Genomic DNA, 72,089 nt, shown 5'->3' with positions numbered 1-72,089 from the left:
ATATTTATGATAATTTAGTGAACATTTTTGTGAAAAACATTTATTACATTCATTGACATTACATTTAAATGGTTTAATTCCTGAATGTTTTCGTTGAAATGAGTTAATATATGTATTTTTAATAAGGTGTTCATAAAAACAATTATAATATAATTGGTTTTGAAATTACAAAATAAATTAATAAAATAAAATAATTAAAAAGAATATTTTTTAATTATAACTAAGACTCTATTTTCTAATTAAAATATTTATCGCAATCATTGACATCAAATTTAATTGGATTTTATATTCAAATGTTTAGTACGTTTGTGTTGTTTCAAACCATTTGATGAAAAATATATTTTTTTACAACTATTATAATCGCATCGAAATTTGGGTTCAATTGTATGATCTCTGGATTTGTGTTTTAGTAAACAATGATTTGTTGTAAATGTTTTCAAACACTTGATTACTGAACAATGAAATTGTTTTTTCTGTAAATGAATGAATTTGTGTGTATTATAATGACTTAAAGTTGAAAATTTTTTGTCGCAATAATCGACATCACATCGAAATTGGTAATGTTTTATATGAACTGACATTTTATGTCTTTTTAAATGACATAATTGTTTATATAATTTGTTGCAATTTTCATAATTACATTTAAACTTTCTATTATTTAAATGAACAATAGATTTATGTCGATTTAGATCTGATTTTGAATTAAAACATTTGCCACAAGCGTTGTAATCGCAAACATATTTAATATTTAAATGTTTAACATTTTTATGATAATTTAAATGTGAAAAAGTTTTGAAAGTTTTAATACAATTATTGCATTTAATTAGCTTATGTGATGAATGAATTGCTTGATGTCTGAATAAATTTATTTCAACATATGTTTTATACCGACATTTGGGCCAAAAACACATGAATCGCATGTTATTGTTATCCACACGTGTGTTGTTGTTGTTGTTGTCATAACAGTCACTATAATCAGTGATTTTCATAGAAATACAGGCATTTGTTGTGATATTTACATCATTGAAGGCATCAATTGTTTCACACAATTTGTTATTAATTTGTTGTAAATTCAATGACAAACTTTTCAAATTATTTAATTTATTAATTTGTTTAATTAACTCCATAACTGTTTTGCAAAAGAAATAATATAACTTTAAATATCACTAAAACACGTGTTTTTATAACATATTTAATTTATATTAAACCAAACAGTAAATCATTGGAAAAGGATATCACTTTATATATGATTTTTGTTTTTTTAATCCTTAAACCTGTTTATTAATATTTATTACTTTCATTATTTACTTATATTAATAAAAATAATAGACTTTCATCAATAATTTTCTAATAAATTTTCATATTATTATTATTATTATATTTGTTGTAACATCTAACTATCTATATAGATTTTTATTTTTAAAATTAATTATTGTATATAAAAACTGTTATAGTAAAGTATACATTTTATGATTTGAATTTTTATTAGTAATAATTAGCAAATAAACAAATATTTAATAATTTAATTGATTTAATTCATATGCAATTTTTCATTACTAATTGAATAATTAATAATAATGTTTTTTTAAAACAATATTTCTTGTTTTAAAAATAAAACAATTACAATATAATTATTGGTTTTGAAATTACAAAAAAAAAACAAATTAAATAAAATAATTAATGACAATATATTTTTTATTATAATTAATGACAATATTTTTTATTATAATTAATGACAATATTTTTTTAAAATAATAATTAAGACTCTATTTTCTGATTAAAATATTTATCGCAATCATTGCATCACATATTAAAATGGCTTTTATATCCAAATGTTTAGTACGTTTGTGTCATTTCAAATGACATAATTGTATGAATAATTTATTGCAGTTTTCATAATTACATTTAAATTTTTTATTATTTAAATGAACTGTAGATTTATGTTGATTTAAAGCATAATTTCTAGTAAAACATTTGCCACAATCGTTGTAATCGCAAACATATTTAATATTTAAATGTCTAACACTTTTATGACGTTTCAATGTTGACTGAGTTTTGTATTTTTTATTTCATTTATTACATTTAAATGGATCTTCAGATGAATGAATTAATTGATGGATAAATAATTGGTTTTCATTATTAGTTTTATACCGACATTTTGGCAAAAAACAAGTGAATCGCTTGTTATTGTTATCCACACTTGTGTTGTTGTTGTTGTCATAACAGTCACTATAATCAGTGATTTTCATAGAAATGAAATCATTTGTTGTAATATTCACTACATTTAAGCCATCAATTGTTTCACACAATTTGTTATTAATTTGTAGTAAATTCAATGACAAACTTTTCAAATTATTTAATTTATTAATTAGTTTAATTAACTCCATAACTGTTTTGCTAAAAAAATAATATAACTTTAGTATCAATAAAACATATTTAATTTATATTAAACCAAACAGTAAATCATTGGAAAAGGATATCACTTTATATGTGATTTTTGTTTTTTTAATCCTTAAACCTGTTTATTAATATTTATTACTTTCATTATTTACTTATATTAATAAAAATAATAGACTTTCATCAATAATTTTCTAATAAATTTTCATATTATTATTATTATTATTATTATATTTGTTGTAACATAAAATATAACAATAATTAAATATATTTTTTATGTAAAATTATTAATGAAATTAATAGTAATTTTTAAAAAAAAATTTAATAGATTTTTAATTTTTAAATTAATTATTGTATATAAAAACTGTTATAGTAAAGTATACATTTTATGATTTGAATTTTTATTAGTAATAATTAGCAAATAAACAAATATTTAATAACTTAGCATTGATTTAATTCATATGCAATTTTTCATTATTAATTGAATAATTAATAATAATGTTTTTTTAAAACAATATTTCTTGTTTTAAGAATAAAACAATTACAATATAATTATTGGTTTTGAAATTACAAAAAAAACAAATTAAATAAAATAATTAATGACAATATATTTTTTATTATAATTAATGACAATATTTTTTTAAAATGATAATTAAGACTCTATTTTCTGATTAAAATATTTATCGCAATCATTGCATCACATATTTAAATGGCTTTTATATCCAAATGTTTAGTACGTTTGTGTCGTTGCAAATGATTTGAAGTATAATATATTTTTTGACAATTTTTATAATCGCATCGAAATTTTGGTTCAATTGAATGATCTCTGGATATATGTTGTCGTAAACAATGATTTGTTGTAAATGTTTTCAAACATTTGTCATTAACTGAACAATGAAATCGTGGTTTAGATAAATGTATTAATTTGTGTTTATTATTATCACTTTTAGATGAAAATATTCTTCCGCAATACTCGACATCACATCGAAATTGTTTATGTTTTAAATGAATTAACATTTTATGCGATTTTAAATAACATATTTGTGTGAATAATTTGTTGCAATTTTCATAATTACATTTAAACTTTTTATTAAAATGAATACTAGATTTATGTCGATTTAAATGTGAATTACTAGTAAAACATTTGCCACAATCGTTGACATCGCAAACACATTTAACATTCAAATGTTTAATTTTTTTATGATAATTAAAATTTGATTTTGTTTTGAATGTTTTATTACAATCATTACATATAATAAGTTTTTCAGATGAATGAGTTAATTGATGAATAATTAAATATTTTTGTTTGTTTGTCATAAATCGACATTTTGGCCAAAAACACGTGAATCGCTTGTTATTGTTATCCACACGTGTGTTGTTGTTGTTGTCATAACAGTCACTATAATCAGTGATTTTCATAGAAATGAAATCATTTGTTGTAATATTCACTACATTTAAGCCATCAATTGTTTCACACAATTTGTTATTATTTTGTTGTAAATTCAATGACAAACTTTTCAAATTATTTAATTTATTAATTAGTTTAATTAACTCCATAACTATTTTGCAAAAAATAATATAATTTTAATATCAATAAAACACGTGTTTTTATAACATAATTAATTTATATTAAACCAATCATTCGAAAAGGATATCACTTTATATATGATTTTTTTGTTTTGTTTAATCCTTAAACCTGTTTATTAATATTTATTCTTAAATTATTTATTTTAGTAATACTTATATATTATTAATAACAGATTTTCATCAATAATCTATTTTTATAATTTATAATGTTTATTGTATATTAATGATAAATACATTAAATATAACGATAATTATATATATTATTTTTTATATCAAATTAAATTAATGTATTTAAGAGTTTATTTTTAAAAAAATTGTATATATTTTTATTATTAAAATTAATGATTGTATATAAAAACTACATTTTATGATTTTGTATTATTATTAGTAATAATTAGCAAATAAACTAATATTTAATTAATAATTAATATTTTATTCACCCGATTGATGAGCAAACAGTTTGAGGACTAACCAAAAATAAATACCAATATTAACTTAAATATATTTTTATTGATATTTTAAAAAAATAAATTCTATTGGTTTACTGTTTTTATTATTAATTAAGTTTTTTTAGAAAAAATTACATAAATAATATTTATTAATACAGTAATTGCTATAATGATCTTAAATACTAAATAAATAAATATTTTACTAAATTTTAATTGATTTATTAATAATTATTAAAAAAATATTATATTTATTTTATTAACATTCAATATATTATTTTTATGAATTAACAATTATTGTGATTATAATACTATATTATTAATTTATTTAATATATTTTTAAATAAATCTATTGATTAATTAAGAATCTATTATATATTTTAGAACATAATAACTAATAGTATAAATGAAAAATATTATAAATTCTTTAAATAATTATTTTTATTTTACTTATTTAATAAATTATCATTTTATATAGAATTAAATCAAATAAACTAATACTTAATTAATAAACATTTTATTAATATGCAATTTAATAACATTTTTAAAAAACAATATTTCTTGTTTAATAAATAAAACAATTAGAATATAATTATTGGTTTTGAAATTACAAAAAAACAAATTAATTAAAATAATTTAAGAGAATATTTTTTTAATGATAATTAAGACTCTATTTTCTAATTAAAATATTTATGGCAATCATAGACATCACATTTAAACCGATTAAATATTCAAATGTTTAGTACGATTGTGTTTTTGCAAACCATTAGATGTAAAATATATTTTTTGACAATTTTTATAATTGAATCGGAAATTTTGGTTCAATTGAATGATCTCTGGATATATGTTGTCGTAAACAATGATTTGTTGAAAATGTTTTCAAACACTTCTTATTAACAGAACAATGAAATCGTGGTTTAGATAAATGTATTAATTTGTGTTTATTATAAGCATTTTTCAATGAAAATATTTTTCCGCAATAATCAAAATCACATCGAAATTTTTTAAGTTTTAAATGAATTAACGTTTTATGCCATTTTAAATGACACATTCGTGTGTATATTTTGTTGCAATTATCATAATTACATTTAAACTTTTTATTATTCAAATGAACTGTAGATTTATGTTGATTTAAATCCCAATTTCTAGTCAATCTAGACAATCGTTGTAATCGCAAACATATTTAATATTTAAATGTTTAACACTTTTATGACGTATCAATGATGACTGCGTTTTGTATTTTTTATTACATTTATTACATTTAAATGGATCTTCAGATGAATGAATTAATTGATGGATAAATAATTGGTTTTCATTATAAGTTTTATACCGACATTTGGGCCAAAAACACGTGAATTACGTGCTATTATTATCCACACGTGTGTGGTTTTTGATGTCATAAAAGTCACTATAATCAGTGATTTTCATAGAAATGCAATCATTTAATTTAATATTCACTACATTTAAGCCATCAATTGTTTCACGCAATTTGTTATTAATTTGTTTTAAATTCAATGACAAACTTTTCAATTTATTTAATTTATTAATTAGTTTAATTAACTTCATAACTGTATTTTAAAAATAATATAACTTTAATATCAATAAAACACGTGTTTTTCTAAGATATTTAATTTATATTAAATCAAACACTAAATCACTTCATAATAAAGTATACATTTTGAATTTTAATTATAAATAATTAACAAATAAAACTATATATATAATTTAATTTATATATGTAAAATAACACATTTTTTTATAGAGATCATAGATAATAATAATAAATTGTATATTTATTTGATGTTTGCATTAATTTATACATAAACTGTAATATGAAATATTTTTTTAATACAATTATTATTTATAATTTCTATTCAATTAACTAAACTTATTTTATTTAATAATATTTGTATTTGTATTTAAATCCGTAAAACTGTTTAATAATTATTATATTTACTACTATTTACTTCAAATTAACATAAATACTGTATTTATATTATTGTAATTTTGTTAAAATATTGTAAAACAATTAATGTATATTTTTTTAATTTATGTTTAAAAATGATATTAATTGATTAAATTTAATAGTTTTCTATATTTATAATAAGTTTTTTATTTTTTGGTCAGTTGGTTGGACTAAATTGAAAGCCAGTAATATATATATATATATCAGGGTTAAGTAAGGGGGGGGGTATGGGGGGTAAGGCCAAAATACCCCCCCTAAGATCGAGAAATTGGAATTTTACCCCCCAGACTTTTTGACCAAATTGGAAAAATTGTCGCTTAAAAACGATGAGAAATGACCCACCCCCTAAAATTTCGGCGCCGAAGGCGCCGAAAATTTATTTGAAATTTATAAAAATTTTAATTTTAGTTGATACTATTTTAGTAAGTGTTTTTATGTTTTTAATATTTATAAGAATCTAATTATTGATTAAAAATAGTTAAAATAACGTTAAAACTCATCAAAAAATAACAATATTTTAATTAAAATAAACTAAAAAATTAAAAATTACCTATTTGTTGAAAAGAGTAATCATATTACAATTTAAATATAAGTTTAAGATAGTTTAAGATTGTTTAAGAAGTTAATAAAACAATAAATACTTATATTATAATTTTTTTATTAACAATTTTTTAAATTTGAACTAAAAAATTTGAAAATATTTTCAATTTTATACTTAATATAACTAAAAATTTAACGAAAATTGAGTTAAATAAGTAGTATTCAGTCAGTATTTGTATAAAAATAACATTTAAAAAATAAAAATATATAACAATATTATTTAAAAAATTAATTATGATAAAAGTTAAAAATTATTAAAATACTAAAAATAACCCATAGTGTATCATTAATGCTTTTATCAACTATTTTTAAATCTTAAATACATTATTTTATTTTTTGTTAAAATTTAAGTTTTTATTAATTTTTAAAATTTTTTTTAAAAAAAATATTTATTTTTTGTTAAAATTTAAGTTTTTGTTAATTTTTAAGTTTTTTTATATTTTTGGAAATTTTACCTATTTTCCTGGGAACTTATACGGGAATTTATGGGAATTTTATTGAATTTACATGGGAATATTCTGGAACTTAAGGAATTTTTTGGGAATTTTCTCTAGACCCCCCCCCTTGATTTTGGATTTTTGAAAAAATTGCCGTTTAAAAATGCAATAAAAATCTTACCCCACCCAATACCCCCCCCCCCCAAGATTTTTCGAGAATTTTGTAAATTTTACCCCGGTCTACCCCCCCCCCCCCCCTAAAATCCAAAACCTTGCTTAACCCTGATATATATATATATAGATTTTCATCTCTGGGAACGGTATCTGAAAACTGAAAAAAATTAATGAGTTTTCAATGATTTATTAATAATGATTTTTAAAAATATTATATTTATTTCTATTAACATTAATTGTATTATTATTATGAATTAACAATTATTATGTCTATAATACTGTATTATTAATTTATTTAATATATTTTTTAATAAACCAATTGATTAATTAAATATAATTTAAAACATAATAACTAATAGTATCAATGAAAAATATTATAAATTCATTAAATAATTGTTTTTATTTTATTTATTTAATAAATTATCATTTTATATAGAATTAGGTATAATTATTTTTAAAAAACATACTAAAAAATAAATCTAAAATTATTTAATGACAATAATATTTATGATAATTTAGTGAAGTCTTTTGTGAAAAACATTTATTACATTCAATGACTTCACATTTAAATGGTTTAATTCCTGAATGATTTCGTTGATGTTTTAAAAGATCAGATTTAATAGTAAATTGTTTGCCACAGTTATCGACATCACATTTGAATGGCTTTATATTCATATGAAGATATTGTTTATGTTGTCTTAATTGTTTTAAATTTGTAAAATATTTTCCACAGCTATTGTAATCACACTTGAATTCGGGTTCAATTGAATGATCTATTGATTTGTGTTGTCGTAAACAATGATTTGTTGTAAATGTTTTTAAACACTCGTTTACTGAACATTTAAATTGTTTTTTCTTCAAATGAGTTAATTTATGTATTTTATAATTGCCTTTTGATGCAAATGTTTTATTACAATATTCAACATCACATTTAAATAATTTTTGTTTCCAGTGTTCTTGAATTTCATGATATCTAATACCAGACTTTGTTTTAAATATTTTATTACAATTTTGATGAAAACATTTAAATTTTCTATTGAAATGTTCAATAGATTTATGTCGATATAAAAGTGAATTACCAGTAAAACTTTTGCCACAATCGTTGACATCGCAAACATATTTAATATTTAAATGTTTAGCACTTTTATGACAATTTAATGTTTTCTGTGTTTTGAATATTTTATTACAATTATTACAATTGAATGGTTTATTAGATGAATGAATCAATTGATGCATAAATAGTTTGCTTTCTTTATTAGTTTTATACCGACATTTAGGCCAAAAACACTTGAATCGCGTGTTATTATTGTTATCCACACGTGTGTTGTTGTTGTTGTCATAACAGTCACTATAATCAGTGATTTTCATAGAAATGCAATCATATGTTGTTTTAATAATCATTTCATTCAAGGCATCCATTGATTCACACAATTCATAGCATTTGTTATTAATTTGTTGTAATTTTAATGAAAAACATTTCAATTTATTCAATTTATTTAATTTATTATTAGTTTTGTTTAATAATAACTCCATTATTATTGTTTTAGAAAATTTCACTAAAATATATCAAATAAATACTATTGTGTTGTTTTGATAGCACATTGAAATCACACCAAACAATAAGTAAAATAGGAAACGGATCATATCACGATATATATAGATATATATATATATTTGTATTTAATCCTTAAACCTGTTGTAAATAATTATTATTACATTTTACTTTATTTATACTAATATACACTAATGTACAGGTGTTTTGATCACACATTTAAAATCACATCAAAAATATTTATCATAGAAAAAATTGATATCATTTTATATATTATTTTTTAAATCTTAAATCCTATTTATTATTTGTTTAGTACTTTTATGTTAAATGTTTTACAACTTTTTTATTTTGTTTTTTTTGTAAATAATATATTTTATTATAGTAATTATTATAATTATCATAAATATCAATTAAATAAAAAAATTTTAATTGATTTATTAATAATTATTTTTTTAAAAATATTTATTTTATAAACATTTATTGTATTAATATTATATCGTTTATGTTGTCGTAAATATTTTTAATTTGTAAAATATTTTCTACAGTTTGGGTTGGGTTCGGTTTGGGTTTAATTATCCTAAATATTAATTAAATAAAATAAAATTCAAGTTTTGATTGATTTATTAATAATTATTAAAAAAATATATTTTATTTATTTTATGAACATTCAATTGTATTAATATTGTTCATGAATTAACAATTACTTTTAATAAAAATAATATGAAAGCTATTACTGTATAATTTATTTATTGAATATTTTTTTTTAAATAAATCATTTGATTAATTAATTTTCTAATATATTTTAAAACATAATAAGTTTTAGTATAAATTAAAAAATATACATTAAATAATTATTTTATATACAATTAATTAGTAGATATATATATATATATATATATAATGAATTGTTGTAAAACAATTGTTTTACTGAACAATGAAATTGTTTTATTTAGTTTAAATAATTTTTTTATGTTTTATATTCACAAGTTTTTATTTCATTTTATTGATTATAAAAAATATTTAGTTGTCTTTTATTATTTTTGATTATTGTTGAGTTATTGACATAATTATAGTTTTAATTATATGATATAAAACATTTTTTTTTAATAAAATAAACAAATTTTCAAATAATTAATAACAAATTAGTTAAGTAATTTCATATTTAATTATAATAATATTAATGATTATAAAAAATTTATTATCAATAAATTAATAATAACTGTTATTATTTTTATTTAACAATTTTATTAAATAATAAAAATAAAAAATATTTTGTTTTGTTTTCTATTATTGTTGTTTTATTGACATAACTTTTTGAATCATTGAATAGTATTCGTACATAAATATTATTATTGTTTATTTAAATACATTATAATAATGTTTGCAAAATATATAGACAAAAAAATGATTTAATTAAATGAAATAAAAAACTAATAAAAATAATGACAATTTTGATATTAATTAACTAATTGATAATAAATAAATTTATGATATATTAAACTTCCCATAATTTGTGTTGTCATAAACAATGATTTGTTTTAATAATTTATATACTTTATATAAATATTAATCAATATGATATATATATATCTAATAATATTAAAATTAGTTAATTAGTTAATCATTATTGAGCTAATTGATGTAAAATATATTTATGATAATTTAAATTTTCATTTCTACTGAAAAATTTGTTACAGTTATTGACATCACATTTGAATGATTTAATAGCCGAATGTATTTGTCGATGTTGTGATAGATTAGATTTTTTACGAAATTGTTTGCCACAGTTATCGACATCACATTTGAATGGTTTTAAACCCAAATGAATAGTACGTTTGTGTTGATTCAAAGTAGTTTTACTAACAAATATTTTGTCACAATTTTTTAAATTGCATTTAAATTGCGATACAATTGAATGATCCCGTGATTTATGTTGTCGTAAACAATGATTTGTTGTAAAACTTTTTAAACAATCATTCACTGAACAATGATATTGTTTTTTCTTTAAATGTATTAATTTATGTAAATTATATGAACTTTTGTGTACAAACATTTGGCCGCAATAGTCGACATCACATTTGAATGATTTTTCTTTCAAATGCACTGCTTTTACATGATATCTTATATTATATATTTGAGTAAATGTTTTGTTACAATCAATATAATTACATTTAAATCGTCTATTAGAATGAATATTCAATTTATGATTTTTTAGATTACTTTTTGAATTAAAACTTTTGCCGCAATCATTGATATCACAAACAAATTTATTGTTGAAATGTACATAATTTTTATGGTTACTTAATTTATATGATACTGAAAATGTTTGATTACAATTATTAATATTACATTTATATGGCTTATGTAATGTATGAGTTGTTTTATGATAATCTAAATTTTGTTTATTATTAGCTGTAAACCGACATTTAGGCCAAAAACACTTGAATCGCGTGTTATTGTTGTTATCCACACGTGTGTTGTTGTTGTTGTTGTCATAACAGTCACTATAATCAGTGATTTTCATAGAAATACAATCATTTGTTGTAATATTCATTGAATTGAAGCCATCAATAGCTTCACACAAAACATCGCTATTTTCTAACAAACTATTTGTTTTAATATCAATACTATTGTGTAATGATTTCAATTCACTTAATATATTCAACATATACTTAATATTAACCAATTTATTATTTATTATATCCATTTCTTATTAATTATACTTATATTAAATAGTAATATTGGTTAGTATTGGTTAGTAATATTAAAATTAACAACAAATAGACAAAAACAATAGCAATAATAACAACAGATAACTACTAAATACAGATTTAAACAAACAAAGCAATAGTTTTGGCGCTTATATTATGTTTTTCATTAGCAATGGATATCAATATATCGATATAATTGATACTAAAACCGGTTTATTTTCTTTTAAAACAAACTACAGTTTTAGAATAGCTCTCTCTCTCTCTCTCTCTCTCTCTCTCTCTCTCTCTCTCTCTCTCTCTCTTACACACACACACCATAAACCATTATTATCACTTACATAATCAATTATTATTACTTTAGTTATAAACAAATTTATAAGTAAATAATTAATTATAAACAAAAAATAATCAGTTGTCTTTTATAATTATTGTATTATTAATCCATACATCTATAATAACATAACTTTTTGAATCATTGAATAACAATCATAGATAAGTATTATTATTGTTTATTTATATACAGTATAATAATGTATGAAAAACATATAAACAAATAAAAATTAGTTAATTAAAACTAATAAAAATAAGGATTTTTTAGTAAAAAAAGTTCTCTATAAAAGATTTTGTTGATGTTGTCATTAATAGATTAGAAAATAATTAATATTATAAAAAACTATTTAGTAGTAGACTAATTGTCAACTAATTGATGAAAAATATATTTATGATATTTTAAACTATCTTTTATTTTAAAAACTTTGTTGCAATTATTGACATCACATTTGAATGATTTAATTTCTGAATGTGTTAGTCGTCGATGTCGTAAAAAACTATTTTTAAGAGCAAATTGTTTGTCACAGTTATCGACATCACATTTGAATGGCTTTAAACCCAAATGAATGATAAGTTTGTGTCGATACAAACTTTTTGCAGTATAAAATATTTTTATACAATTATTGTAATCACAAGTAAATTGTGATTCAATTGAATGATCTATTGATTTGTGTTGAAGTAAACAACGATTTGTTGTAAAACTTTTCAAACACTTGTTTACTGAACAATGAAATTGTTTTTTCTTTAAATGTATTAATTTATGTAAATTATATTAACTTTTGTTTACAAACATTTGGCCGCAATAGTCGACATCACATTTGAATGGTTTTACTTTTAAATGCACTGCTTTTACATGATTTCTAATATCATATTTTTGAGTAAATGTTTTGTTACAATCAATATAATTACATTTAAATCGTATCATACAATGAATTTTAAAAATGAAATTTAGATTAATTTTTTTAGTAAAACTTTTGCCGCAATCGTTGACATCACAAACATATTTATTATTGAAATGTACTAAATTTTTATGGTTACTTAATTTATATGATAATGAAAATGTTTGATTACAATCATTAATATTACATTTATATGGTTTATGTAATGTATGAATTGTTTTTATGATAATCTAAACTCTGTTTACTATTACTTATAAACCGACATTTAGGCCAAAAACACTTGAATCGCGTGTTATTGTTGTTATCCACACGTGTGTTGTTGTTGTTGTTGTCATAACAGTCACTATAATCAGTGATTTTCATAGAAATGCAATCATTTGTTGTTATATTGAGTTTATTAATGCAATCATCAGTTAGTTTAAAACTATTTGTTTGTTTATCACTAATACTATTGTGTAATGATTTCAATTCATTTAATTTATTTAACATATACTTAATATTAACCATTTTATTATTAATTAACTTCATATTAATATTGAATATTAAAAATTATTTAAAAAAAACAAAATAATAACAATAATAACAACACTTATAACTACTACTAAATAACAAACAAAGCAATAGTTTTGGCGCTTATATTGTGTTAATTCAATAGCAATGGATATCAATGTACTGTATAACTGATAGTTAAAAACTAGGAATGATTCAGATATTACGTTCGCACTTAAGGGAGGGGTGAGGGTCGGCCATAGCAAACTTTTGCGAACGAGGGGGAGGGGGAGGGGTAGTGAACTTGAAAATGTTTGTATTTAGATATTTTATTTCTTAATGGTGGGAGTATAGAGGTGGGTGGGAGGGGTCTAGATATCTTAAAAAGTTTGAACGTAGTATGTGAACAGCCCCTAGAGTTTTGTATCTCTCTCTCTCTCTCTCTCTCTCTCTCTCTCTCTCTCTCTCTCTCTCTCTCTCTCTCACTCACTCACTCACTCATTCACTATAAGTGAGTGTGTAAGTGAGAGCTTTACAATACTGTAAATAAATATGTGTGAGTGAGTGAGTAAGTGAGTGAGTGAGTGAGTGAGAGAGAGAGAGAGAGAGAGAGAGAGAGAGAGAGAGAGAGAGAGAGAGAGAGATATTACTATATATTAATAGCTATACTAAAACTGTAGTTTGTTTTAAAAGAAAATAAACCGTTAAAAAAAAGTATTAGTTATACATTGATATCCATTGCTATTGAATTAACACAATATAAGCGCCAAAACTATTGCTTTGTTTGTTTGACTCTGTATTTAGTATTTATTTCATGTTATTATTGCTATTGTTTTTCTCAATTTGTTTTTCAATTTTTATATTAATTATAATTAATTAAGAAATGGATATAATAAATGATAAATTGATTAATATTAAGTATATGTTAAATAAATTAAGTGAATTGAAATCATTACACAATAGTATTAGTGATAAACAAACAAATAGTTTGTTAGAAAATAGTGATGTTTTGTGTGAAATGATTTAATGTTTGACTAAACTTAACACTAATTGTATTAAAATGCTTGTATTTATTTGCCTACAAAATGCACTATTTATTATACAGTACCATAACTCCACCCATTTTACACACAAAATATATTCCCGTAATATATATACTAAAAAATATTAAATAAAATAATAATAAATATTAAATAAAATAATAATAAATATTAAATAAAATAATAATAAATATTAAATAAAATAATAATAACTAAAAATATTAATATATTAATAAATTTTTAATTATTTATTGTGAATTGAATTATTATTATTTATAAATTATTTTAATTAAAAATATTTTTAAAAACTATCACATTTTGATTAGATTTGAATTAAAAAAAATTAAATGATTATATAATTATATATTTATATATAAATCACAAAAAATCACATATTGAATATATTAAATATTGATTTGAATTGTTTGAAAATAATAATATAAAAACATATAAAAAAATATTAGTATGTTCAATAAGTTTTGGCCGAAATTATTCTTTTAATTTTTTGATTTCCATCGATTTTATGTCAAGTTCAGTTTGCAAATCGATGTTCTCTACCATCAATCGATGATTTTCTGTCCACAAATTGTCAATCTTAGCTTCCGATTCTTTCAATTGATTGCGCAATTCAGTGATTTCAGTTACCAGCCGTGAATTGGTGAATTGCTCGAGATCAAAACGCTTTTGTAGATCACCAATTTCTTGTTTGTATTTGAGCCTGGCATCAAATAATGCGCTATTAGCAATTCGCAAATCCTGACAGATCTTTCGAACATTAAAAGTTGGATTCCTTTCAACTTCGGCTGCAATCCATTTATTCACCGCATTGCTAAGAAAATTCCTATAATTTTGCAACTAATTATATATACAAAAATTAAAAATGTTAATATGCAATCAAAATTATGTTTTATAATTAATTAAAGTAGTAATATGCAATCAAAATTATGTTTTATAATAGATTAAAGTAGTAATATGCAATCAAAATTATGTTTTATAATTAATTAAAGTAGTAATATGCAATCAAAATTATGTTTTATGATAGATTAAAGTAGTAATATGCAATCAAAATTATGTTTTATAATTAATTAAAGTAGTAATATGCAATCAAAATTATGTTTTATAATAGATTAAAGTAGTAATATGCAATCAAAATTATGTTTTATAATTAATTAAAGTAGTAATATGCAATCAAAATTATGTTTTATAATTAATTAAAGTAGTAATATGCAATCAAAATTATGTTTTATAATTAATTAAAGTAGTAATATGCAATCAAAATTATGTTTTATAATAGATTAAAGTAGTAATATGCAATCAAAATTATGTTTTATAATTAATTAAAGTAGTAATATGCAATCAAAATTATGTTTTATAATAGATTAAAGTAGTAATATGCAATCAAAATTATGTTTTATAATTAATTAAAGTAGTAATATGCAATCAAAATTATGTTTTATAATAGATTAAAGTAGTAATATGCAATCAAAATTATGTTTTATAATTAATTAAAATAGTAATATGCAATCAAAATTATGTTTTATAATTAATTAAAGTAGTAATATGCAATCAAAATTATGTTTTATGATAGATTAAAGTAGTAATATGCAATCAAAATTATGTTTTATAATTAATTAAAGTAGTAATATGCAATCAAAATTATGTTTTATAATAGATTAAAGTAGTAATATGCAATCAAAATTATGTTTTATAATTAATTAAAGTAGTAATATGCAATCAAAATTATGTTTTATAATTAATTAAAGTAGTAATATGCAATCAAAATTATGTTTTATAATTAATTAAAGTAGTAATATGCAATCAAAATTATGTTTTATAATAGATTAAAGTAGTAATATGCAATCAAAATTATGTTTTATAATTAATTAAAGTAGTAATATGCAATCAAAATTATGTTTTATAATAGATTAAAGTAGTAATATGCAATCAAAATTATGTTTTATAATTAATTAAAGTAGTAATATGCAATCAAAATTATGTTTTATAATAGATTAAAGTAGTAATATGCAATCAAAATTATGTTTTATAATTAATTAAAGTAGTAATATGCAATCAAAATTATGTTTTATAATAGATTAAAGTAGTAATATGCAATCAAAATTATGTTTTATAATAGATTAAAGTAGTAATATGCAATCAAAATTATGTTTTATAATAGATTAAAGTAGTAATATGCAATCAAAATTATGTTTTATAATTAATTAAAGTAGTAATATGCAATCAAAATTATGTTTTATAATAGATTAAAGTAGTAATATGCAATCAAAATTATGTTTTATAATTAATTAAAGTAGTAATATGCAATCAAAATTATGTTTTATAATAGATTAAAGTAGTAATATGCAATCAAAATTATGTTTTATAATTAATTAAAGTAGTAATATGCAATCAAAATTATGTTTTATAATAGATTAAAGTAGTAATATGCAATCAAAATTATGTTTTATAATAGATTAAAGTAGTAATATGCAATCAAAATTATGTTTTATAATTAATTAAAGTAGTAATATGCAATCAAAATTATGTTTTATAATAGATTAAAGTAGTAATATGCAATCAAAATTATGTTTTATAATTAATTAAAGTAGTAATATGCAATCAAAATTATTATTATTTATTCATTCATATTTTAATAAAAAATATTAATTTTTATAACAATTTTTATAAATTTTGTAATAAGGACAATTATAAGTCATAGCATTGCATTGATCAGATGATAAGTTGACAAAATCCGGCTCGCAATATGTATGCGCCCACCGACCACAACCATTATCACATTGAATCCATATTGTACCGGGTTTATTAGTTTTCTTTGCACATATTTGACAATAATTATCAAACTCTTCAAATTTATGCGATGATTTAGCTTTTCTTATAATTTTTTTAGGTTTTTTGTTTGAAGAAAGAGGAGAGCGAGTAATAGTTGTTGTGAGTTTAGAAGGCGTTGAAACAGTTGAAAGAAACTCTTTAGTTAAATTTCTTGGTCTTCCAACTTTTGGCTTAGTTGATTTGTTAGCCTTTGTTCCCAAATCAATTTGTTTATAAAATAAATCACTCACTTCATTCAAATAATAATTGCTTGAAACATTTTCCGGGCTTAATGACAGGCGTATTTCATTTAACATTTCAAGTTTACACTCAATTTCATATATTCCGTTTTCTGTCCATGGAACAGACTTTGCCAAATTTTCATCAGACAATTGAAACGTATTTCTATTCATACCATTAGAAGTGACAATACCAGAATCTTCAAACGCTTTAATAAGCCACGAACTGTCGACTTCTTCGAAACATTCTTTAAGTAAATAAGACAAATGTCGTTTATTTACTTCTTGTCGTTTAACCAATTGGATTACTTTAGATCGAAGCTTGGCTTTCAATGGTCCGAAAAAATTTAAATCCAATGGTTGAATGAGATGAGAACTATGACTGGGAAACATCAGCAGAGAAATGCCATTTTCTTTCGCAAATTTGACAACCTCGGTGCCAATATGTGTTGAATGTCCGTCAAAACAAAGAATAATATTTCCATAGTAACCTTCAGGTCGAAGATTTTTAGCTTTCTCAGCGAAATGTTTAAGCCAATCAAGAAATAATATTTTAGTAATCCATCCGCTGTTATTATGTACATACAAACAATCATCCCAGCCTTTGTAAGTGTCTGGTACTCCAGATTCAGGCATTCCTTTATATATTAGCATTGGAGAAACCAGTGTTCCATTAGCGTTACCACAAGCCAGCAAAGTTGTAAAATCTTTGTTGGTAACACTTAACAGTGAATAACATTGTCTATCACCTCGTGGACATAATAATTTGACTCCTTTATTAGTTAGAACAATACCGGACTCATCACAGTTATATATTATTTGCCTTATTATTAATAAGTCGTCAGGATTTTCAAAGGAAAGACCACAACTTAAGATTTCTTCGTTAAGAAGTTCGAAAAATTTATCAAACTTTTCTTTTGTTGGTTTCTTTAGTCTATTGATGTCGGCGTATTTTGCATGACGTAGAGTCACATCATCTGAATGCTGTTGGATGAATTTGTAAGCCCATTCAATAGAAGGTTTGTCAGGCGGAGCAATTTCTGGTGGCGATTTTTGAACTAATAGTCTGTGTGCAGTACTAAATATTTTAAGTATTAATATTTGATTGTAAATATAAATATTATGAATATTACTTAATAAAATCTTTTGTATCCAATGGTATTCCGGCTCTCGCGTTCAACTCTATAAGTTTAATGAGGACTTTCTCGTCTTCTTCTGAAAAGAACTTTTGTCTACCGATACTATGAATCTGTTGACCAGTTTCCAAAGCTTTCAAATGACGTATAAATGATTTGTAATCAATATTCCATTTGTTTGCTCCATTAGTGATACGAGTGAAAGGTATGGCAGGTTTGCCTTTATCGTTTCGAATGACACAATTAGATTCATCTAATCCACCCATATCACGATATGAATCTATTGCCGCTTTCATTGCTGCCTGATCTGAACTTCCTTCTTCTGTATACCTGTGATGCTATATATCATATAAATAATAAAAACTACAACTTATTAATGTTTATAAATCATATAAATAATAAAAACTACAATTTAGTAATCTTTGTAAATCATATAAATAATAAAAACTACAACTTATTAATGTTTATAAATCATATAAATAATAAAAACTACAATTTAGTAATCTTTGTAAATCATATAAATAATAAAAACTACAATTTAGTAATCTTTGTAAATCATATAAATAATAAAAACTACAACTTATTAATGTTTATAAATCATATAAATAATAAAAACTACAATTTAGTAATCTTTGTAAATCATATAAATAATAAAAACTACAACTTATTAATGTTTATAAATCATATAAATAATAAAAACTACAATTTAGTAATCTTTGTAAATCATATAAATAATAAAAACTACAACTTATTAATGTTTATAAATCATATAAATAATAAAAACTACAATTTAGTAATCTTTGTAAATCATATAAATAATAAAAACTACAACTTATTAATGTTTATAAATCATATAAATAATAAAAACTACAATTTAGTAATCTTTGTAAATCATATAAATAATAAAAACTACAATTTAGTAATCTTTGTAAATCATATAAATAATAAAAACTACAACTTATTAATGTTTATAAATCATATAAATAATAAAAACTACAATTTAGTAATCTTTGTAAATCATATAAATAATAAAAACTACAACTTATTAATGTTTATAAATCATATAAATAATAAAAACTACAATTTAGTAATCTTTGTAAATCATATAAATAATAAAAACTACAACTTATTAATGTTTATAAATCATATAAATAATAAAAACTACAATTTAGTAATCTTTGTAAATCATATAAATAATAAAAACTACAACTTATTAATGTTTATAAATCATATAAATAATAAAAACTACAATTTAGTAATCTTTGTAAATCATATAAATAATAAAAACTACAACTTATTAATGTTTATAAATCATATAAATAATAAAAACTACAATTTAGTAATCTTTGTAAATCATATAAATAATAAAAACTACAATTTAGTAATCTTTGTAAATCATATAAATAATAAAATCTACAACTTATTAATGTTTATAAATCATATAAATAATAAAAACTACAATTTAGTAATCTTTGTAAATCATATAAATAATAAAAACTACAACTTATTAATGTTTATAAATCATATAAATAATAAAAACTACAATTTAGTAATCTTTGTAAATCATATAAATAATAAAAACTACAATTTAGTAATCTTTGTAAATCATATAAATAATAAAAACTACAACTTATTAATGTTTATAAATCATATAAATAATAAAAACTACAATTTAGTAATCTTTGTAAATCATATAAATAATAAAAACTACAACTTATTAATGTTTATAAATCATATAAATAATAAAAACTACAATTTAGTAATCTTTGTAAATCATATAAATAATAAAAACTACAATTTAGTAATCTTTGTAAAACATATAAATAATAAAATCTACAATTTATTAATGTTTATAAATCATATAAATAATAAAATCTACAATTTAGTAATGATTTTAGATTTTTGAAAAAATTGCTGTTTAAAAAACAATAAAAAACAACCCCCTTAGACCCCCCTTGATTTTAGATTTTTGAAAAAATTGCTGTTTAAAATACAATAAAATTCAACACCTCCCCTAGACCCCCCCCTTCAATTTAGATTTTTGAAAAAATTGATTGTTTTCCCTGTTATATATATATATTTGAAATGCGATAAACTTATTGAACAACCTTATATATTTTATAATTTAAAAAATATTTTTATTTATTTTTTTATTTAATTTTTTAAAAATTTTTATTTTATTTTTTTTAATTAATTATTAAAAAACAATTTATTTAAATTAGTTTTTACTAACCCGTTGATTGTTGGCCATTGCTATAACAAATAGACAGACAAATAGACAGAGAAATAGACAGACAAATAGACAGACAAATAGACAGACAAATAGACACACAAATAGACAGACAAATTGACCGACAAATTGACCGACAAATAGATAGACAAACAAATTGATAGACAAACAGATAGATAAACAAATAAACAAATAAATTAAAAAACAATTAACTTATTTATAATTAATTAATTATAAATATTTTATAAAACTTTTGCTTAAAAAGCTTTTGAATAAAAAATGCTTTCAATGTATTGCAATCATTGTCTCAAAAATTTTTTGGCGCAAACTTTAGGCAAATAAATAAAAGCCTTTAAGTATTACTTATATTTTGTGTGTAAAATGGGTGGAGTTATGGTACTGTATAATAAATAGTGCATTTTGTAGGCAAATAAATACAAGCATTTTAATACAATTAGTGTAATATTACAACAAATGATTGCATTTCAATGAAAATCACTGATTATAGTGACTGTTATGACAACAACAACAACACACGTGTGGATAACAATAACACGCGATTCAAGTGTTTTTGGCCTAAATGTCGGTTTAAAACTAATAATGAAAACAATTTAGTTATACATCAATCAATTAATTCATCTGAAAATCTATTCAAATGTAATGATTGTATTAAAACATTCAAAACTAAAGCAAATTTATATTATCATAAAAAAGCTAAACATTTATATGTTAAATATGTTTGCGATTACAACGATTGTCGCAAATGTTTTACTAGTAATTCATTTTTAAATCGACATAAATCTAGCGTTCATTTTAATAAAATGTTTAATAAATGTTTTTATTTAAATTGTAATAAAATATTTACAACAAAGTTTAATCTTAAGACTCATATAATTAAATTTCATACAAAACTAATGTTATTTAAATGTGATTTTGAATACTGTAATAAAACATTTGCATCTAAAAGCTGTTATAAATTACATAAATTAACTCATTTGAAGAAAAATCAATTTAAGTGTTCAGTAAACGAGTGTTTGAAAACATTTACAACAAATCATTGTTTACAACAACACAAATCAATAGATCATTCAATTGAACCCCAATTTATTTGTGATTACAATAGTTGTGGCAAATATTTTACTAATTTGAATCATTTAAGACATCATAAACGAAAAATTCATTTGAGTATAAAACCATTCAAATGTGATGTCGATAACTGTGGCAAACAATTTGCTACTAAATCTGATCTTTTAGTCCATCACCGAAAACATTCAGGAATTAAACCATTTAAATGTGATGTCAATGAATGTAACAAATCTTTTAAACAAAAATCTTCACTAAATTATCATAAATATTTTTGTCATAAATAAAATAGATTTATTTTTTTGGTATGTTATTATAAATAATTAAATTAAATTCTATATAAAATGATAATTTATTGAATAAGCAAATTAATTATTGAATGAATTAGTTATGATTTAAAATATATTAGATACTTAATTAATCAATAGGTTTATTAAAAAATATATTAAATAAATTAATAATACAGATTTTTATAATAGATAATTTAAGATTTATTTTTGGTATGTTTTTTACTAAATTTGATTCAAATTTATAAAATCAAAATAATTATTTCAAAAATTTATAATATTTTAAAACCAGTATTTTTTTATTTATACAATTATTTAGTAGATTTCAGAATGTATTAAATATTTTAAATCAATAAAATTGTTTATTAAAATAAATTTAAATAGCAAATATTATCACAATTAATTATCTACAATATAATATTCAATAATAATAAATGCTATGTCGAGTATTGCAATAAATGATTTGCTACTACTTTTATATCAATTAATGCATTCATCTATAAAACAGTTTGAATTGAATTTAATAAATTGAAAAACTTATCATTGAATTTACAACATATTAACAGCCAATTCAATGAATTGTGTGAAACAATTGAAAGTTTGAATGCAATGAATATTAAAACAACAAATGATTGCATTTCTATGAAAATCACTGATTATAGTGACTGTTATGACAACAACAATAACACACGTATGGATAACAATAATAACACGTTTTCACATGCTTTTGGCCCAAATGTCGGTTTAAAACTAATAAAGAAAACAATTTAGTTATTCATCAATTATCACATTCATCTATAAAACAGTTTGAATGTAATGTAATAAAATATTCAAATCTAAATTATATTTAAATTATCATAGAAAAATCTATACATTTGAGACGGGCATATATGAGTGTTTACCCGTCAATAGCCCGTAAAGTAAACTTTACGAAGCAATATGCAATGCGGGGTATGTATGATAGGGAACTGTGACGTAATTTATGAATGGGTTACTATTAAGACTATTTAAGCGTTACGGTATATTTGGATGGGTTATTTACTACGTCACAGTATATATGAATGGCCCATTCGGGGCTCTGGTCACTGGTAACTGCGCTATATATCGGTTATTAGTATCGGAAGCCTTGTATCGGAACTCGGAAGGACTCGTCCGCAAAATGACGGAATTATAGCCCAACTCTGTTACACCTAAGGCTTGCACTTACTATTCAAATAATAGGTACAACGGTTTATAAGTCTTGAAGCCCCTCCTAGACTAGCTATTGCTAGCCTGAGCTCCCATTTTATTGATAAATATAGTGAGATAGTCAATAGTTTACATGTATTGCTAATTACAGTATTTTAAACATAATAATAATTAATTTAACTTATTTACATAATTAATAATAAAGCATAAATCAAATTAAACAAATAAACATAATATTAAGTAATAATAAGTAAATACAAAATTAGTAATAATATGAATTATAATTAAATATAATTAAATAACTATGTTTAGTTAAAATATACTTTAACATATAATAGAGAAATATATAAATATATACAGTTTAGTATAGTTATAACTTCAAAGTAACTTTGTATTGTTTTGGTGACACTGGAAGCGCTTAAGTGATGTTTAGACCATCACACATTTAAATGTTAAATATGTTTGCGATTACAACGATTGTGGCCAAAGTTTTACTACTAAATCAAATTTAAATCAACATAAATCTATTGTTCATTTTAATAAATAATTTAAATGCTTTTATGAAAATTGTAATAAATTATTTACAGCAAAGTATTGTCTCAAATCACATGAAATTCAAATTCATTTAAAATAAATATTATTTAAATGTGATGTCGAATATTTTAATAAAACATTTGCATTGAAAAGCAATTATAAAACACATAAATTAACTCATTTGAAGAAAAAACAATATATTTGTTTAGTTAGTGAATGTTTGAAAACATTTACAACAAAACATTGTTTACGACAACACCAATCACGGGATCATTCAATTAAACAAAAATTTCAATGCAATTACACTGATTGTAACAAATATTTTGATTAGAAGAATTAAACACAAAAATGTTATTCATTTGGCTGTAAAGCCATTCAAATGTGATGTCAATGAATGTAATAAATGTTTTACAGAAAAATCTTCACTAAATTATCATAAATATTATTGTCATAAATAATATTTGATTAATTTTTTTGGTATGTTTTTTAAAAATTACTAAATTTAATTCAATTTAATAAATATATATATATATATGTATATACAGTAATATGATATATATTGATTGATTTATAAGTAAGTAATTTGTATTAAATGTATTAACATTTATATTATAATCTCATATCAAATACTAAGTAATATTTATTTATTTTTTGTAAAGTAATAATATTAATATTTATAATAAACATAATATTTGCACAAAAATTTTGTCTATTTTAAAAAAACAAAAAATAATACAATACTTTCAGTAATAATAATAAAAAATAATTATTTATTTACTAACTACTTATATATTTTTGATTTTTTTATTAAAAATAACGTAATTAATTGTGACATTTATATTTATTATGATTTTTTTAATAAGTGGATAATTATCATTTAATAATAATAATAATAGTAATAATTAATTTGTGTAAATTTATTTTAGTTAGTAATAGATTTTTTATAATTATTCTATTTTAACAAAAAATAATAATAATTAATAATAATATGTTTCGGTAGTAATAAAATTTTTATGAATACATTGTAATTACAATAATTAGTTATTATTTTTTACTAATTATTAGTTACTAATTAATTACTAATTATTTTTTATGTGAGTTAATATTTATTTTTTTGGTGATATTTTATTAATAAGTTATTGTTATTTAATACGTCATATTTAATACTGTAATAAACTTTATATATATATATATAAATAACTTAATTATTATTTATTGTAAAAATAATTATTAAATTATTATTTTTTATTTTTTTAAATATCATTTGACAATGAATTACAAAGGCATTGACAGACAGACAGACACACTGTTTGATTGGACAGACAGACAGACAGACACACAGATATGTGATATACCGGATATTCCTATGACTGACCACTGGGCGGTCGATCGATACGACTGTCCCAACAGATGTCAACCGCTGAACACATCACTGAAAAATTTATTTTATTTTTTTAATAACTTTTATTTTATATAACAAACAAAACAAAATTATATATAATTAATTTCTAATTATATCTATATTATAATTTATTTATTTTTAATTATTTAGTTAATCTTAATTATCAAATGATATTTTTTGTTTCACCCAATAATTTATAGATAAATACAAAATAAAATGTTGTTAATTATTAACAAGTAATTGTTATAATAAATAAATATTTTTTTAAAAATAAATAATTCAATTCAATTGTTTCTAAATTTTTGTATTTAAATATTGAAATAAAATTTAGTACATTATATATATATGCTGTATATAATATACTATATTTATTAATTAATTTTTTTAAAACTGTAATTTTTTAATAGACTATTAATTAATATAATTATATAAATTAATTAAATTAATTAATTTATTAAGTGATAAAAAACGTTATGTTGAATGAATGAGTGATCTCTCTCTCTCTCTCTCTCTCTCTCTCTCTCTCTCTCTCGAGAGAGAGAGAGAGAGAGAGAGAGGGAGTATATATAGACAGATATATACAGAGAAACAGTAGATTCAATACACCAGTAGTTTGACAACCAGTTCATAGAAAATAGATTTTTTCAATATTTTCGTTCATTAATTCAGTCTATTTTTTTGCAATTTTTATTTTTTTGTCTATTAGTATAAGTGTATTACATCATTGTTTTTTTATATATGTATATAAATAATAAATACTATAATTTTTATTTTGATATTTAAGTTTTAAAATTTCAATATAATAAAAAATAAATAAATAAATAAAATACAATAATTATGTTTCTAGTTTACATTAAAAATTATCTTAAATATATTATATAATATTATTTATTGTTTGCTAATATACTAAATAATTATAATTATTTTTTTTAAATATATTATTGTTGTTGTTTTAGTTTTGCCGATAATTGTGTGGCCATTGAAGCGGCGGTCATCACTTGCTGTAAAAAATCTAAATTTTAAATAAAAAATATATCTATCAATTAATTTATTAGTTAATTAGTTTATAATAATAATAATAATTAGATATAAATATTTGACTAATTGTCTACAATATGTAGACAACTGTTTCCTTCAAAAAACTATAGTTTAATATCAAGTGTTCAGATAATTTGTTTCCCATTTCAAGTCATAATAATTGTCTGGTTGTGGACATCACTGGTCACTGGTCTTTGTCAATGATTGTCTGCAAATACAACAACAAACAAAAAATAAAAATAAATAAATAAATAAATTTTAAGAAAAATTGTAAAATAAATAAATAAAATTAAATAGTTTAATATTTGAATACCAACAACAACAACAAAAATCAGTAAATTTATAATTAAATGTTTAAAAAAAATTAAATAATAAGTTAATAGACACTCACCTCATAAAACATTGTGTGTGTAGTCTTAATAGCAAACAAACAATTAGTTTGTTTTTGATTAATTTTTTTAAATTTAAATTAGTGTTAAATTTTTAAAAAAAATTATTAGTTATTGTTGTCCACAAAATTAGCCTTACATTAGTCAATCAATATGTATGATAACAACAATAACAAAATAAAGCATTTATTTCAACAACAAAATGAATGTGTGTTTTATGTGTCACACAATAATTTAATTGACAAACAGTTTAATACATTTTCACATTTTTACTATCAGTTTATGTGTTATGTGAGCTATGAATCATAAACTTGTTTCTCAAAAAAAATAAAAAAAACAAATTTGTTTCCCTTTAAATACATACATGTATTAAATACTTTAAATCAATTATTTGGTTTATTAAAATAAATTTGCAAATAAAAATATTTTCACTATTAATATTAATTATTAGTATAATAATAATAAATTTGATGCGAGTATTGCGATAAAAAATTAGCTAATAATTTTGAATATAAATCACAACAATTTATTTAAACTAAAAACAACAATTTCGTTGTTAAGTAAAACAAATGTTTGAAAAGTTTTTAACTAATAATTAAATTGAATGTTTTATAATTATATAATGTGCTTTTGGCCAAAATGTCGGTATAAAACATATAATGAAAGTATTTTATTTATACATCAATTAATGCATTCATCTATAAAACTGTTTGAATGTAATAAAACATTCAAAAGTCAGTCGTCATTATATTGTCATAAAAGGTCTAAACATTTAAATGTTAAATATGTTTGCGATTACAAAGATTGTGGCAAATGTTTTACTAGAAATTCAGATTTAAATCGACATAAATCTAGCGTTAATTTCAATAAAAAGTTTAAATGCTTTTATGAAAATTGCAATAAATTATGTAAATCAGAATCTGGTATTAAATATCATGAAATTCACTACCATTTAAAACAAAAAAATCATTTAAATGTGATGTCAAACATTGTAATAAAACATTTGCATCTATATATATAATAATATACTATATATAAAATAAGATATACTTAAATTGCTAATTATTTGTAAAATATTAATAATAATAATTCAATTAACCATTTAAATGTGATATCAATGAATCTTATAAATGTTTTTATAAAAAAATAATCTGCACATAATTATCATAAATATAATTGTCATAAATAATTTAGATTTATTTTTATATTATTATAAAAAATAACTAAACTTAAGTTAAATAATTAGATATAATGATAATTTATAAAATCAAAATAATTATCTAATAATTTTTTTAAAATTTATACTATTAGTTATTTTATTTAAAAAAATATTAGATCCTTAATTAATTAATTGGTTTATTAAAAATATATATTCAATAAATAAATTATACAGTAAGAGATCATTGTCACAAAAAAATAATAAAATACTATTTATTAATATTATACTATAAATTAAAAAATAATAAGAAAATACAGATGTATTGCAAAAAAAATTATTATTATTATTATTATACAAAATTAATCTATTGTTTGATATATTATTAACTATATTACTAATTTACTATTACTACTATTATTTACTATAATAAAAACATTTATATATTTATAGTTAATTTTTTTAAATAAAAACAATTAATATACAGTGCATAAGTATAAAGTTATATATATATATATATATATATATATATATGTAAAACATTAGTTGATTTTTACGGCAATTGTTTATTAGGCGCACCAATACATTAAAAAACTCATTGTATTTTAAAATTATTATTTTATTTAATTATTAAATTGTTATACATTCGTAGTTAATATGTTGCAGTCGTAAGCACTGGCATATCAAAGCATAAAAGGTATGGTCAGTGCTATCCCTTATATAGGGATTTAAGTCAATAGATTGACCCTTAAAATAGTCGGCAGTTATTTGAAAAAGTAATAAAGTTATAGAAAGTAAAATATTTTCTATTATTAGCATAAATGTTAAATTTTTGTCTATTTGTTAATTAAATTATTACTTATTTTAAGTGAAATATTTCTATATATGTAAAGTATAAACACTTTATGTTTAAAAATAACTTTAAAATATCTATATTTCACTTAAATATAGCAATAATTTAATTATCAAATAGACTTAAATTTAGCATTTTTGCCATTTATAGAAAGTATTCACTTTCTATATGTTTATTACTTTTCAAATAACTGCCGACTATTTTATGGGTCAAGTATTGCCTAAAATCCCTATATAAGGATCAGCACTGACCTTACATTTTATGCTTAGATATGCCAGTGCTTCACGACTGCAACATATAAACTACAAATGTATAACAATTTAATAATTAAATAAAATAATAATTTTAAAATACAATGAGTTTTTTAATCTATTGGTGCGCCTAATAAACAATTGCCGTAAAAATCAACTAATGTTTTACATATATAAATTATCATTAAATATAAAGTAGATATACTTTACATATATATATATATAATAGTATAATATACTGTACAATGTATTAATTAATTTTTATAAATTAATAAACAATTGTTTTTTATAATATATTAATTAATTATAGTATGAATTTCATGTAATAATACTTAAGTTATCATAAGTCTACTCTTTTACATAAAAAAATTTATATAACATGTGTTGTACTTATGTTTATTAAATGATTTATGATATAAATGACTATATTATAGCAAACAGTTATTGATATCTATTGATATTATAAAATATAATATAAGAGATAAAAAACTATTGTTTTATGTGTTTGACTCAGTATTTAGTTGTATTTATTTGTTGTTAACATTATTTGCAATAAATATTTTAATTTAATAAAATATGAAGTTATTATTATCTAATAAAATCAATACAATTAAGTATATGTTGAATAAATTATGTAAATTAAAATCACTACAAAATAATATTAATAAACAAACAAATAGTTTGTCTGAAAATAGTGTTGTTTTGTGTGAAACAATTGATGGCTTGAATGCAATGAATATCACAACAAATGATTGCATTTCAATGAAAATCACTGATTATAGTGACTGTTATGACAACAACAACACACGTGTGGATAACAACAATAACACGCGATTCAAGTGTTTTTGGCCTAAATGTGGGTTTAAAACGAAAAATAAGACACATTTAAGTAGACATCAATTGATTCATTCATCTAATAATTTATTCAAATGTAATAATTGTAATAAATTATTCAAAAGCCAGTCATCATTAGAGTATCATAAAAGTGCTAAACATTTACTAATTAAATATGTTTGCGATTACAACGATTGTGGAAAATGTTTTACTAGAAATACACTTTTAAGTGAACATAAATCTACGTTCATTTTGATGTTATTATTTAAATTGTAATAAAACATATTCAACAAAATTTCATTTGAAATCACATGTAGTTAAAGAACATTTAAAACAAAAACCATACAAATGTGATGCCTATAAATGTTATAAACAATTTGGCGATAAATCTAATTTTTTACGACATCGACGATTACATTTAAAAAACAAAAAAATAAGTAAAACATTTAAAAAGTGATGAAAAAAATCATCACTAAAGTATAGATGTCATCAATAATTTTAATACACTAAATGTAATTAAATGTATTGAAAATTGATTAAGTATTTTATAAACTAAATAAAAATAAATAACTATTGAAATTATTATTAATTTTAAATATTATATTTATATAAAAAATCATATTTTTACTCTATTTATTTTTAAATATATTATAATTATTTGGTATATTAATAAATTTATAATAATAATAATAATAATAATTTTAAGATAATTAATAAAATATAAATTAAATGTAATTAAATATTTATAAAATTATATAATAGTTAAATTAAAAAAAAACATTGTAATATATTTATATTTTTTATAATACTGTACAAGGTTTTAATCAAATATATGTTTTTTTAATTTGTTAATACTAATTAAATTATTATTTTTAATCATTTACTAAGTTATTATATTTAAAATTATTTTTAAATAATAATAAATGTAAAGTTAATGATTGTATTAAATTTTTTACATAAAAATATTTAATTACTAAATTATCATAAATATACATGTAAAACATAATATGTAGATACATTACTCTAATTTTAAATAATAAATGTTTTTTTTAATAAAAATATATATTTTTTTATAAACAATAAAATAAATTACAAAAAATAAAATTATTACTAATCATAAATAAAAATCAATTAAAACTAAGTAAATGTGTGAATATTTTTGTTTGTTTGCTTTCAGTGGATATCTAAACTTATACCAAAACTTTATGAAATATTATAATTATATATATATATATAATATAAAGTAAAATTAATAAAAATCATTAAACAGGTTTAAGGATTAAATACAAATATAAATATCTGTATATACAGTGATATGATATCCATTTCCTATTTTAGTCATTGTTTGGTGTGATTTCAATGTGCGATCAAAACAACACATTAGTATTTATTTTATATATTTTAGTGAAATTTTCTAAAACAATAATAATGGAGTTATTATTAAACAAAACTGCTATTAATGAGTTAAATAATTTTTATAAATTGAAAAGTTTGTCATTAAAATTACAACAAATTAATAACAAATGCTATGAATTGTGTGAAGCAATGGATGGCTTGAATGCACTGAATATCATAACAACAAATGATTGCATTTCTATGAAAATCACTGATTATAGTGACTGTTATGACAACAACAACAACAACACACGTGTGGATAACCATAACACGAGATTCACGTGTTTTTGGCCAAAATGTCGGTATAAAACATATATTGAAAATAATTTATTTTTACATCAATCAGTTCATTCATCTGAAAAACTATTTAAATGTAATAATTGTAATAAAACATTCAAAAGCCAGTCATCATTAAATTATCATAAAAGAGCTGAACATTTAATGATAAAATATGTTTGCGATTACAACGATTGTGGCAAATGTTTTACTAGTAATTCACTTTTAAATCAACATAAATCTAGTGTTCATTTAAATAAACGTTTTAAATGTTTTTATTTAAATTGTAATAAAAAATTTTCAAACAAATTTAAAATGAAAACACATCAAATAGCAGTTCATTTAAAACAACATATATTTAAATGTGATGTCGATTATTGCAATCAAACATTTGCTACTAATGGTAATTATAATTCACACAAATTGACACATTTGACTGAAAAAATATATAACTGTACAGTGAATGAGTGTTTGAAAACATTTACAACAAATTGTTGTTTACGACAACACATATCCAAAGATCATTCAATTGAACCGAAATTTCGATGCAATTATGAAAACTGTGACAAAATATTTGTTTCTTTTAGTGGTTTATATCAACACAAACTTAGTATTCATTTGTCTATAAACACATTCAAATGTGATGTCGATAACTGTGGCAAACAATTTACTACAAAATCTAATCTTTTACGACATCGACGAACACATTCAGGCATTAAACCATTTAAATGTGATGTCAATGATTGTAATAAATGTTTTATGCAAAAATCTGGACTAAATTATCATAAATATAGATGTCATCAATAATTTATATACATTAATAAAATGTTAATAAAACTAATTAAAAATTAATTCATTCTTATATATTGATAATTATTTATACTTTAAAAAAATCAAAATAATTATTTATTAAATTGAATATTATTTAAATATTTATTATTTTTTAGTATATTATTTAAAAATATATTGAATATTTAGTTTTAGTAATACACACATAAAATACTTCTTTATATACAATATAATAAATTACATAAAATAAAATTATTACTATTCATAAATAAAAATCAATTAAAACTAAGTAAATGTGATAAATATTTTTGTTTGCTATCAATGGATATCTAAACTTTATGAATTATTATAATTATATTGTGTGAATCAATGGATGCCTTGAATGCAATGAATATCATAACAACAAATGATTGCATTTCTATGAAAATCACTGATTATAGTGACTGTTATGACAACAACAACAACAACACACGTATGGATAACAATAAAACACGATTCACGTGCTTTTGGCCTAAATGTCGGTTCAATTCAAATAAAAAATATGCTTTACTTATACATCAAGCGTGTCATTCATCTGATAAACATTTCAAATGTAATGATTGTAATAAAACATTCAAAACTAAATCAAATTTAGATTATCATAAAAAATCTAAACATTTAAATGTTAAATATGTTTGCGATGTCAACGATTGTGGCAAATGTTTTACTAGAAATACACGTTTAAATGCACATAAATCTATTGTTCATTTTAATAAACGGTATAAATGTTTTTATTTAAATTGTAATAAAACCTATTCAACAAAATTTAATTTGAAAGCACATGTAGTTAAAGTACATTTAAATCAAAAACCATACAAATGTGGTGCCTCTGAATGTAACAAACAATTTGGCTATAAATCAAATTTGTTACGACATCGACGATTACATTCAAAAAGTAAATGATTCAAATGTTATTAAATAAAAATCATAACTAAATTATCATAATTATAGATATCATCAATAATTTAAATACACTAAATGTTATTGAATGTATTTAAAATTGATTGAATTGAAAGTAGTATATATATATACTAAATCAAAATAATTAACTATTGTAATTATTATTAATATGAAATATATTTGTATTTGTACAAAAAAAAATTATCATTAGTATATATGTCATACATAAACATTATTATAATTTTAAATAATACATATTTTTATAAAAATTATTAAGTAATTAATTAATTATTTTTAAGTATTAATAATTTTTTATTATTAGTTAAAATGTAATAATTTTTGTAAATGTTTTTTTTAAATGAAACCCAAAAGTGTTTTATTGCAATTGATTTTATTTTTGTAATCTATTTAAAATAAATATATTTTTTTAATTATTTTAAGTTTTTTAAAATTATATTATAATTAGTAAATTATTGATTTCAGTCAAAAACAAATTATAATTTTCAATAAATAGATTTAAATTTTTTTTATTAATTATTATTATTTAAGTCAACGTTTGACTTATGTTTATTTTAATATAATATTTAATATAACTTTGATAAATGTAATTGAATTTCTATTAATATATTAATAAAAACTGAAAAAAAATTTAAAAATAATATTAATTATAATTATTTTAATCAATATTTGTAAATGAATTTTAAAAAACACAAATTGTTTGCTACAGTTGTCGTCGACATTACATTTTAAATCATTAAATGTATAATACGTTTATGATATTTTAAATTAAATAAAGTTGAATATATTTTATCGCAATTTTTATAATCGCATCGAAATTCTGGTTCAATTGAATGATCTCTGAATATGTGTTGTCGTAAACAATGATTTGTTGTAAATGTTTTCAAACACTGAAATTGTTTTTTCTTCAAATGTATTAATTTGTGTTTATTATAACAATCAATGATTGAAAATGTTTTGTTGCAATACTCGACATCACATCTAAATGGTTTGTGTTTTAAATGAACAGACATTTTATGTCTTCAAATGAGAAATATTTTTAAAAATTTTATTACAATATTCATAAACACTTTAAAACTTTTTATTTAAATGAATTTTAGAGTTGTGTTGATTTAATTGTGATTATGTAGAAAAACTTTTGCCACAATCGTTGACATCGCAAACATATTTAATATTTAAATGTTTAGCATTTTTATGATAACGTAAAGTTGACTGATATTTGAATATTTTATTACAATAATTACATTTGAATTGTTTTTCAGATGAATGAATCAATTGATGCTCAATTAAATTAAATTTATTAGTAAAATTCAACCGACATTTGGGCCAAAAGCATATAAATTGGTTATTGTTGTTATCCATAGATGTGTTGTTGTTGTTGTCATAACAGTCACTATAATCAGTGATTTTCATTGAAATGCAATCATTTATTGTGATATTCATTGTATTCAAGCAATCAATGGCTTCACATAACATAACACTATTTTGTGACAAAATATTAGTTTTTATATCAATACAATTGTGTAATGATTTCAATTCACTTAATTTATTCAACATATACTTAATATTAACAATTTTATCATTTATTAACTCCATATTTTATAATAATTAAAATATTAATGAAAAAAAATTATTAAATCAACAAACAATGATAAATACAGAGACAAAAAAAACAAATCTCTAACAACAACAACAAAATGATATCTCCTTTTCCTACAATAAACATTTTTTTGGTGTGATTTTCAATGTGCGATCAAAACACCTATACATTAGTATTAGTATACCTAAAGTAAATTATTAAAAAGGTTTAAGGATTAAATACAAATAAATTTATATATCTGTATATACAGTGATATGATATCCATTTCCTATTTTAGTCATTGTTTGGTGTGATTTCAATGTGCGATCAAAACAACACAATAGTATTTATTTTATATATTTTAGTGAAATTTTCTGAAACAATAATGGATTTGCAATCTAATAAAATAATAATACAATAGTAATATATAGTAATATTTTTATTAAATCAATTATTTTGTTCAATATTAAATAAAAATATTTTCACAATTAATAAATAAAAGTTATGTCGAGTATTGCGATAAAACATTTGCTACTAATTATGAATATAAATGAAAAAAAAAATATTTAAACTAAAAAAACTATTTCATTGTTCAGTCCTAAAAAAATGTTTGAAAAGTTTTACATCAAATAATTAAATTGAATATTTTTATAATTATATTTATGTATTTTTCTATTGTTTCTTAAATAAAATATTATAAATGAATTATTAAAATATTAACAAATTTCAGCAAATAATTATAATATTATATTCTAAATAACAATTATTATAATTATTTATATAATTTTTTCTAAAAAAAAGTAAATTAATAATAAAAACAGTAAATACATCTTTAATAATTATTGTTATTGTTATTATATTTAAATAAATATTGGTATTTCATTTGATTAGTCCTCAAACTGTTTGTTCATCAATCGGGTGACAAACAAACATATCTTTCAGGTGTATCCCTAAACTCATCGAAAAAACTGCTATACGTTTTTATATACCGTTCCTAGCGTTGAAAATCTACATATATATATATATATAGTACTGGCCCTAAATTTAGTCCAACTAACTGACCAACAAAAAACCTAAATTATAATTATATAAAACTATTAAATTTAATCAATTAATATACCTTTAAAACATAAATAAAAAATATAAATTAATTGTTTTAATATAACGATACAAATAGGTTTTAATAGTGTTTATAAAAACAAAATTACTACAATAGAAATACAGTATTAATTTTAACCTAATGTTAAAAGTAATACAAATTATTAAACAGGTTTAAGGATTAAATACAAATAAATATATATATCTGTATATACAGTGATATGATATCCATTTCCTATTTTAGTCATTGTTTGGTGTGATTTCATTGTGCGATCAAAAAAACACAATAGTATTTATTTGATATATTTTAGTCAAAGTTTTCTAAACAATAATGAAGTTGTTATTAAACAAATCTATAGATTTGTTAAATAATTTTCATAAACTGAAAAGTTTATCATTGAATTTACAACAAATTAATAACAAATTCAATGAATTGCATGAAACAATTGATGGCTTGAATGTAATTAATATCAAAACAACAAATGATTGCATTTCTATGAAAATCACTGAATATAGTGACTATTATGACAACAACAACACATTTATGGATAAAAACAAACAATTCAAGTGCTTTTGGTCAAAATGTCGGTATATTAACACAAATGAAAATTATGTATTTAAACATCAATTATCGCATTCATCTATAAAACAGTTTGAATGTAATAAATGTAATAAAACATTCAAATTTAAATCATATTTGAAATGTCATAAAAGATCTAAACATTTAAATGTTAAATATCTTTGCGATTACAATGATTGTCGGAAATGTTTTACTAGTAATTCAAATTTAAATCAACATAAATCTAGCGTTCATATTAAATAAAAAGTTTAAATGTAATTATGAAAATTGTGACAAAATATTTGCAACAAATTTTCATAAGAAAACACATGAAATTCGAGTTCATTTAAATGTGATGTCGAATATTGTAATAAAACATTTACATTGAAAAGCAATTATAAAATACATAAATTATCTCATTTGAAGAAAAAACAATATATTTGTAAAGTAAGTGATTGTTTGAAAAGTTTTACAACAAATCATTGTTTACGACAACACAAATTAATTGATCATTTTATTGTACCCATTAAATTTATTTGTGAAATACTTTAAAATAATTATTTTGTTTTTTAAAATAAATTTTCAATATTAGATAAAAATATTTTAACAATTAATAATCATCAGTATAATAATACATAAATGTCATGTCTAGTATTGCGATAAAACATTTTCTATTAATATTTGGGATATTAAATTTTTAAAAATTATCTAAAATAATTAAACAATTTCATTGTTCAGTAAAAAAATTGTTTAAAAAGTTTTATAATTCTATTAAATCTATTTTTTATAGTTTCTTAAATTAAATATTATAAATAAATTATTAAAATATTAACAATTTTCAGCAAATAATCATAATATTATATTCTAGATAACAATTTTTTGCAATTATTTTTGTATTTTTTTCTAAAAAACTAAATTAATAATAAAAAACAGTAGTTCAATAGAAATTATTAAATAAATAATTTTATATAATACTTTATATAATCAAAATAATTATTTCATGAATTAATTATATTTTAAAATAATTGTTTTCCTATGTATTTTTAGATTTATACTTTTATTTATTAGATTTCAAAATTTATTAAATACTTTAAATAAAACTATTTTTTAGAATGTTAATTATTTTCTTGTCTTTTAATGACAATAACAACAAAAATCATTTATAGTAAATTTTTTTTTTGGAGATAAATTAATTATTATTTTTTTTAGTTTACTTAATTAAATCAATATTTTTTGCACATATTATTATACTGTATATAAATAAATAATAATAATATTTATGTATGAATGCTATTCAATGATTAAAAAAAGTTATGTTATTATAAATTTCTAATATTAGTACAACAATAATAGTAAACAACGATAATAAAAGACAACTAATTATTTTGTTATTTTTAATATTCAATAAAATTATAAAATGATAATAATAATTCAAACTTTTTATATACTAACATATTTTTTAAATATTTAAATTAAATATTTGAAATAAATTATTAAAATATTAACAATTTTCAGCAAATAATTGTAATATTATATTCTAAATAACAATTATTGTGATGTTTTTAATACAAAACTAAATTAATAATTAATAAACAGTAAAACAATAAAAATTATTAAATAAATATTGTATAAAAAATCAATTAAAAAATATATTTAAGTAAATATTGGTAAACGTATCTTTCAGGTGTATCCCTAAAATTCATTATAAAACTGCTATACGTTTTCAGATCTCATTTCTAACATTCAATATCAACTAACTGACCAAAAAAACTTATTATAATTATATAAAACTAATAAAAATCATTTAATATATATTTAAACCACAAAACCACATTAATTGTTTTAATATAATAATACAAATAGGTTTTAATAATGTTTATCCAGTATACAGTATATACAGTATTTATGTTAACCTAATGTTAAAAGTAATACAAAGTATTAAATAGGTTTAAGGATTAAATACAAATAAATATATATCTATATATACAGTGATATGATATCCATTTCCTATTTTAGTCATTGTTTGGTGTGATTTCAATGTGCGATCAAAACAACACAATAGTATTTATTTTATATATTTTAGTGAAATTTTCTGAAACAATAATGGATTTGCAATCTAATAAAATAATAATACAATTAAATAAATTCTCTGATTTGAAATGTTTGTCATTAAAATTACAACAAATTAATAAAAATTGCTATGAATTGTGTAAATCAATTGATGACTTGAATGAAGTAAATATCAAAACAACTAATGATTGTATTTCTATGAAAATCACTGATAATAGTGACTGTTATGACAACAACAACAACACATCTATGGATAACAACAAGCAATTCAAGTGCTTTTGGCCTAAATGTCGGTATATTAACGCTAATGAAAAGCTTTTACTTATACATCAATTAATGCATTCATCTATAAAACATTTTGAATGTAATAAATGCAATAAAACATTCAAATCTAAATCATATTTAGATTATCATAAAAGAGCTAAACATTTAAATGTTAAATATGTATGCGATTACAAAGATTGTGGCAAATGTTTTACTAGAAAATCAGATTTAAATCGACATAAATCTAGCATTCATTTTAATAAAAAGTTTAAATGTAATTATGAAAATTGTAATAAATTATTTACAACAAAGTATTGTCTTAAATCACATGAAATTCAATTTCATTTAAAACAAATATTATTTAAATGTGATGTCGAATATTGTAATAAAACATTTACATCTAAATACAATTATAATACACATAAATTAACTCATTTGAAGAAAAAACAATTTAAGTGTTCAGTAAACGATTGCTTAAAAACATTTACAACAAATCATTGTTTACGACAACACAAATCAATAGATCATTCAATTGAACAACAATTTATGTGTGATTACAAAAATTGTAGAAAATATTTTACAAATTTAAAATATTTAAGACATCATAAACTATATATTCATTTGAGTTTAAAACCATTCAAATGTAATGTCGATAACTGTGGCAAAAAATTTGCAACAAAATTTCAACTTTTACGACATCAACGAATAATACATTCAGAAATCAAATCATTCAAATGTGATGTCAATGAATGTAATAAATGTTTTTCACACATATCTTCACTAAATTATCATAAATATTATCGTCATAAATAATTTTGATTTAATTTTGTTATGTTTTTCAAAAATTACTAAATTTAATTCATTTTTTTTATATATAATGATATTTTATAAAATCAAAATAATTATTTCATGAATTTATTATATTTTAAAACAGGTATTTCTACTTTTATTTAGTAGATTTCAAAATTGAATATTTTTATAATTATATTAATGTATTTTTCTATAGTTTCTTAAATTAAATATTATAAATAAATTATTAAAATATTAACAATTTTCAGCAAATAATTATAATCTATTATATTCTAAATAACAATTATTAATGTAATTATTTCTACAAAACTAAATTCATAATAATAATTAAAAGAAATTATTAAATAAATATTAAATTATTTTTTTAAAAAATCAATTAAAAAATATATTGTAAGTAAATATTGGTTTTTCTTTTGGTTAGTCCTCAAACTGTTTGCTTATCAATCGGATTACACAAACAAACATATCTTTAAGGTATATCCTTAATCACATCGTAAAACTTCCATAAGTTTTCAGATACCGTTCCTAGTGTTCAAAATCTACACAAAATATACTGTATATTAATAGTAATGGCCCTCAATTTAGTCGCTCAACTCACTCACCAAAAAAAAACATTATAATTACATAAAACTATTAAATTTAATAAATTAAGATTATCTTTAAAGCATAAATAAAATATACATTAATTATTGATATAATATAATGACAAACAAAGTTTTAATAATGTTTATAAAAACAAAATTACAACAATAGAAATACAGTTTTTAATGATTATTAATATTAATTTAATAAATATTTATTATAATTATATTAAGTACTCTATTAATAAATATTATTTATAAAAAAAGTTTTAAACTTTTGTAAAAACATTTGCTACTAATTGTGAATATAAATCACAAAAATTATTTAAACTAAAAAAGTGTTTGAAAATTTTTACAAAAAATCATATTGATATTAAAATACTTAATTAATCAATTTGTTTATTAAAAAATATATTCAATAATTCTAAATAACACAATAATTGATAATTCATAAACAATAATAATACAATAAAAATAAATATAATATTTTTAATAATTATTAATAAATCAATTAAAACTCGATAATATTTTTTTATTTAAAGAATATTTAGGATAATAGATCCCTTTGTTGTACTAATGTGGTAAAAATTTACCGTAAAATAACTAATAAAAAGATCTAAAGATTATACAAAAATTTATATATAAAATGATATCTCCTTTTCCTATGATAAACATTTTTCGGTGTGATTTTCAATGTGCGAACAAAACACCTATACATTAATATTAGTATATTTAAAGTAAAAAGTTATTATAAATTATTAAACAGGTTTAGGATTAAAATAAAATATATATAGTGATATGATAACCAATTACTATTTTAGTCATTGTTTGGTGTGATTACAATAGTTGTGGCAAATATTTTACAAATTTAAGGTATTTAAAACAACATAAACGAACTAATCATCTGAATATAAAGCCATTCAAATGTGATGTCGATAACTGTGGCAAACAATTTGCTATTAAATCTCAACTTTTAAGACATCAACGAAAACATACAGGAATTAAACCATTTAAATGTAATGTCAATGAATGTAATAAATGTTTTTTAACGAAATATACATTAAATTATCATAAATATTATTGTCATAAATAATTTAGATATTTATATTAAGTATTGCGATAAAACATTTGCAACTAATTGTGAATATAAATCATAAAAAATTTAAACAAAAAAAACAATTTGAATCAAAACTCAGTAAATTTTTTTATTTAATGAATATTTAGGATAATTAATCCCATAATAAAATAAATTATTTAAATGTGATGTTGAATATTTTAATAAAACATTTGCATCTAATTATAGTAATAAAATACATAAATTAACTCATTTCATGAAAAAACAATATATTTGTTTAGTTAGTGAATGTTTGAAAACATTTACAACAAATCATTGTTTACGACAACACATATCAATAGATCATTCAATTGAACAACAATTTATGTGTGATTACAAAAATGGTAGAAAATATTTTACAAATTTAGAATATTTAAGACATCATAAACTATATATTCATTTGTGTTTAAAACCATTCAAATGTAATGTCGATAACTGTGGCAAAAAATTTGCAACAAAATTTCAACTTTTACGACATCAACGAATAATACATTCAGAAATCAAATCATTCAAATGTGATGTCAATGAATGTAATAAATGTTTTTCACACATATCTTCACTAAATTATCATAAATATTATATACATAAATAATTTTAGGTTTATTTTTTATGTTTTTTAAAAAATAGCTAAATTTAATTCAATTTTATGTCAACGATTGCGGCAAAAGTTTTACTAGAAATTCACAATTAACTGAACATAAATCAAGTTATCATTTTAATAAAAAGTTTAAATGCTTTTATGAAAATTGTAATAAAATATTTACAACAAAGTCTAGTATTAAATATCATGAAATTAAATTTCATTCAAAACTAATGTTATTTAAATGTGATGTCGAATATTGTAATAAAACATTTCTAACTAAAAGCAATTATAAAACACATAAATTAAGCCATTTGAAGAAAAAACAATTTAAGTGTTCAGTAAACGAGTGTTTAAAAACATTTACAACAAATCATTGTTTACTAAAACACAAATCAATAGATCATTCAATTGAACCACAATTTATGTGTGATTACAATAACTGTAGAAAATATTTTACAAATTTAAAACAATTAAAACATCATAAACGAAATCTTCACCTAAGTATAAAGCCATTCAAATGTGATGTCGATAACTGTGGCAAAAAATTTGCGATTAAATCTGAACTTTTAATACATCAACGAAAACATACAGGAATTAAACCATTTAAATGTGATGTCAATAAATGTAATAACTGTTTTTCACACATATCTTCACTAAATTATCATAAATATTATTGTCATAAATAATTTTGATTTATTTTTGTTATGTTTTTTAATAATTACTGAACTTAATTAAAAAATTATTTGTAAATATAATGATAAATTATAAAATCAAAATAATTAATACTTCAATTTATTATATTTTAAAAATGAAAGTAATCAATATTTTTCTCAAAAATGTTCACTAAATTATCATAAATATTATTATCATAAATAATTTTAGTTTTATTTTGTTATGTTATTTTATTAAAGATAATTAAACTTAATTCTATATAAAATAATAATTTTTTAAATAAGCAATATAATTAATTAATTACTGTTTTTTTCATTTACAGTAATAGTTATCATGTTTTATAAATATATTACTATCTTAATTAATGAATTGTTTTATTAAAAATAAAAATATATTCAATAAATAAATTATACATTAATACAATCATATTATTATTATTATTTCATAAGTAATTGTTAATTCATACACAATATTAATACAATAAATGTTTATAAAATAAATATAATATTCAATATACTATTTTATTTTATAAAAATAATAATAACTTTAATGAAAAACATTTCCATATAAATAAAAAAAAATTATAAAAAATTTTCCAACAAACAAAAAACAACAAAAATAAATAAATATTAAAATGATATTATAAATATTATTTTATTAACTAATAAAACTAAACAAAAAATACTATTAAAAACTAAACTGTTATATAATTTTTATAAAATTGAATAAAAAAACATACTTTTATTATCTCATAATCAATGGCCGGACTCATGGGTAAAGTTATATTCAAATAAACAATTTTTTAATCTCTCTCTCAATGTCTAACTGTCCACTAAATTGATGACAAGTGTTGACATTTTTTGTCGATAATATATGCACTTCACTTGAAAATCATTTAATAAATCATTTAAATTAAACAAATTGTTTATTATAATAGGTGTGTGTGTATTATTAGTATTATTATTATTGCACTCACTATAATCATTACAAATAATAATAGTTTAATAATTAACTGATTTTTAAATGTTTTTTTTAAATTCAATTTTTTCATAAACTTTTTGTTATCAGTCTGTCATTACTTGTTTGACATTCAATTGATTCAATTATCACTTTTTTATTGTCATCAAAAAACTGATTATTTTCATAATTGTCTTAATTATTATTAAACATTTGACTACTGTTTATATCACTGATTGAATATAAAATAACTTTATTAAACTTATTATTATTACAACCAATTAAATCATATCATTTGTTGTATTTATTTATTTTTTTAATTTAGTCATAAAATAAACTTTTATACAAAAATATTGCATTTCATTCATACATAATATACGCGAATATTTTTTTTATCTATTAATAGTATTTTATTTTTAAATGATATTAAAAAATCATTTGAGTCCTAACTTATAATATTTTATTACATTAATTAAAGAGTTATAATTATGTTTATTTTAATTTATTAAATATATATAGACAATAGGATAAATTAATTAAGAAAAATAAATTTTATAATACTATATGTTTACAATAATTTTTTTTTAATTATTAATACAACTAAATTTATTGACTATTTTATTGTATATTTTATTTATTTAAAAAAAATAATTATTATATATTTTTTCGAAACAATTATTTTTATAATTATTTAAATAACTAATTTAATAATTAAAAATTATTTTTAATAAATTTGTAATGCATTTAAAATATATGTTGTTACAGTATTGTAATTACACTGTACATAATAATATTAATAATAGTAAAATATTTTATTATTATTTTTTATTAATTATTTTTATTTTACTTTTAATTAATTAAATTTTTATTAAATAAAATAAATTAATTATTAACTAAAATAAGTTTTTTAATAAAATACTAGCTATTAATAAAACTAAATTTATTGTATATTTTTTTCTTGAAAAAATAATATTATATCAAATGAAACTATTATTTGTATAATTATTTTTCAAAATAAAATCAAAATAATAATTATTACAGTTATTACAGTTTAGGCTGTATATACTGTGTATATGTTTTCGTATAAAAATTAATTCAATTGTAATTAGATTAATACAATATAATATAATTAGTTAAATAACAGTTTTAACATAATAATCATATACTGCTATTAAACATTGATAATTATATTATAAACTGTTAATATATAAATATTTAAAAATTATATTGCTAAATTTATTAAACAGAAATAATTAATTAATTAAATAAATATATCTATAGTTATTTATTCTACTAGAATTTATTATTTTCTAACTAATTAACTATAATAGTTGTGGCAAATATTTTATAAATTTAAAATATTTACGACAACATAAACGAACTAATCATCTGAATATAAAGCCATTCAAATGTGATGTCGATAACTGTGACAAACAATTTGCTTTTATATCTGAACTTTTAAAACATCATCGAAAACATTCAGGAATTAAACCATTTAAATGTAATGTCAATGAATGCAATCAATGTTTTAAAGAAAAATATTCACTAATTTATCATAAATATTATTGTCATAAAATAATTTTACATTTATTTTTAGTATGTTTTTTAAAAATTACTTAATTCAATATATAAAATCAAAATAATTATTTCATGAATTTATTATATTTTAATAAAAGTATTTTTTTATTTATAGTTTTATTTTTTTAGATTTAAAAATGTATTAAATACTTTATTAAATATTATAATGTTAATTATACAAAATAAAAAAGTTGTAAAACACTTAACATAAAAGTACTAAACAAATAATAAATAGGATTTAAGATAAACTAAAACTAATATATAAAATAATATCCTTTTATCCTATGATAAAGATTTTTGGTGTGATTTTAAATGTACGATCAAAATACCTATACATTAGTATTAGTATATCTAAAGTAAAATGTAATAATAATTATTTACAACATGTTTAAGGATTAAATACAAATATCTTTACATACAGTGATATGATATCCATTTTCCATTTTCTATTTCAATGTGCGAATTATACTTCAATTGATGGACAGTTAGCCATATATAGTAGTAGTAGTAGTAGTAGTACTGGCCCTTATTATAGTGCAATATTTTAAAAAAATTATTTTTTGATACTTACGGTTGTCTCTATCAACACAAACATTGTGTACATTCAGATATAAAGTCATTCAAATGTGATGTCGATGACTGTGGCAAACAATTTGTTAATAAAAACAAACTATTAAGACATCGACAAATATATTTATGAATTAAATAGTATAGTAAATGTGATGACAATTAATTGCAATAAATTAGATAATTATTAATATTATTATTAATATAGATAATAATTATTAATATAAATTATATATATACAGTATATTGTATACAAATTAAATTATTATTATATATATATATATATAAATATATTTATATTACAGTTTCTAATTATCAGCAACTAATAAGTCATTAAATTTTTTTATAACTACATTTTTTTTGGTTAAAACAATTTATCTATTATCTAATCTACACATTTCAACTATCAATAAAACCGTATTAACCGTATTAACCGTATTAACCGTATTAACCGTATTAACCGTATTAACCGTATTAACCGTATTAACCGTATTAACCGTATTAACCGTATTAACCGTATTAACCGTATTAACCGTATTAACCGTATTAACCGTATTAACCGTATTAACCGTATTAACCGTATTAACCGTATTAACCGTATTAACCGTATTAACCGTATTAACCGTATTAACCGTATTAACCGTATTAACCGTATTAACCGTATTAACCGTATTAACCGTATTAACCGTATTAACCGTATTAACCGTATTAACCGTATTAACCGTATTAACCGTATTAACCGTATTAACCGTATTAACCGTATTAACCGTATTAACCGTATTAACCGTATTAACCGTATTAACCGTATTAACCGTATTAACCGTATTAACCGTATTAACCGTATTAACCGTATTAACCGTATTAACCGTATTAACCGTATTAACCGTATTAACCGTATTAACCGTATTAACCGTATTAACCGTATTAACCGTATTAACCGTATTAACCGTATTAACCGTATTAACCGTATTAACCGTATTAACCGTATTAACCGTATTAACCGTATTAACCGTATTAACCGTATTAACCGTATAATAATAATCATAAGTACATAAGTTAAATAATATATATTATTAATAAATTATCATAATTATTGTCAAACTTTAGGTAAATTATATTATTACAGTATTTTTCTAAAAAAAAATAGTAATAATTAAATCAGTTTCTAGTTATTATTAGTTATTATAACTGTATTAATCGTATTATTATTATTATTAAAATTATATGAATTAATATTTATACACTTTTAATACAGTAATATTATATATATATATTAATTAAATTTATGATTACAAAAATTGTAATCACAATAATAAACAATATTATAGCTTTATTTTAGTAAATATTTATACAATTTATTAGTAGCAGTGACGACACCATTATTTATATATTTAATTTACAAAAAAATATATATTTATATAATTTTATCTAATCTAAGATTATGATATTAAATGATTTTTAAAGTAAATAATTATTAATTTACTAGAAAAAAAAACTATTAGATTTTTTTTATAGTTAAACTAGAGTTTTTTTTATAAAAACAAAATTATTTATACAGTAATATTAAATTATTTTTTCTAGTAAATTAATATTTGCATAAATTATAAACCAATCTATCAATATAAACTGTAATAGCAAATATTTGTAATAATATTATTGTTTATTAATAATTATTTATTCAAAAAAATATTAGAATGCTCAAAGTGTAAACTTAATTTAATTTAATTTTTATAAACACTAATATTATTAAACAAAAATGAGAGTCAATTAGTTGACTAAATAAATAAACAGTTATATTATTTCATAATATATCTATAATAATGTACTGTATATTATTGAATATATAATTTAAATATATAATTATTTATTGAATATTAGTATTTATTAATAATGTTAAATTTACAATTAAAAATTACTATAACCAGTATATTAATTATCGGCTATTTGTATATATTGTGTACGCTATCAGTGATCAATACCTATACTATTGATACAACATTTTTAGTGAGATTCAAATTTTTGCAAAAATATTTCAATTATTTTAGTTCAGTATTACTGATAGTATCGGTAATACTAATGTGTCGTCTAGTATACAGTGAATTGGTTTCAATAAAACGGCCCAAAACTAGTCTACTTGTAATACACGGTCTATTGATTTCAATGTTTTTGGTGATAATGTTGACAATACCTGTTGGCTATCGACTGGTGCGGCCATCAGTCCAACTCATCAACAGTTTTTCAATAGCTTTTCTATGGGAACTAGTGTTGGCAAAAAAGAGAAATTTATAAAATAATAGAGAAATTTCTAGAAAGTTTCTAAAAGAAATTTCTATCTATGGGATCCCCATGGTTAATTTTGTTTTCTCGATATAAGCTCTCGATATTATGTAAAAATAAATTGGTTTTACAAGTAATAATTAAATATAAATATTAATATTTTTATTATTAATTAAAGTAAAAATTCATTTATTTAATTATCTTAAATTCTTATATATATATAATAAAATGATTATTAAAATTTTAGAAAACTGATTATTATTAAATAATTATTATTTTACATATAGGTATCGCATTTATTAGTGTATAGTGTAATGTTATATGAATAGTAGTTAATGTCTCATTATTTATATATTATTTCAATAGCTATAGATATGGGGATCCCATAGTATAACAATAAAGTTAAATTTCTATAGAAATTTATTCTTGAGAAAGTTTCTAGAAACTTTCTCAGGGAAATTTATTAGAAACTTTCTATTTGCCCATCTCTAATGAGAACTCCTATCCATAGTCCTGGCACTGGTATATCTGTCAGCTATATGTTTGCTAACTACTGTCATACAGTCGCTGGGGTTTACTATATATCGTTTCAAAGTAATACCTGTTCAGCCGATGACGATTAAACGCCCGGTTCAGCGGCCAATGATGAGACAGATAAAAGTGCCGCGCGGGATGTTAGCTAACAATCAGTTTGTAATGAATAGATATACAAATGGACAGACAGTTAGTAGGCCAGTGATGGCGGCGACAAAAAATGTACCTCAAATTGTTGTTATCAAATCACCATGATCAATTTTATATGTATCACATTAAAAATTAATAATATTGTTAATTTGTTATATTATAATATATATACATTAATTGTTTTAATAGTAATGATACTTTAAAATATTTTTACAAACATTTATACTTAGAATTTGTTTTTTTAATTTTTATGAAATTATAATGAATTAAATTAAAATAAAATTATTAACTTATTATTATTGTAATTGTAAATTTAAGTAAAAAATAATTTAAAAATACTTGAAAATCTTTATAATTAGGCACTAATTTGTTATAACTTTAGTTGATATCAATATTATATAGTATATATGATAACAATAAAAACTAAATATAATAATAATAATAATAATAATAATAATACTGTATATTATTAATATATTGAATTTAATTTATGATTACAAACTGTAATCACAAAAATAGTCAATAATATAGTTTTACATTTAATAACTATTTATGTTAATTATAATAGACTTCAGCGAACGTTGGATATTATAATTAATATACTAAAGTTATATACGAATAATATATAATTTTTTTTTAATAATAATAACTTAAAAATATCAATTAATAAATAACTAGTATATTATTTGTAATAAATAATTATTTTATACTAAACTTTTTACTAAAATTAATTACATGATAAAATATTATAAAAATTTACACTAATGTCAACGTTTTTTAAACTTATATATTATTTTTTATAATAATATAATAATTTTTTTATCTAAATGTATATATAAATAAAATTTAGTATATAATACAGAGTATATGTACTAAAAAATATATTTTACATGTAGTAGTAGTAATAATATATTGAATTAATTTATTATTAAATATAAACTGTATTTTTATATTTATTAACTATTTAAAATAGGCTAATAGATACTAAAAAATATAATTTAATTATTTTAAAAAAGGGATAATTTTTTATATAAAAAATGTGCTAGTTACAACTAAAAACATTAATTTAAATAATAAATAAATTGCTAAATGTAACATTTATTTATTTTTATTAATATCATAATTATTAATACCTCTTGTTAAAAATGTTATAAAAAAAGATATTTTTATTTCATTTACTTTTTTAAATATTATTTTTGACATTAGTTAACAATTTATTATAATAATATTTTTAAATAAAATTATTAGTATAATATATTGTTAACTAATTATAAATATACTACAGTATCATAGTTTAGTTTTTACTATTAGTTAAAATAATATTTATAATTATATTTGTTTTTAAAATTATTAATTACTGTATAATTTTTTAAATTATATTTTTAATATATTACTATCATATTTGCATAAATTTATATACAAATCTATAAACTGTTATAAAAAATATTTGTAATTCTATTATTGTTTAGTAATAATTATTTATTTTAAAACAATTAGATATTTGCGAATTATTATAATTTTTTTTATACTAAACTTATTACTAAAACTAATTACATGATAAAATATTATAAAATATACACTAATGTCAACGTTTTTTAAACTTATATATTAATTTTTATAATTTTATAATAATTTTTATCTATATATATATATATATATATATATAAATAAAATTTAAAGTCTATAATATACATTGTATATGTACTAAAAATATATGCTATATATATAGTAGTAGTAATAATAAATTGAATTAATAGATTATAATAATATAAACTGTAATCACAATACTTGAAAATACTATAGTTTTACATTTAATAACTATTTATGCAATTAATAATAAATTCATAGATAAAAAAATTTTATAACTAAAAAATATAATTATATTAAAAAAAACAAATAAGTTTTTTTATAACTAAAAACATTAATTTAAATAACAACTAAATAAAAAATAAATTTCAATTAAATTACAAGTGAATTGAATTCATCCATTGATACCAATGTAATATTTATTTATTTTAATTAATATCATTATTATTATTATAACCATTATTATAGTTATGGCAATGTATATGACGATAACAAATGTTATTAAAAAAATTATAACTTTTTTGTTTAAAGTAAATTACGCGTAAATTTACTAAACATAATGTTTCCCAAAGTAATTTATATAATTATCATTTTTTATGAATACCAATCGTTAATTAATTAACAATGTGTAACAATTTATTATTAAATTATTATTTTTTGAAAAAAATAATTAGTATTAATACTATTTTTTATCTAATATAACGATTAATTTTTATTTTATAAAAAAAACTATTATTGAGAAAATACAATAATTATTAGTTATAAAAAAGTTTGTTTTTTAGTTAATTTTATTAATTGTAATAAATAATTAATATATTAATTATATAAAAATTATATTATCTAATAAACTGTTAAATTTTATTAGATAGTAGTATAATTTTATATAAATAATTAGTAATAGATATAAAATTAGTATCAAAAATTTACAACTTTAAACAATTTAATAAATTTATGCTTATTTTTAGATATTTGTGTCGTTTTTTAAAGATTTATTTAGATTATTGTTTGAAAATTCAATAAAAACTATTTATTAATTAATTGATTAAATTGCTAATAGTAATGATACAAAAAATAATAAATTTGTAAATAAATAAAATATTATTAATAGTAATAATAATATTAAGTTATTATTGCGATATAGTTTGTAATTAATTATATTTTTTTATATAAATATATTGTTTTTAATTGAAAAAAATATTATAAATTATTTTAATAATTAATTATTTATAGAATTAGTTTTATTGATTAAAAAAATTTTAATTAAATAATTTAGTTTATAGTATACCGTATTTAAATATACTTTCGTATTTAAAAAAATATATAATAATAAAATGTATTTAATATCATATTTTATACAGTATTTTAGTAAATTTTAAAAATAAATTAAATAGAAATATAATATTAAATTATTTGTTTAGTAACATTATATAAGTATAAAAAATTATTATTTGTAAAATAAATAATATTAAATTTATTAATTAAATTACACTAATTTATCTATTAATATTGATAAATGTATGTTAAATGTTTAAAACTGTAATAAACTATTAAAATAAAATTATAAACGTTAAATTAATATTTAAAATTTATTAAATTTTAGATTTGAGACTTTTTGTATAAATTACTACTCTATTAAATATATTTTATTGAAAGTAATTATAAATAAAATCACATTATTATTATTATTTTTAAATGCGAGTAATTATTGTTTTATTTTTATTAAATAAATTGTATTTTATATTTAATCTTATATTTGAAATAATTTATATTATATACAATACATATTTGTGATATAAATTTAATTTCTATAGATATCAATAAATAAAATTAAGTTTTTTAAAATTTTATTATAGTATTATTTTCTAAGCTATTAATTAAACTTTTTTTTATTAATAATTTATTTGTTTCATTTAATTTGCCTGATATAATAAAACAATTTCTTATTTTTTTAGTTAATTTTATGAATTGTGATAAATAATTAATATAAGATTCAATTAGTAATTGAAATAAATGCGATAAATTTAAATTTTAGATATTATTTAATAATTTATTATAATGATTATTTATATATTTTTTTAAAAAGTAAAATAAATTTATTAGTATATATTAATAATATATTTGCATAAATTTATATAATCAGATCTAAATAAACTGTAATAACAAATATTTCTAATAATATTATTTGTTTATTAATAATTATTTATTTTAATAACTATTAGCCGATATAGTAGTCAAACTATTAAAGTTTATAATTTAATTATAATATACAGTAATATAAATTTAATTTTTTTTTAAATTATCATTATTATAGATATTATTTAATAAACTGTAAAAACTAATATATTCAATACTATGATAGTATATTTAAAATTATTTTTACTATTAAATAATTGTTTATTTGTCTATTGGCAACTGTGTTAGTAAATAAATAATTTTGATATTAATTTTAACAATATAACTTATTATTTTTTTTGTTTATTGGTTATATTATTGGTATATTATTGGTTGCAATGTCGATGAGGACACATTTTTTTGAATATTTATTAAAAATTATAAAAATAGTAAAAAAAATTAAAACCAAATATTAATCAAATAAATAAATTTATGAAATCAATGATATTATAAAATAATGATTACTAGAAAAAAACAAACAAACATTTTTGTTACAATCAATGACATCACACAAACATGTACCGCAAATTGTTGTTATCAAATCACCATGATCAATCAATTTTGTTATTACAATTTATTTAATTAATATCATATTAAATTTTTTTACAGTATATAATTGTTTATACTAATTAAAAATAATAAAAATGTATTTAAAAGTAATATTAGATATTAAACGTTTCAATTATATATTATTATTAATTATTATTGATTTTGTAAAACTTTAACTAAATTATGTAATTACAGTTTATTTTTTTAATAATTAAATCAGTTTCTAGTTATATTAGTTATAATAGTATTATTTTTGTTAGTAATATATTATTATATTAAAAAACAAACTGTAATCACAAATATAAACAATACTATAGTTTTATATTCAAAAACTATTTATGCATTTTTTCTTAAAATCTTATATAAGTCTTATAATAAATTTTAATTAAAAATATGATTTTTTTTGTTAAAAAATAATAATAACCATTGTAATAAATGTTTTAGTGATGCCCTAAAACTAGTATACTTAATAATTAATATTTAAGTTATATATAATAATAATGAAATTAAAATTTTGATAAAATATACTTTGTAATTTTGTCATACAGTATTGTATGATTAATAATTATTTTTTTTAAATTAATTAAATTTTTAATATTGTTTAAACAAATTTATTATTATTTTTTGATTCAATTTTATATTTTATGATACTTAAGCCTATCTATTATTTTTTTGTTATAATATTTGTTACAAATTATATGGTTTATTATATTTGCTAAATATTTCTCGAAATAAACGGTAACACATTAAACACATATTTTTTAAATATATACTAAAATCAATTTTAAGTATTTTTTTAGATACAAATTATCAAAATGAAAGCCAAACTAATGTCTAATTAGTTATTAATTTAAAAAAATAAAATTTTTGCGGCAATTGTTATAACATATAGACTTTTAAAATGTATAACATTTTTTTAATAAATTATTTCTATTTAAATATTTTCATAACAAATGTTATGCAAAAAAATTGAATAACAAATAAATAAAAAAATCAATTGATGACTAATTAAATGTTTTTTTTGTTTCTCTTACTTGTATTTAACCAACTTTTTGGACCAAAAGCACGTAATCGCGTTTTATTGTTGTTATCCACACGTGTGTCATTGTTGTTGATGATGTTATAACAATCACTATAATCACTGATTTTCATTGAAATGCAATCATTTGTTGTGATATTAATTGCATTCAAACATTCAATCGGTTCACACAAAACATTAGTATTTTATGACAAACTATTCGTTTGTTTATCAATAATATCTATTTTTTAATGATTTCAATACACTTAATATATTCAGTTTATGTTTTATTTCATTGATTTTATTATAATAATTAACTCGTTTTCGTAATAATTTAATAAATTTTAGTTTTAAACCGACATTTAGAACAAAAACACGTGAATCGCGTGTTATTGTTGTTATCCACTCGTGTGTTGTTGTTGTTGATGATGTCATAACAATCACTATAATCACTGATTTTCATTGAAATGCAATCATTTTTTGTTGTTATTATAATCACTAAAGTATATTCAATTGTTTCACACAATTAAGTTGTAATATATTAATGATTAATTTTTTTTAATAGATTTTAGTTTTTAATAGTTTAAATACAATTTTTTTATAATAAATAACAAATTCATTATCTATATTATAGCAAAAAAATAAATAATATAATATAATACTAAAACACATGTATTTTTTTAAATTTTGATAACACATTGATAATTGACATAAACAGTGAGTCCTAGGAATTATATATATGATAAATAAAGTTTATATTATTAATATATACTGTAGTATATGACTTATTTATACTAATAATTAATAGTAAACTATTTGTTATATATTTATAAAATAAAATTATATTTAAAAAAATTATATAAAACTGTAACTTATTAATGAATTAAAATATTGTTTTGTTTAAATTATAAAACTATTCAAATCCAATACCAGCATTTTCAAAATTATTATAAATTTATGTATATTTTTCAAAAAATTATTATTTATTAGTTAGAATATTATTAGAAATATATTAGCATAATAAGTGATTATATAATTTTTAATTAACTAACTTTTAAAAAAATAATTAAATTTTTATTATGTTTTAATAATAATTGTAAAAAAATTGTAAAAAATTTAGAAATAATACTAATTATAATTAATTTATTCAATATTTGTAAATAAATTTAAAAATTATTATTTTATTTTATTTAATTAAATAATATTACAATTAAAATATTATAGTATTCGTAGAAAATATAGTTTCAATTATTGATATCACATTTTTTGACAGTAATATACAATTAAAATAAACAATGTTTTTCAATAATAATAATAATAATAATAATAACATAAAAATATATTTTATTATTTAATTAGTTCAGCAATAGTATATTGATGTTTAATGAATTATTTAATGAACAATATATTTATGATTATTTAATGATGCTTTTGAACTTAAAATTTTGTTGCAATCATTGACATCACATTTATATGATTTAATGCCTAAATGTGTTTGTCGTCGATGTCGTAATAGATTAGATTTATTAGCAAATAGTTTGCCACAGTTTTTGATGTTGTTGTTGTTGTCGACGACATCACATTTGAATGGCTTTAAACACATATATTGATAGATAGAAACTTTATTTTAATTATTTTAACAATTATTAATAAATAAAAAAAATAAATAAAGAAGGGAGAGAGAGAGAGAGAGAGAGAGAGAGAGAGAGCTATTCAATGATTGATATTATAATTTCAATGAATGGTTAATTGATGTCTTTATAAATTAGAAATTTGTGTAAATATTTTATTACAATTTTTATAATCGCATCGAAATTCTGTTTCAATTGAATGATCCCGTGATATGTGTTGTCGTAAACAATGATTTGTTGTAAATGTTTTCAAACACTTGTTATTTACTGAACAATGAAATTGTTTTCCTCTTAAATCAATTAATTTATGTCTATTATAATCTCGAAGGCTATTATATATTTTACAACAATAATCGCATTTAAATAATTATAGTTTTAAATGATTTATTTTTCGATAACTTTTTAAATTAGAAATTTGTGTAAATTTTTTATTACAATCTTCATAATTAATATTTAAACGTTTTTTATTTAAATGCATTTTAATCAGTAAAATATGTTTGCGAATCAATGATAATTGCGGCAAATGTTTCTTAACATATAAATAGTTTAAATGTATATTAAAATCAACAATTTATTTTAATAATAATAATAATAATGTGCTTACGATAAGTGTTATAAAAATTTTTAGACAAAAAGCTAAACTCAAACTTGTAATTTATATGCAATATTTAATTTTTTAAAAAAAACATCTTAACTATTAAAAAACATTTCAAACTCTTTTAATTCGTCATCACTTTTAATATATTTTGGCAAATAGTTATCATAAAGAAAATCAATGATCTGTTTATAGGATTTACAGTCAACTGAGGGAACCGTTTGACTAATTAGACGCCAGTTTCTCATCAATGAGTTGAACGACGAAATATTTGCAAATTTTTCCTTAATTATGTCCCAATCGATGTCCGATTCATCGGTAAAGTTATATTTAAACAAACAATATATTAGTCGTGCGGTGTCTGTCTGCGACCAACTGTCCACCAGTTGATCCCATTGAGCCAATTGCCAGCGCAGGTATTGATGCCAATGTTTTTCAATTTGTGTTAAACTTCTATTAATTTCAGCCAAATCACCGATTTGTTTGAACGGCAATTGTTTAGTATAGATATGTTGTTTAAGATCATCGGTATTCAGCACTCGTTTAAATGCTGCCAATAGTCTCAGGTCTTCATCCAGAGTCCACTTTCCCGTATCAAATGGTTCGCCATTTTTGTTGAAATTTAACCGAAAATAACAATAAACTGAATTCGGTGTCGAAGTAACTCTTTCGCCAATTTCTGTCCATTTATTACCATAAACTGAATGTAAACTTTTGACTTTATCTCTCATATCCATTGATAGGTCTCTAAGATATTTCAATGAATGAAACTTAACTCTTGCCGTTTGATATATCTGTAAAATCGTACGATTAGGCAAACCATTGGCCAATCGCATCAAAAACTGTGAGCTTCTCATAAAATATTGAAAATCTTTCCTCTGTTTTCTAGTATATCTATTAGTCAATGCAAAGTAACCCAATAGACGTGTTTTCATGTCTTCATCGCACTTATAGTCTTCACAAAACTTATCCCAATTTCCGGTCAATATTTCCAATTCATGTTTACTTAACTTTCCTTTAATTACTTTCAGATTATTTTCATTAATTATTTGTTTCTCTTTGGCTGTCATTTTTGCATACGGTATAAGTCTATGCAATCGTGAATCGCTTAATAGCGTATTATTTGTATTGTCGACACTATTATCGCAATCAGTATAATCACTATTACTACTACTACTACTACTAGTCTGACAATTATTGACTGATTGTGTATTGAATGCAATGTTTGTTACTATAATCTCAGTGTTTGTGTCAAACAGTTTTGCATCGCTTTTATCACTAATTACTTGTTTGTCATTCAATTGTCGATCAATTGATTCATTCATCACTTCTTTATTTGTTTTTTTCATTTCACAACTATTTATATCATTAATTGATTTAACAGTAAATCCATATTTACTATAATTATTGTTCACATTATTATTATTATTACAATCGTTATAAACACAATCAGTTAATATAAAACTGTTTCGTTTGTATTTCATTTTATTCATTATTATTTTTTAAAAAAATCATTCATTAATAGCACTTATTTTAAAATATTTATTATTATATTAATATTATTCACTAATTGTTAAATTAAATATAAAGACATTAAATAACACAAACATTTAGTTATTTAAAAAAAAATAAATTATTATTACTGTGTTTGTAATACACGTGTTGTTGTGTTTTGTTGTTGTATTTAACAGACATATCGATGACATCACTGTTTGTGTATTGAAATCATTGAATAGCATTCAAACATACATTACGTCTATATATATATTGTAAATAAAATACAAAAATATAAATAAATAAATTATTTTATAATTATTTTATAATTATTTTAAATAATTAAACTATATATTCATATTTAATTTATAAATATTTGTAAGAAAAAAAATTAATTAATTTCATCAAACATTATTAGTTTAACTATATGTTTAAAAAAAACAATAACAAATGTTTGATAATAAAAAAATAAATTATTTACAAATTAGTGAATTGAAAATCTATTGTTTAATTGATGTAAAAAAATTTAAAAAAAACTATTTTACAAATATATTTAATCACTGATTTAATACATGTATATTTGTGTCGATGCAAACCAAGTAAATGTAATGTAAAATATATTTTTTATCACAATTTTTATAATCGTATCGAAATTTAATCTATTTAAATTGAATGATATTAAAAATTTTATTATTAATTAATGATTTAATAACTAAATATTAAAAATTATTTAATGAACAATAAAATTGCTTTCCTTTTAAATGAATTAATTTATGATTATTATAATCTCGAAGACTTTCAAATATTTTATTACAATACATAAATTAACACATTTGAAGAAAAAACAAATTAAGTGTTCAGTAAACGACTGTTTAAAAACATTTACAACAAATCATTGTTTACGACAACACATATCAATAGATCATTCAATTGAATCACAATTTATTTGTGATTACAATTATTGTTGAATTTATTAATAAAAATTAAAATATTTAAAACAACATAAACGATATATTCATCTGAATATAAAACCATTCAAATGTGATGTCGATAACTGTGGCAAACAATTTAATTAAAACATTTATCACAATCGTTAATCATCGAAAACATTTGCATTTGAAATGTTTTTTTAAATGTAATGTCAATGAATGTAATAAATGTTTTTCAAATATATCTTTTACTAAATTATCAAAAATATTAATGACATTTAATTTTGATTATCCATTTTTGAGTTGTTGTTGTTGTCATAATTCACTGTTTTCTGAATATAATGTTTATTTTAAAATCAAAATAATTAATACATAATTTATTATATTTTAAATATAATGATTGTAAAATTGTAAATCAATTAAATAAATTTAACGAATTGAAAAACTTATCATTGAATTTACAACAAATTAATAGTCAATTCAATGAATTGTGTGAAACAAATGAATGCAATGAATATTAAAGCAACAAATGATTGCATTTCTATGAAAATCACTGATTATAGTGACTGTTATGACAACAACAACAACACACGTATGAATAACAACAATAACAAGCAATTCAAGTGCTTTTGGCCCAAATGTCGGTATATTAACACTAATAAAAAGCTTTTAATTTTACATCAATTAACGCATTCATCTATAAAACAGTTTGAATGTAATAAATGTAATAAAATATTCAAATCTAAATCAAATTTAGATTGTCATAAAAGATCTAAACATTTAAATATTAAATATGTTTGTGATGTCAACGATTGTGGCAAATATTTTAATAGAAATACTCAATTAAATGAACATAAATCTATTGTTCATTTTAATAAAAAATTTAAATGTTTTCATATAAATTGTAATAAAATATTTACAACAAATTTTCGTAAGAAAACACATGAAATTCGAGTTTATTTAAAACAAAATCTATTTAAATGTGATGTCGAATATTGTAATAAAACATTTATATCTAAAGGCAATTATATAATACATAAATTAACACATTTGAAGAAAAAACAAATTAAGTGTTCAGTAAACGACTGTTTAAAAACATTTACAACAAATCATTGTTTACGACAACACATATCAATAGATCATTCAATAGAACCACAATTTATTTGTGATTACAATAGATGTAGAAAAAAATTTTAAAAATTAAAATATTTAAAACAACATAAACGATATATTCATCTGAATATAAAACCATTCAAATGTGATGTCGATAACTGTGGCAAACAATTTACTACTAAATCTGTACTTTTAGTACATCAACGAAAACATTCAGGAATTAAACCATTTAAATGTAATGTCAATGAATGTAATCAATGTTTTTCACAAAAATGTTCACTAATTTATCATAAATATTATTGTCATAAATAATTTAGATCTATTTCTTGATATGTTATAATAAATAATTAAACTTAATTCTATATAAAATTATAATTTAATAATTTAATGAATACAGTATTATAAACTGTTAATTCATAATAATAATACAATGAATGTTAATAAAATAAATATAATATACTTTTAAATAATTATTAATAAAACATTTAAAACTCTATAAATTTTTTATTTAATGAATATTTAGGATAATTATAGCAATTACTGATACTAGTTATGACAACAACAACAACACACGTGTGGATAACAACAATAACACGCGATTCAATTGCTTTTGGCCAAAATGTCGGTATATTAACAATAATAAAAGTCTTTTACTTATACATCAATTATCGCATTCATCTATAAAACAGTTTGAATGTAATAAATGTAATAAAACATTCAAATTTAAATCACATTTAGATTGTCATAAAAGATCTAAACATTTAATTGTTAAATATGTCTGCGATTACAACGATTGTCGGAAATGTTTTAGTAGTAAATTACATTTAAATCAACATAAATCTAACAATCATTTTAATAAAAAGTTTAAATGCTTTTATGAAAATTGTGACAAAATATTTTCAAAAAATTTTCATAAGAAAACACATGAAATTCGAGTTCATTTAAAACAAATATTATTTAAATGTGATGTCGAATATTGTAATAAAACATTTGCATCAAAAGGCAATTATAAAATACATAAATTAATTCATTTGAAGAAAAAACAATTTAAGTGTTCAATAAACAAGTGTTTGAAAACTTTTACAACAAATCATTGTTTAACGACAACACATATCAATTGATCATTCAATTGAACCACAATTYATGTGTGATTACAAAAATTGTAGAAAATATTTTAMTAATTTAAATCATTTAAGACATCATAAACGATATGTTCATCTGTGTATTAAACCATTCAAATGTGATGTCGATARCTGTGGCAAACAATTTGCTATTAAATCTAAACTTTTAAGACATAAAAGAAAACATTCAGGAATTAAACCATTTAAATGTAATGTCAATTAATGTAATAAATGTTTTTCACATAAATATTCACTAAATTATCATAAATATAATTGCCATAAATAATTTAGATTTATTTTTGTTATGTTTTTTTAAATTACTAAACTTAATTCAATTTTATAAATATAATGATAATTTTACACAAAATTATTTAAACTAAAAAAACAATTTCATTGTTCAGTGTAAACAAGTGTTTGAAAAGTTTTACAATAAATCATTAAATTGAATGTTTTTATAATTATATTAATCTATTTATCTATAATTTATTTAATTAAGTATTATAAATAAATTTGTAAAATATTAACAATTTGCAGCAAATAATTATAATATAATATTCTAAATAAGAATTATAGCAATTATTTATGTAATTTTTTCTTTAAAAAACTAAATTAATAAAATAGTAAATCAATATAAATTATTAATAAAAAATTATTTTTTAAAAAATCAATTAAAATTATCTTTAATAATAATAACTATTTATATTTCATTTGATTAGTCCTCAAACAAATAATTATAATATTATATTCTAAATAACAATTATTGCAATTATTTATGTAATTTTTTCTATAAAATTAAATTAATAATAATAAAAAAAAGTAATTCAATAGAAATTATTAAATAAATATTATATTATTTTTAAAAAATCAATTAGAAAATATATTGTAAGTAAATATTGGTATTATATTTGATTAGTCCTCAAACTGTTTGTTCATCAATCACTGATAAAAAAAATTTATTTATATAAAATTTATTTATGTAATTATATAAAACTAATTAAACTAAATTAATAAATATACCTTAAAAGCATAAATAAAATATACATTAATTGTTTTAATATAGTGATAAACTAATAGAAATACATTATACTGGTATATGTTAACCTAAAGTAATTCAAAGTATTAAACAGGTTTAAGGATTAAATACAAATATCTTATATACAGTGATATGATATCCATTTCCTATTTTAATCATTGTTTGGTGTGATTTCAATGTGCGATCAAAGAAAACACAATAGTATTTATTTGATATTTTAGTTAAATTTTCTAAACAATAATGGAGTTGTTGTTATTAAACAAAACTATTAATAAATTAAATAAATTTTATGAATTGAAAAGTTTATCATTGAATTTACAATAAAATTAATAACAAATTCAATGAATTGTGTGAAACAATTGATGGCTTGAATGCAATGAATATACAAAACAACAATTGATTGCATTTCTATGAAAATCACTGATTATAATGACTGTTATAACAACTACAACTCCATTTATACTAATAATTATTATATTAAAAAAATATCAATAAATCAATTAAAACTCATTAAATTTTTTAATTTATAAATATTTTTGTATAATTATATTAATTGCTCTTTTAATAAATATTATTTATAAAGACAAACTAAAAAAATTTATAAAATCAAAATATTTATTTAATGATTTTTTTTATATTTTATCATTTAGTTTTAAATCAAGTCTTTTTTATTAATAGTTTTATTTAATAAATTTCAAAATGTATTAAATACTTTAAATCAATTATTTGTTTTATAAAATTAAAATAATAATTTTTTAAATAAAAATATATTTTCACAATTAATAACTAAAAGTATATAAATAATAAATATTATGTAGAGTATAGCAATAAAACATTTGCTACTTAATATGTATATAAATCATAAAAAAAATATTTAAACTAAAAAACAAATCATATTAAAACATATATTAATTAAATAACTCCGTAATTGTTAATTTATAAACAATAATAATACAATAAAAAGTTTAATAAAAATAAATATAATATTTTTAATAATTATTTATAAATCAATTAAAATTCAGTAATTTTTTTATTTAATGTATAGTTTGGATAATAGATGCCTTTATTGTGCTAATTGGCAGCCAAACAGATAATAATGCAAAAATGTGGTAAAACTTTTACCGTAAAAGTACTAATAAACAGATAATAAATTGGTTTAAAGATTAAACAAAAACTCATATATAAAATGATATCTACTTTTCATATGATTTTCAATATGTGATCAAAATACCTATACATTAGTATTAGTATAAGTTATAGTTATACTGTATAACTAAAGTAAAATGTAATAACAATTATTAAACAGGTTTAAGGATTAAATACAAATATCATATATACACTGATATGATATCCATTTCCTATTTTAATCATTGTTTGGTGTGATTTCAATGTGCGATCAATTTATTTGATATATTTTAGTCGACATTTTCTAAAACAATAACATAATGGAGTTATTATTAAACAAAAAAAAATACTAAATTAAATAATTTGAATAAATTGAAAAGTTTGTCATTAAAATTACAACAAATAAATAACAAATGTTATGAATTATGTGAAGCAATGGATGCCTTGAATGCAATGAATATTAAAACAACAAATGATTGCATTTCTATGAAAATCACTGATTATAGTGACTGTTATGACAACAACAACAACTCATCTATGGATAACAACAAACAATTCAAGTGCTTTTGGCCTAAATGTCGATATATTAACACTAATGAAAAACTTTTACTTATACATCAATTAAAGCATTCATCTATAAAACAGTTTGAATGTAATAAATGTAATAAAACATTCAAATTTAAATCACATTTAGATTGTCATAAAAGATCTAAACATTTAAATATTAAATATGTTTGCGATGTCAACTATTGTGGCAAATGTTATACTAGAAAAACATTTTTAAATCGACATAAATCTAGCGTTCATTTTAATAAAAAGTTTAAATGTTTTTTATGAAAATTGCAACAAATTATTTACAACAAAGTTTTCTAAGAAATCACATGAAACTCAATTTCATTTAAAACATAAATTATTCAAATGTGATGTCGAATATTGTAATAAAACATATGCAATTGAAAAACATTATAAAATACATAAATTAACTCATTTGAAGAAAAAACAATTTAAGTATTGAGTAAACGATTGTTTAAAAACATTTACAAATCAAATCATTGTTTACTTCGACTCAAATCAATAGATCATTCAATTGAACCCAAATTTATTTGTGATTACAATAACTGTATAAAATATTTTTCAAAATTAAAATATTTAAAACAACATAAGCGATACATTCATCTGTGTATAAAATCATTCAAATGTGATGTAGATAACTGTGACAAACAATTTACTACTAAATCTGGACTTTTAAGACATCAAAGAAAACATTTAGGAATTAAACCCCAATTTAAATGTAATGTCAATGAATGTAATAAATGTTTTAAACAAAAATATTCACTAAATTATAATAAATATTATTGTCATAAATAATTTTAGATTTATTTTTGGTATTTAAAAAAAAAAAATTCCTGTTAAAACTAATTGTATAATGTTTATAAAATAAGATAAAGCTATATTGCTAATTATTTGTTAAAATAATAATAATACATTAATATAATGTCAATAAATGTAATAAATGTTTTTATCAACAACAAAAAAAAAATCTGCACTAAATTATCATAAATATAATTGTCATAATAATACAATCAAAGTTTTAATAAATAAATAAATATCATAAAAGTAAGAAATCAATTAAAACTCAGTAAATATTTGTAATAGATATATAATGCATACTATATTTAAAAAAAACAAATAGTAATTTAATTAGTTAGAGAGTAATTAAAATAAATAATTATTTAATTTATAGTTACTAAAAATATAAATGGTTTTTAATATTTAAATATTTTTTTATAAAATAGATTTTCAATATTAAAATTAATATTATTTTTTAAAATATTAGAATAGCATATATATTAAATTAGTAAATAGTAATTATTAAAAATAAACTAAAAAGTTTTTATTAATAATTTTTATTATATAAAATACAATAAAGATATTCAAATAATAATAAATTGTTAATAAATTTGTAAATATAATTTTTTTCATACTTAATATTTTTATTAAAAATTATTTGACAACAATTAATTGAATATTAATTTTTTAGTTAAAATTTATTTACTATAATAATATAATATAGCTATAATTTAGTATTAAAAATTAAACCATTTTTTAAATAAAAACTATATCATAATTTAGCTATAGTTTTATATCATTAATAATTATTTTTATAAATTTATCAATTAGATGATTTATAAATAAAAACAATTATTATTTACAGTTATTATAAAACATTTGCAACTAAAAGCAATTTGAAAATACATAAATTAACTCATTTGAAAAAAACAATATATTTGTTTTGTAAGCGATTGTTTGAAAACATTTACAACAACTCATTGTTTACGTCAACACAAATTAAATGATTGAACCGATTGAATTTATTTGTGATTATAATAGTTGTGGCAAATATTTTACAACTTTAAAATATTTACAATTATTAAACAATTATTAATTTGCTATTAAATCTCAACTATTAATACATCAACGAAAACATTCATTAAATTATCATAAATATAATTGTCATAAATTAGTTTGATTTATTAGTTGAATTTAGTATTTATTTAATATTTTAGTGAAATTTTTTAAAACAATAATAATGGAGTTATTATTAAACAAAACTACTATTAATAAATTAAACAAATTTAATGAATTGAAATATTAATATTTTACAAATTTAAAACAATTAAAACATCATAAACGATAGAGAAATCATTCAAATGTGATGTCAATAACTGTGACAAACAATTTGCTATTAAATCTAAACTTTTAAGACATCAACGAAAACATTCAGGAATTAAACCATTTAAATGTAATGTAAATGAATGTAATAAATCTTTTTCACAAAAATATTCACTAAATTATCATAAATATTATTGTCATAAAAAAATTTAGATTTAATTTGATATTTTTTTTTTTATAAAAAATAACTAAAACTTAATACTATATAAAATGATAGTTTATTTAAAAGGTAAAATTTTGAATTTAAAATTATAAATATACTAATAATACTTATGTTTTAAAAATATTTTAGATTTAATCAATTGGTTTAAAAAAAAAATTATTCAATAAATAAATTATATATTAATAGCTTTCATATTATAATTATTTACAGTAATTGTTATTCATAATTATGATAATACAATAAAATAAATTTATTTTTAATAATTATTAATAAATCAATTAAAACTCAAAATTAATACTGTAATAGCTTTTATATTATTATTATTATTATTATTATTATTATTATTATTATTATTATTCAAAATTCATTATAAATACATATATTAATACAATGCATAAAATAAATATAATATTCTATATAATGTATTATTTTATAATAATAATAATAATTTTAATGAAAAACATATCCATATAAATCCATTTTTTATATAATCACATAATTTAGCAGTCTTTTAAAACATCAAAAAAAATAAAATAAATTCATTGACATTATAAATATTATTAATTTAAATAAATAAAACTAAATAATACCAAAACTATGATATAATTTTTTTAAAAATAATTGAAGGAAAAAACTTACAGTACTTTAATTATCTCCCAATCAATGGCCAGACTTATCGGTAAAGTTATATTCAAACAAACTATATATTAGTCGTGCGGTCTCTCTCTCTCTCTCTCTCTCTCTCTCTCTCTCTCTCTCTCTCTCTCTCATTGTCTAACTGTCCACTAAATTGATTCAATTATCACTTTTTTGTATTGTCATCAAAAAACTGATTATTTTCATAATTGTCTTAATTATTATTAAACGTTTTAAAAACTTTTTATATCACTGATTATGAATTTAAAATAACTTTATTAAACTAATTATTATAGCAATTATTACAATTAATTAAATCATATCTTTTGTTGTATTGATGTTTATTTATTTATTATTTTAATTTAGTCATCAAATAAACTTTTATACAAAAATATTGCATTTCACTCATACATACTATACGTTAATATTTAAAAAATGTTTTGCAAACTATTTATGCATAAATTGATTCATTCATCTAATAAACCATTAAAATGTAATAATTGTTATAAAACATTCAAAACACAGAAATCATTAAATTGTCATAAAAAGTCTAAACATTTACATATTAAATATGTTTGCGATTTCAACGATTGTGGCAAATATTTTACTAGTTATTCACTTTTAAATCAACATAAATCTATTGAAGATTTCAATAGAAGATTTAAATGTTTTTATTTAAATTGTAATAAAATATTTACATCAAAGTCTGGTATTAAATTATATGAATCTCAAGTTCATGTGAGACAAAATTTATTTAAATGTGATGTTGAATATTGTAATAAAACATTTCTAGCTAAAACTAATTATAAAATACATAAATTAACTCATTTGAAGAAAAAACAATTTATGTGTTCAGTAAACGATTGTTTGAAAACATTTACAACAAATCATTGTTTACGACAACACCAAACAATAGATCATTCAATTGGACCATAATTTATGTGTGATTACAATAACTGTCGAAAATATTTTATAAATTTAAAACATTTAAAACGACATAAATTAAATCTTCATCAAAGTATAAAGCAATTCAAATGTGATGTCGATAACTGTGGCAAACAATTTGCTATTAAATCTGTACTTTTAATACATCAACGAAAACATTCAGGAATTAAACCATTTAAATGTGATTTCAATGAATGTAATCAATGTTTTACACAAAAATCTTCACTAAATTATCATAAATATTATTGTCATTAATAACTAAACTTAATTCAATTTTATAAATATATTTGTAGTATATATATATAATGAATTTATAATATTTAAAAACAAGTATTTTTTATTTATACTTTTATTTAGTTACTTTTAATTAACTTTACAACAAATCATTCAATTGAATGTTTTATAATTATATTAAATGCTTAAGTAAATTATCATAAATATTAATGTATTTTTCTATATTTTCTTAAATTAAATATTGGATATTAACTTTTCATAAAATAATTATAAATTTGTAATAAATTAATAAGTAAAACATTAAATCAATATAAATTATAAATAAAATATTATTTTTTAAAAATCAATTAAAATTAAAAGATTAAATAATAATAAATATTGTTATTTTATTTGATAAGTCCTAAAACTGTTTGCTCATCAATCGGGTGACAAACAAACAACATTTTTTGGTGTAACCCTGAAACTAGTGTTGGCAAAAAAGAGAAATTTATAAAATAATAGAGAAATTTCTAGAAAGTTTCTAAAAGAAATTTCTATCTATGGGATCCCCATGGTTAATTTTGTTATCTCGATATTTGCTATCATATAACAATACATTAAATATTATTATTAGTATTTTAATTATTAATTAAAAGTAAAAAAATTAATTAATTAAACTATATTAAACTATGATATATATAATAAAATGAATAAAAATTTTAAAAACTGATTATTATTAAATAATTATAATTATTATATATATATATATATATATATATATATATATAGGTATCCCATTTGTATAGTACTGTAGTATACTGTATGAAAATATATGTATAGTATTCTATCTTATTAAAATACTGATATTACAATAACTATAGATATGGGGATCCCATAGAATAACATTAAAGTTAAATTTCTATAGAAATTTATTCATGAGAAATTTTCTAGAAACTTTCTCACGGAAATTTATTAGAAACTTTCTATTTGCCCATCTCTACCTGAAACTCATCACAAAACTGCTATACGTTTTCAGATACCGTTCCTAACATTGAAAATCTACATATATTTATAGTACTGGCCCTAAATTTAGTCCAACTCACTGACCAAAAAAAACCTTTTTATAATTATATAAAACTATTAAATTTAATCAATTAATGTATCTTTTAAAGCATAAATAAAATATATATTGTTTTAATATAATTATAAGTATTAATAATATTTAATCAAAATATAATTACAACAATAGAAATACAGTATTTATGCTAACCTAAAGTAATTAGTATTACAAATTATTAAACAGGTTTAAGGATTAAATACAAATATATATATATTCATATTTACAGTGATATGATATCCATTTCCTATTTTWGTGATTGTTTTGTGTGATTTCAATGTGCGATCAAAAACAACACAATATTATTTATTTGATATATTTTAGTTAAATTTTCTAAACAATAATGGATTTGTTGTTATTAAACAAAACTATTAATAAATTAAATAAATTTTATGAATTGAAATGTTTGTCATTAAAATTACAACAAATTAATAACAATTGCTATGAATTGTCTGAAACAATTGATGGCTTGAATGGAGTGAATATCAATACAACAAATGATTGCATTTCTATGAAAATCACTGATTATAGTGACTGTTATGACAACAATAACAACACACGTGTGGATAACAATAACAAGCGATTCAAGTGTTTTTGGCCTAAATGTCGGTATAAAACAATTAATAAACAACGATTAATTAGTCATAAATTGACTCATTTATCAGTTAAACAATTTAAATGTAATAATTGTTATAAAACGTTCAAAAGTTATACAACTTTATATTATCATAAAAATATTGAACATTTAAATATGAAATATGTCTGCGATGTCAACGATTGTCGGAAATGTTTTACTAGAAATTCAGTTTTAAATCGACATAAATCTATCGTTCATTTTAATAGAAAGTTTAAATGTTTTTATGAAAATTGTGACAAAATATTTACAACAAATTTTCATAAGAAAACACATGAAATTCGAGTTCATTTAAAACAAAATTTATTTAAATGTGATGTCGAATATTGTAATAAAATATTTGCAACAAAAGGTGATTATAAAAAACATAATTTAATTCATCTAAAGAAAAAACAATTTCATTGTTCAGTAAACGATTGTTTGAAAAGTTTTACAACAAATCATTGTTTACGACAACACAAATCCAGAGATCATTCAATTGAACCACAGTTTAAATGTGATTACAATAGTTGTAAAAAATATTTTACAAATTTAAGATATTTAAGACAACATAAACGAATACATTATCGGAATATAAATCCCTTCAAATGTGATGTCGATAACTGTGACAAAAAATTTGCTACTAAATCTGGACTTTCATTACATCAACTAAAACATTCAGGCATTAAACCATTTAAATGTAATGTCGATAAATGTAATAAATTTTTTTCAATGAAAACTACATTAAATTATCATAAATATAATTGTCATAAATAAAGTTTCATTTATTACAAATAAACTCAATATATAAATAATAATAATTTTATATTAAATATTATTACTGAAACAGTAAATTATTTTTATTTTAATTCTGATACTAATTTTAAAGTTATTAAAATACTTATTGTTATATGTATTAGAAAATAAAAATATTTAAAAAAAATGTCTATAATTTTGTTTATTTTTTTGTTAGTATTTTTTTTTTGCTTCAATTGATGAACAGTTAGCTATATAGTAGTAGTAGTAGTAGTAGTAGTAGTGGCCCTTAATAAACAGGTAGTTCTCAATAACTCATGTGTCCGATAAAAATTAATTTTATATTTTAAAAAGTAAATGAGATAATAATTAAATATTATTTTTGTAAAAAAAAGCTTAATTTTTTTTTGTTGTAAACAAACATATGTAAAAGGGGGCCTTGATTTTGGAATTGCCGTTTAAAATTGCATTAAAAATCTTACCCCACCCAATACCCCCAATAACAATTTAAGTGTTCAGTAAACGATTGTTTGAAAACATTTACAACAAATCATTGTTTACGACAACACAAATCAATAGATCATTCAATTGAACCACAATTTATATGTGATTACAAAAACTATAGAAAATATTTTACAAATTTAAATGATTTAAGACATCATAAACAAAATATTCATCAAAGTATAAAACCATTCAAATGTGATGTCGATAACTGTGGCAAACAATTTGCTATTAAATCTCAACTATTAATACATCAACGAAAACATACAGTAATTAAACCATTTGAATGTAATGTCAATGAATGTAATAAATGTTTTTCACATATATCTTCACTAAATTATCATAAATATTATTGTCATAAATAATTTAGATTTTTTTATGTTTTAAAAAAATTATTAAAATCAAAATGATTATTTTATGAATTTATTATATTTTAAAACAAGTATTTTTTCTATTTTATACTTTTATTTAGAAGATTTGAAAATGTATTAAATATTTTAAAACAATTATTTTGCTTATTAAAATAAATTTTCAATATTAAATAAAAATATTTTCACAATTAATAATCAACGATATAATAATACATAAATGTGATGTCGAGTATTGCGATATAACGTTGTGAATATAAATACTAATTGTGAATATAAATCATAAAAATTACTTAAAATAAAGAAAATAATTTCATTGTTCAGTCTAAACAAGTGTATGAAATGTTTTACAACAAATCATTAAATTTAATGTTTTATAATTATATTAATGTATCTTTTTATAGTTTCTTAAATAAAATTTTATAAATAAATTATTAAAATATTAACAATTTTCAGCAAATAATCATAATATTATATTATAAATAACAATTATTGCAATTATTTATGTAAAAACTAAATTAAAAACTAAATGTAAAACAGTAAATCAATAGAAATTAACTTTTCAGCAAATAATTTTAATATTATATTTTAGATAACAATTATTGCAATTATTTAAGTAATTTTTTTACAAAACTAAATTTATAATAAAAATAGTAAATCAATAGAAATTCTTAATAAAATATAATTTTTTTAAAATCAATCAAAAATATATTTAAGTAAATATTGTTATTTCATTTGATTCAGTCCTCAAACTGTTAGCTCATAAGATCTAAACATTGAAATGTTAAATATG

At 19.3% G+C, this 72,089-nt stretch overlaps 4 protein-coding genes across 4 annotated transcripts; 2 read left to right on the top strand and 2 right to left on the bottom strand.

The window, feature by feature from the left end:
• Nucleotides 1-4,416: 4,416 nt before the first annotated feature.
• LOC128953143 (zinc finger protein 678-like) lies at nucleotides 4,417-11,419 on the bottom strand (the record flags this gene model as incomplete). The annotated part of the gene is made up of 5 exons (XM_054298618.1): nucleotides 4,417-4,451; nucleotides 8,156-8,306; nucleotides 10,865-11,018; nucleotides 11,211-11,262; nucleotides 11,329-11,419. Coding segments are annotated over 5 exons (483 nt in total), but the record flags the coding sequence as incomplete, so codon positions are not given.
• A 20,437-nt stretch (nucleotides 11,420-31,856) lies between these two features.
• LOC128953142 (zinc finger protein 195-like) lies at nucleotides 31,857-36,068 on the top strand (the record flags this gene model as incomplete). Its single annotated transcript, XM_054298617.1, has 3 exons — nucleotides 31,857-31,950; nucleotides 32,266-32,490; nucleotides 35,962-36,068. Coding segments are annotated over 3 exons (426 nt in total), but the record flags the coding sequence as incomplete, so codon positions are not given.
• A 2,927-nt stretch (nucleotides 36,069-38,995) lies between these two features.
• LOC128953141 (zinc finger protein 419-like) lies at nucleotides 38,996-54,318 on the top strand. The gene is made up of 4 exons (XM_054298616.1): nucleotides 38,996-39,090; nucleotides 41,326-41,503; nucleotides 45,141-45,279; nucleotides 54,257-54,318. The coding sequence occupies exons 1-4, from the start codon at nucleotides 38,996-38,998 to the stop codon at nucleotides 54,316-54,318; spliced, it is 474 nt and encodes a 157-aa protein (XP_054154591.1).
• A 2,213-nt stretch (nucleotides 54,319-56,531) lies between these two features.
• On the bottom strand, nucleotides 56,532-57,811 carry LOC128953140 (cyclin-D-binding Myb-like transcription factor 1). Its single transcript, XM_054298614.1, has one exon. It carries the CDS (start codon nucleotides 57,783-57,785, stop codon nucleotides 56,532-56,534), a length of 1,254 nt encoding a protein of 417 aa, XP_054154589.1. The 5' UTR covers nucleotides 57,786-57,811.
• Nucleotides 57,812-72,089: the final 14,278 nt, after the last annotated feature.

The sequence above is a fragment of the Oppia nitens genome, unplaced genomic scaffold, assembly GCF_028296485.1.
Source record: "Oppia nitens isolate AA-2021 unplaced genomic scaffold, nextdenovo-longstitch-racon4-pilon3 scaffold20_pilon_pilon_pilon, whole genome shotgun sequence".
Classification (NCBI taxonomy): Eukaryota; Metazoa; Arthropoda; class Arachnida; order Sarcoptiformes; family Oppiidae; genus Oppia; species Oppia nitens.
The sequence above is the reverse complement of the archived record's forward strand: the minus strand, read 5'-3'. Positions and strand labels throughout refer to the sequence as shown.

Excerpts from the sequence above, each read along its gene's own strand:
- LOC128953141 (XM_054298616.1), top strand. The coding sequence starts at position 38,996 with ATGAAAATCACTGATAATAGTGACTGTTATGACAACAACAACAACACA. Across the intron at positions 39,091-41,325 it reads TGCTTTTGGCCTAAATGTCG|GTATTTAAAACAACATAAAC; the intron begins GTATATTAACGC and ends TACAAATTTAAG. Across the intron at positions 41,504-45,140 it reads GTAATAAATGTTTTTTAACG|TTACGACAACATAAACGAAC; the intron begins AAATATACATTA and ends AATTTAAAATAT.
- LOC128953140 (XM_054298614.1), bottom strand. The coding sequence starts at position 57,785 with ATGAAAAAAACAAATAAAGAAGTGATGAATGAATCAATTGATCGACAA.